Source organism: Amaranthus tricolor, chromosome 16 (genome assembly GCF_026212465.1).
Source record: "Amaranthus tricolor cultivar Red isolate AtriRed21 chromosome 16, ASM2621246v1, whole genome shotgun sequence".
NCBI classification, from domain to species: domain Eukaryota; kingdom Viridiplantae; phylum Streptophyta; class Magnoliopsida; order Caryophyllales; family Amaranthaceae; genus Amaranthus; species Amaranthus tricolor.
Genome location: NC_080062.1, coordinates 20,743,859 through 20,815,947, shown reverse-complemented (window position 1 = coordinate 20,815,947; position 72,089 = coordinate 20,743,859). Strand labels below are relative to the sequence as shown.

General features: G+C 33.2%; 4 protein-coding genes and 1 long non-coding RNA gene across 5 annotated transcripts; 2 read left to right on the top strand and 3 right to left on the bottom strand.

The window, feature by feature from the left end:
* Positions 1-540: 540 nt before the first annotated feature.
* On the top strand, positions 541-2,556 carry LOC130802621 (uncharacterized). The gene is made up of 7 exons (XM_057666628.1): positions 541-1,375; positions 1,452-1,510; positions 1,607-1,681; positions 1,756-1,802; positions 1,969-2,067; positions 2,169-2,384; positions 2,475-2,556. The coding sequence occupies exons 1-7, from the start codon at positions 541-543 to the stop codon at positions 2,554-2,556; spliced, it is 1,413 nt and encodes a 470-aa protein (XP_057522611.1).
* An 8,380-nt stretch (positions 2,557-10,936) lies between these two features.
* On the bottom strand, positions 10,937-12,651 carry LOC130802413 (uncharacterized). Its single transcript, XR_009039774.1, has 3 exons — positions 12,589-12,651; positions 11,569-11,641; positions 10,937-11,146 (listed from the first exon to the last, which is right to left on the bottom strand). It is a non-coding gene; the product is annotated as an uncharacterized LOC130802413 (long non-coding RNA).
* A 19,067-nt stretch (positions 12,652-31,718) lies between these two features.
* On the top strand, positions 31,719-41,749 carry LOC130802393 (ankyrin repeat-containing protein ITN1-like). The gene is made up of 4 exons (XM_057666399.1): positions 31,719-31,955; positions 32,892-33,389; positions 34,110-34,519; positions 40,575-41,749. The coding sequence occupies exons 2-4, from the start codon at positions 32,948-32,950 to the stop codon at positions 41,403-41,405; spliced, it is 1,683 nt and encodes a 560-aa protein (XP_057522382.1). The 5' UTR covers positions 31,719-31,955; positions 32,892-32,947; the 3' UTR covers positions 41,406-41,749.
* A 2,195-nt stretch (positions 41,750-43,944) lies between these two features.
* LOC130802403 (probable membrane-associated kinase regulator 4) lies at positions 43,945-45,454 on the bottom strand. The gene has a single exon (XM_057666411.1). It carries the CDS (start codon positions 45,231-45,233, stop codon positions 44,133-44,135), a length of 1,101 nt encoding a protein of 366 aa, XP_057522394.1. The 5' UTR covers positions 45,234-45,454; the 3' UTR covers positions 43,945-44,132.
* Positions 45,455-66,439: 20,985 nt separating this feature from the next.
* Positions 66,440-67,367, bottom strand: LOC130802407 (uncharacterized). The gene has a single exon (XM_057666417.1). The coding sequence runs from the start codon at positions 67,145-67,147 to the stop codon at positions 66,527-66,529; it is 621 nt and encodes a 206-aa protein (XP_057522400.1). The 5' UTR covers positions 67,148-67,367; the 3' UTR covers positions 66,440-66,526.
* Between the last annotated feature and the right edge of the window lie 4,722 nt (positions 67,368-72,089).

Genomic DNA, 72,089 nt, shown 5'->3' with positions numbered 1-72,089 from the left:
AAAACACCTGTTCAAAGATAGAAACTTCATGTGAAGAGGAAGTCATTCAAAACAGCCACAAATGCTCCCGCACAACCACCTAGGAAAAGACCCACGCTTCCTCCTCCAACTCCACCTCCACCTCCCCCTCTACCTCTAAAGAAGGTCACCCTAGGAAAAAAACATTCAGCTAGGAGAGGACTTTCTTCAAGGAAGAAGGTACTACCTTCTCAACCCCAACCACAACCTGCACCTTCTCATACATCACAGATTGAAGCTGTTCCACCACCTTCATCTCAAACACGACCTCCATCCTCACCACCTCCACCTCCACCGCAAGCTAAAGCGGAACCTGCACAACTAGATCCACCTGTTCAAGAAACACAACTAGATCCACCTGTTCAAGAAACATGATTAGATCCACCTGTTCAAGAAACATAACTAGATCTACCTGTTAGTAAGAGGACAACCTAAAAAACAAGGGAAAAAGTAAGGTTAAACCTAAGAGGGCTAAGCGTAGTGCTAAGAGAGCATTGTTCATTAATGAGGGTGAATTAGCCTATGAAGAGCAACCCCAATCAGATGGAGCTTGATGATGATGATTTTGAGGGTGATGTTGGTGATGACTTGTTTACTGAGGATGTAGGAAAGACTGTACTTGAGGAGTTAAACAGGACAATTGGTGGAAGAGATGCTACAACTGAAGAGGGAAATATAATAAAGGCTGCTGAAGCTAATGATGAATATGATGAGGAAGATCTACAGTCAGAGAAGTTAGAAGAAGGATCAGATGAGTATCCTGTGTTCAATCCTAATATTGATTTTGCAAGAAAAATTACTTTGAAAGCTGGTTTAATTTTTTCTAATGTGAGAATTTTAAGACTTGCTATACAACAACGTGCCATTGAAAACAAATATGATTTCTACTCCTTGCACAACTACACAAAGAGGTTTGATGCTTTTTGTGTAGATCGGTGTGACAAGTGTGCATGGAATAGGGTGAGAGGGAAAAGAGTTAAGTCTACTTGTGACAAGTTGAATTGCACTTTTCATTTATATTCTAGTAAGTTAAGGGGAGAGGAAAGTATGCATATCAAGACTTCTAGGCTAGAGCATCAGTGTTGGAATAAGCATCAAACAAAGAAGCTTACTTCCAAGTTTTCAGCTGAGAGATATTTTGAGGTTTGGAGGGGGTATCCTGAGGTGGACTTGGTTAAGGGCTTACAACACAAAATCAAGGAAGACTTTGGAATAGTTGTGGGGTATCAAAAATGTTGTTATACTAGGGCAAGAGCAAAAGTTATGTTGTACGGAGATGGTGTTGATCAATACAAAAGAGTTTATGACTATGCAAATGCAGTGAGGAAGCATAATCCTGGGAGTTCAGCACTTGAAGGTTTTACCAGGGATAGAAAGGCCAATATTTCAGAGCATGTTTATATGTCTTAAACCTGTGTTGGATGGGTTTGTAGCTGGATGTAGGCCAATAATAGGGATGGATGGGTGTCATTTGACAGGAGCATATCATGGTGTATGTTTGACAACAATAGGTAAAGATGGCAACAACAACATTTACCAATTGGCATGGACAGTTGTGGAGATGGAGGATTTTCAAACCTGGTCATAGTTCTTGACCAATCTTAAGGAATGCCTGGGCACAGATGATGGAAAGGGCTACACATTCATGTCTGATAGGCAGAAGGTATTTCAAGTTAACATTTTGGTTTGTATTTTGTACATTAATTTGAAGGTAACATTATGGTTTGTATTTTTTAGGGACTTATAAGAGCCCTTGATAAGATTGTACCTGAGGCACATACAAGGTACTATTGGAGACATCTTTGGGAAAATTTCAAACAGAAATGGTCAGGTGAAGCATAAAAGTTTGTGTTATGGGCTACTGCCAAAGCAACCACTGAGGTAGAATGTCTATTACATTTATTTTGTATTTAGCTACTTACCTTTGGTATTTATTTGTTAATGTCTTAGCTTGCAGACAAAGTTTAAAGAGAAGATGAATGAACTAAAAGAACTTAATGTAGAGGCTTATGAGTACATGGCTTCAATACCATCAAATGCATGGAGTAGGCATGCATTTGACACTGTTTGTAAGTCAAACATGTTATTGAACAATATGTGTTGAAACCATGTAGAGACAAAGTTGTGTTGACACATATGGAATGGATTAGGAGATGTATCATGCAAAGACACCATAAGAAAAGGGAAGGGTTAAATTCAATAGAGGGTGGTATTTTGCCTTATGTTAAGAAACAATTTGAATGGTTTGCTGAGACATACAAAAGTTGTATTGTTAGAGTAGCTAGTAGCACATTGTTTGAGGTTGATTTTAAGGAACAAACTTGTTTAGTTGATTTGGATGAGAGGCCTTGTAGCTGTTTTAGATGGCATCTAACAAGTAATCCATGCCATCATGCATATGCAACAATAATGAACAGTAGGTGAAATTATGAGGAGTTCACACATGAGTACTATAGCAGAGCCAGTTATGCTAAGGCGTATGCTCCAATAATCAAACCTATGCCTGGTGCTTCTGATTGGGGAAAGACCCTTCACTAGGGATGGCAATGGGTCGGACTCGGCTCGGACTATCCATCCTCCGACTTTGCTCCGGATAAATCTCGGACTATTTTTTTCAGTTCACCTCCACTCGGAGTTGGATTATGCATACTCCAACATTGCTCCGACTCGGACTCTCGGACCTCCGGCGGAGTTCGGATTATTATCAAGATTTATTCTTATCGATACTACATTAATGATTTTACAGCACGAAAAAATTGATATAGATTAGTCTTTAATTACAACCTAACAAAGAAAATATGTCTTTCAAAAACAACTTAATAAGAAAAATTAGTCTTACAATTACAATAAACAAAATAGTCCTTAGTTCCCTAAAATTACATTAACAAACATAAAAATTACATAAATGATGAAGTCTTCAATTCTTCATGCTCAACATTACAACATCACTAAATCCATCCTTAGTTCTCTAACATAAGTTTATAAAAGTAATATCAGCATAAATGATGTAGTAAGCAAAAACTTAATTTTAAATAAATCAAAACTAAACATACCCATTATCATTGTTCTTCTATAGCTTCTACATCCTCGTCTTCAAAAATTGGTACATATTGAAGTGGTTTTGCTTTAGCGTCTACAAATTAGAAATAACAAGATTAATAAATGATATAATTATATGATTTCTCAATTGTACGTACTAATGAAAAAAAATTAAATACCTTTGAATTCCATACGCCTCCAACTTTGAAGGCACATCAAAGCTTCGACAGTCTCAGGAAAGAAGCCTACTACGATGAGGTCCAATAACTCTACCACTAGTGCTGAAAGCACTCTCAGAAGCAACAGTTGAAATATGCACTGCAAGTATGTCTCTAGCAATCTTAGAAAGTGTAGGAAACTTACTTGATTTCGGATTCCACCGTGCCAGCAAGTTGAATTTGTTTTCATCCACCACGAGTCTTTCCTCCTCTAAATATATATCTAATTCACATTTGCGTGGCTTTTTATTTGGTTGGCTATAAACATGCTTTTCCCATAAGCCCTCAACATCACTTGAATCATCAATTATCCTCTTATTATTATTGTTTGAATTTGATGAGGGTGAAAAACGAGAAAATTTTCATTAGCCACCGTTTCATATTCATTAACCAAATCCTTCAAAATCCTTCCAATCCTTTCACATTCTAATAAAGCAGTATCTTCACAAAGAAGTTCAAAATAAAACGACACACATTCAAATTTTCTTCTTGGATCCAATATTGAAGCCACAGACAACATGCCGTTAACCACTTCCCAATACTTATCAAACTTTAAAATCATTGCTTTAGCCATGGACTCAATTACTGTATTTCCACAACACAACCATCTTCTTAAATTGAGCCTTATTTCACATAGATTTTGAAAGTAAAGATGCAGTAGGATACTTTTTACCAGAAAAAGCCTCAGTTGTCCTACTAAACAACGTCAATTTATCACAAATGTCACTTGCCATTTTCCACTCTTCTTTACTCGGTAACCTAAACTTTTCTTTTCCACTTTTTCCAACCATGGATTCCAACCTAGTAAATGCATCTTTATATAAAAGAGCAACTTGCAACATATCAGAACATGAATTCCATCTAGTCTTACAATCTAGTTGTAGTTTTTTAGTAATAGTAATTCTACAATAGTTACAAACATCTTCAAACTTCTCATTTCTATTTGGCGATGAAGTGCAAAAGGCAACTACACTTCGGACTTTTTCAATTGCACCAATAATTATTTCTAAACCATCTTGAACAACCAAATTCAAAATATGTGCACAACATATCATATGCAAAAAAGAGCCATATAACATAAGCTTAGAAGGTTGAAGTTTCTCAAGCAAAAGATCTACTACAGCATCATTTGTTGTGCAATTACCAAGAGTAATGGTGGAAATCTTTTCATCCAAATTAAAATTTTTCAAGCATTCAACCAAGGTCTTGCTTATTGTGTACTTGTTGTGTGGGCATGGTAAATAAAGAAAACTAAATAACATCATATAAAATCAAATAAGTTTGCAGACCTAATAATATAACATATTATTTGATTAAAGTAAAGGAAAGATACCTGATAAGTTGATTCTGCAAAATTCAATCATCGTCAATATAGTGTGTAGTCACAGCCATGTACCCTTTTCTTTGATTAGTGCAAGTCCACAAGTCACTTGTGAAAGCAATCTTAGATTTGTTCCTCGCTAAAACTTTTTCTAACCGATGCTTTTCTTCATTGTATTCCGTAAATATATCAGCTTTTACTGTGTTTCTTGAGATCACTTTAAATTCAGGATTCAAACTATTAGAGTATGTCTTAAATCCAATATGACCAACCATAGCAAGAGGATACTCATGATTCACAATCATGCTAACTAACGCATTTCTAGAATATTGTTGATTAAACTTGTATTTGCTACCAATTCCTAATGTATTAGGAAAATCCTTCATAGTTGGTTTCTAAAGTTGTTGTTTCACATCTACATAGTTTTTCACTTTCAAACATCTTTTCAAATGATCCTTTAGATGTGTGGTTCCATTTTTACCACCACCAGTAAACAACTTCTTACAACCACTACATTTTGCTTTTATTTCTTTACCAACTTGTACCTGAGTAAAATGTTTCCATATAGCAGAAGTAAGTTTCCTACCATTAGCATCAATATTACAACCCTCTCCACATTCAACATCTTCATTATTTCCGAAATTAGTTATTGGAGTAACAGGAGTTTTCGGACTAGGTATTTCATTCTCAAAGTCCATCCCTGTTTAAATAAAAAAAATTATATACTAATTCAAAAAACAATTATTGGAGTAATTGAGTCCATGGCTAAAGCAATAGTTAATGGAACCATACTTACTCTCAATTCTAACGAGCATATGGTAATGAACTACCATCTATGAATTTTTGTTTTACAGAATTTCAGGACAAATAATAGGCAAGACATACTTACTCTCAATTATATTATCCAACATCAAAATGTGCTCATTTCAAAGAAAACAAATACAAATTACCCAGAAAAAATATGAACAAAAGTGAAATTACCTGATAAGATTGGAGTTCAGAAGCGTTCGTCAATGGTAGGCACGACGAAGGGACGAAGGCACGAAGCGTTCGTCAATGGCAGATACGATAAAGCTTTCGTCAAAGGTAGATACGATTGGAATTTGGAAGGGAAGAAGCTACATGGCTACTGGGCTGTGCCTTGCTCCTGCGGGCTGCGGGAAAATTAGATCAGAAATGTGAAGTATTAGGTCTATTTTTTAGTTATTTACTCTTATGAGAAAAATAATGAAGGGCTAAGATTGAAACCATTTTGAAATCAATGGTTAAAATCCAAAATTCATGTGGCATTGATAGTTGTATGTAATTGGTTATTGAAAGTTTTTAAAGATTGATGAGGTGGACATTATCAAAACCATTCATTCATCCACATTACACATCATCAATGGCTTAAATTTAATTAATGATAAATACTATTTTAATGAATATTTTCTTAAAAAAACTAATTAGCAATAAAATTGAATAAGAATTATTTAGAATTATGAGGTTATTAAATAACTTATATATAAACATAATTAAATAAAATTTTAATTCGTTATTAGTGGTTTGATTTCGTTTAATTCATAATAATTGACAACTTACAAGTTACAATTAAATCTTTAATATACTATCGATTAAGTATCTATGTAAGACTATATGTCTATGATAGTCTAATAGATTGTTTTGGTTAGTTTTGTTCATTCTTTTTGATCAAACTTACAATATTCAATCTCACTTACAATTTAACGACATAGCTTCAAGTCTATATTAGACAAGTTCCAATTAAATCTTTATTAAACGATTGATTAAGTATCTAATTGATTAATATTAATTAATATATAGACTAATACTATATTTCTAATAGTTTATTTTAGTAAGTTTTAGGTTTCATTATACTTAAAAAACTTCAAAATTATGTAAGACTATAAGTCTATAATAATCTAATCGATTGTTTTGATAGTTTCATTCACTCAACTTGATTAAACTTACAATATTCAATCTCACTTAGAATATAATTAGTCAATCAGATAGTCAGATGTCAAGTTTGCAATTTTTGTTAGAATAAACTTATTTTCATATAAAGTTCAAATTTTTCAAAATATAAAAATGCCTTAAATTAAAAGTTGAGTCGGATGTCGAGTCGAATCTGGTCGAGTCTGAGTCGGTCGAATTATCGGATTTTTTTGAGGTCCAGCTCTGGTCCAACTCTAAATCAGACTCGGATTATATAATTGGATTCGGAGTCTGATATTTTCCACCTCGGAGTCGAATCGGATTAAAATCTTCGGATCGAGTCGAATCAGGGGCGGATTCGGACTGAAATGCCATCCCTACCCCTCACAACCAACTAGACCCTCCACCATACAAAAGGTTGCCTGGAAGACCTTCAAAGAAAAAGAGAAGATTGGAGCCTGGTGAGAAAAGTAAGGGTAAGAAGCAGAAAGAGCATTCAAGTGCTGATCAGGTAGGCAAGGAGATTGGTAAGCAAATCAAGTGCTCATTTTGCAAGTAACCAGGACACAACAAAAGAAAGTGCAAGAGCACTGAACCTGCAACTCCTGAGCCAAAGAAGAAGGGAGGAAGGCTACCATTGACTGATGACTGGTCTATGAGGTTAAGGGCAAGAAGAGAGAAACAACAAGAAGCAGCAGCAACCCAAGTATCCCAAGCATCAACAATAACACAAGCATCCCAAGTATCAAACATTTTAGATAGTAATGAGTACCCTGATAGCCCAACACCAGTTTGTGTTTAGCTTGAAGGTTATAATGTATTTTGTGCAAACACTGTTAACATTTAATTTTGTTTAAGTATTATGTATTTTAAGCTTTGACTAACTGTCATTTTGTGAGGAAACATTTGGAATGGGCAGTTAACATTGAGGCACAATTGTAACACCCCGTAAGTTATCGGGTTTAAAAAGAAAATATAATAAAATAAAATAAATAAGTATTATTAAATTATATTATTTTACATAGATAATTGTAAGAAATAAAGTAAGTTAAATTTTAACGGTAACGAGTTTTATCGCGTACGATGTTATCGTGTGGCGTTTCTTTTCTGTTTTAACAATATTATAATAATTACTTAATTAATTAATTGATTAAAAAAATTAAAAATTAAGGGAAATTGAAGTTAGATGAAATTTAAATGGTATGGATCAAGTTATTTAATCATCCAAGAGTTTGTAAATCCTTTAGCAAAATTGATTTGCTTGAAGGATTGTGTAATATATATATATATATATGTTTTGATTTAAAAGGGTGATTTGGTGTTATGATTCTCTACAAAATTTTTATTTGTTAAGAAAATTAAGAATTAAATTTAATTATCATAAATTATGAAATTTTAAGTTCTTGAAGGATTTTGTGGATGGGTAAGTTTCTTTTTATTTGATGACTTATATGCTTTGTTGATGGGGTTTTGTGTATTAATATATGTGCGAAAATATTAAGTGGTTGTGTGATAGACAAAAATTGGCCTTGTTAGAGTTATTTTGGTCATGAGATTTAAAGGCTTAATAATTAGAATAATGTATATATATAAAATAATAATAATAATAATAATAATAATAATAATAATAATAAAATAAAAAAACGGGTTGCAGCAGTACTAACTCGGTAATGGTGCTGATCCGGAAACATAGTCGTGTTCCGTTGTTGTTTTATGTACCGATGCGTTAAAAACTCGTTAAACGCTTAAAATAATTAAAAATAGTAATTGGATGTTAGAAATTATGAAATTTTGTACCCAAGGTAACTGACGCGTTTCAGACATAGTGGCGAAGTCGAATTTTCCATTTGAATTTTCTAAACTGTCCAAATTGTCCATTTAAGTTTCTGGTTAGAATTTAAAGTTTGGAACTATTGGGTATTGGATGAAAACAGTTAAAATTATCAAGTCTTAGTAATATCTTAGTAGTATGGAGTGGATTAAATGTGTAAACACGTTCTGATACGTGATCGTTTTGTGTGTGTTATTAGGACGTCGATTCATAAGGGGGCAAAATTTCTATCGTGAATAAACATCGTTTGGTTGCAGCGCTTAAAGGTACACGCTTAGACCATATTGTTTATGTGGTTGTGAAAGTAGTGTTGTTCCATTTCTAATCGAGCCATTGTAAATCACATAAGGATTAGACACTTCAAATAATTTGAAAGAAATTAATTGGAAATTGAGAATTTATGTGTTTGTCGCCCAAAGGGGTTGACGTTTGGTTGTATTATGTTACCCAAAGGGGTTAACGTATTGGATTGGATTATTACAATTATTGTTCGCATGTCAGTTTTGGATCATTACGGTCATCATGGGGTATGCATACTTTAGCCTTTGACGATCCGAACAGGACGGGCAACGTCTTAGGTCGGTGGTTGCCTTGGGATTATCTCTCCTAAGTGTATTCCTCCAAAAGATTTGGATTTATACTTGAACGACCCGAACAGGACGGGCAACGTTACAAGTTGGGGTTAACTAATAATGAATGTATTAGAGCCTATGCATGCTAGGATAAACACATTGCTTTTTTTCAACTTGTTTGACATTTGTATGAAGTCTCTGATGTGTATTGGATTGTTCCTTTGGAACCTACTGCGTGTTGTCATACGACGACTGGTAGGTTGATTGCAGGTGGGGACTGGAGTGAGGTCTCGACTTAGAACCCGTAATCATCAAGACTATGCGTTGTCTTTTGTATTTAGATTATGAGTAGAAAGAAACTCCGAACTTATGTAACAAGAGATAGAGTTGTTTTCTTTTCGCTTTCGTCAAATTCCTTTAGTTGATCTAGAGGCCACTATGCTCTCGAGTTGTACCTAAGAACTTCCGCTGACGTATTTTCTTTCACGCTGGTACTGTTTTCTATTTTAGTTATATTTCTTTATCGACGGAACGTTGACGATCCTAGAAAAGACTTTTCTCTAGAGTCCAAAGAGTGAACCGAAATTTGTATTTTCATATGGATTTCCGGGTCACTTAAACCGGGCCGTTACAACAATTGATGATTATAAAGCTTATGTTCCATTTATATATATTATGATTCAAAAGAACAAGTTTACAGTTGATGGTCACATCAACCCAGAATACATAATTGCCTACATTAATCCTAAAACTTACTACAGCACGATGTTCTACATTCAAGCAAAAAAAATACATCATGAAAAACCTACATTCTTTAGCAAATCTTACACACAACAACTAGCTATCCATGACACAATGAATACACTGAGGAATGTGTTAACAAACAATCCGCATCTCCAAACACGCTGAGGATAAAGCAGCTTCTTCATCACCCGATCTGAAGTTGTCTTCCTAATCTTCTTGTTGGCCAACTCAAGTTTCCGTTTCAATGCATCAACTTTCCTTTGCAGCTTTGCTCTCTCATCCATAAGATGCAATATGACCTCTTTTTGCCAATCAGTCATTTGCTTGTTCACCCAGCGGAAAAAGTTATAGTTTCTTGTGTTGTTATGGCCATCATAGTTAGGACAGGCCACAAATATCCTACCTGGGTTTTGAACCGTCCATCCCCTTTGCAAAGATATATCATAACCATAGTAGCATTCCATTCGAGTTTCATAGTACATTAATGATGTCGACAATTGTTAAGAAAACAAACCCTAATTTCAGAAAAAGAGAATAACAGAAGAGGAATGGGTAGGTGAATAAACCCTAATGTGAGATTAAATCTAAAATGAACAGTCACAGAGGAGTTTGGGAGCACTTACCTGTAATCATGGAGCGTTTAATGCACCTGAATGAAGAAGATGAAGTGAAGAAAATAGGGGAGTGAAATGGTGGTTTAAAAAGAGGGAGTGAAATTAATGGGTAGTTAGGAGTTAGGTTATGAGTCTTAACTAGGGTTCACTCAAAGGTAAAAAGGTAGGTCAAAGGTAAGTCAAAGGGTTCAGTCGGTCATTTGGTCAGATTGAGGTAAATTGGCTGTATTGCTGTCATGTTTTCCAAGTTGAAGGTTGTTGGTAAAAAAAAAAGTTTGCAGCTATTTATTTGAAATTGAGTAAACTTTAAGGCAGTAGTTGGTAATTGATCCTATTAAAAGATAAAAAGGGGTAATAGTTTCAATTGACATACTCAAATGAGCTATGTAATTCATTACCCAAGTCAATCAATTTATATTTTAGCTATGGTTAAGGGGTAGGATTTATATGTCATGTGCATATACATTTTTGTGTATGTCAATCATATTAAACCGAATTTAATATGTGGAAACATTTTGTAACAACCCGACTTACCGTTGATTGAGTAAACAGGGTCAACACGGGATTTATTTCCCAAGAAACTTAAATAACACATCCAAAACTTGAGCAAAGGAGTCACCATTTCTTTAACGTAACTAACTCAGATAATTCTCAAACCAAACATCTAACTAAAATACAAAGTAATCATAAAAGTCACTCTATAAGTCCAATATAACCAGCACAACCAAGTCTATACATTTATCAAAAACCTAATACAATACTACACTCCTCAGGTACTCAGCTCAATATGACATCTCTATAACTCTAATCATCACCGCTAACCCATCGTTCCTGATCGGTTCCGATCTGCAAACAAACTAAAAGATGGAAACAATAGGAGGTCAGGTTTAACTGAATGAGAAGTAACAATCTAAAACAACAAAACACAATAATTCAAATCATAGGTTTAAAAGTAACATCAATTTTCTAGATCTATGTGCGCACATAGAGTCTAGTTTGAGAGATGCCCCATAGCTTTAAGACTATGTCGCTTTTGGGTGAAGCTAGTTAATATTTGAATGACAACTCGCCTCAAAAACAGGGAGCAGGGGACAATGTACCTCAACTCCGTCAATGACCAGCTTGCAAGCCCGATCCATTGACCGTATCATAATATCAACATACGAAGTCACAATAATATTTGTCTCAACAAATTCCAGTTTCAAAAGAGCTTTGGTAAAAAGTTTATTTTCAAGAATGTATTCTTGCCAGACCCCTTTTAGGGACAGATGCTACTCACCGACAACGTCGCTTCAAGGAATCGAGTCCGGTCCACAGCCATCAACTAGAAAGTTCTTCGATGTAGTCGTATCCTAAAGTATGACACTAACAACGTCACCAGGGTGCGTACGATGCAACTATACCAACATATAACTTAATGCATTTCCTCTAAGACCAACACTTTAACCAAGATTTTACTCTACCATTCAAAAATCTCATATCATAATGTCATTTCTAAACATATTAAATTATCTTTTATTGTACATATTCTCCTAAAGATTTCTAAACAATTATCAAATTTGTTATACCTCTAATTAAATGCAATTGTGTTCATTCATACCCAAAGTCAATAATCCATAAAGAGTGTAATAATTCTTTCAAGAATATAAAATTATCCAATATTACTAGTCTCGAATTTTAATCAAGACACAAATTACACATCTTAGTCAAAATTTACAATACCCCAATAAAATATAATCTGTACAAAATATTCCTCTAATTAGGATAGCATAATAACTTGTTCTTGAAACAATTATTTATTTTTCATGTATAATGATTCTTTGATTATAAGGAGCTTGTATTATTGCCTTAGCAACATCTTTATTATAAAATGACAAAACTTTTCTAAATTCAAGAAAGTTTCCTTGATTTTTTGAATGTGCTGACTCAATGTGGCTTCTCAATGGAAAAGCTTGTAGAGTTAAGGAGCGAATTAAATCAATTGAAACTCTTAATCGAAGCCGATTTTGTTTGATATGTACAAGAACCTTCTCTAATATTTCCACTGGATGCACTATGATCTTTTTCCGACTCTTTTCTTTTATTAGAAAAATGAAAAAAAATTATTATACGAAAAATATCAAAATAGAATTAATAAAATTAGAAAAGTAAATAATTCTTGAATCCACAATTATAAATAGAATATTAAATCTCTAATTTTGTTTTGAATAATTAGAAAATATGATAAATAGACGAAAAAAGCAATTAGTGGCAACGACTCTCTACAAAATAAAAGTTTTAAATGTTTTGGTGGACATACCTGTTGATGATAATACTTAGTATAGGAGTACTGATAGTCAAGAATCAAGATCAAACTTCAAAGGCTATCAATTGAAGGCTATAAGCACCAGTGTGGCACAATTAAATAGAATATCAATGAAAAATTACCCCATTCTTATTTGTCGCCATCTTTTTCATTTTATCGCCACCCCTCGAATGAAATTACGAATTTGCTCTTGGAATTTAAAAAATTACGAAAATGCCACTAACTTTAAAACCTCTATAAAAACACTTCAAATTCACTCAATAACACTCTCATCACTTCCATAAATTCAAATTCTTCACATAAAAGTAATCGGAGCTAAAACTTTGGAATCGAAGTCGTCAACAAAAATTCGAGGTAATTTTTATTTTAATTCATTTGAAGAAAAAAAATATATGTTCATCACAGTCGCACTTTTCGTGCGACCATAATGAACTGATTTTTTTTTAAAAAAATTTCGAATGAGTTTGTTGTGTTTAATTAATTTATTTTCTTAGTTAATGTTATTTAGTAAATGTTGTAATAGAATGTATTATGATAATGTTATTGTAAGAAGTAGTTTTTAATTTGGATTTGAGAAAAAGAAAAAAAAAAATTAAATCCTCGCAATCGCACAAAAAGTGCGACTGTACCTAGGTGGAGTCGCACTTTTTGTGCGACTGGGATGAACATATGAATATATATATATTTTTTTTAATAAATTTCGAATGACTTTATTGTGTTTAATTAATTTATTTTCTTAGTTATTGTTAATTAATAAATGTTGTAATAGATTGTATTATGATAGTGTTATTGTAAAAAGTATTTTTAATTTAAATATGAGAAAAAAAAAATTCAAATCCTAGTCGCACAACCCAGTCGCACAAAAAGTGCGACTGTACCTAGGTGTAGTCGCACTTTTTGTGCGACTAGATTTTATTTTTTATTTTTTTTAATTTGGAATCAGAATTTTGAATTAATTTTTTTTATTTGGAATGAATTTATTTTGTGTAATTAATTTATTAAATTTTAGTTGTTTAAATATTTATGAATATAATAATTGTTTATTTATTTGTAATTGTGAATTATTTTTGTTGTTACTTGTTTGTAATTTATATGATTCTAAGTGTTTATTAAATTAACTTAGGAATGTCGTCATAATTTAAAATATGAAAATTGTAGTAAATGGCTGGAAATCAAGGTATGGGAAAAGGGTTTTTTAGAGGGTTATTAAGTGGCAATAGATCTAGGCCAACTTTACTGAGAGGGGATCCCCATTAGAGGGGGGTTACGGGATCTACAAGGCGAGCAAGGCAAGACCAGGCGGCCATACATAGTCAGGCCCAACGTTTAAGTACCCTAGAGCAAGTGTGTAGTCGCTTTGAGCGCAAGAGTAGCCTACATAGTCATACGGTCGGCTCAGGTGACGATGATACTGATTATGACGAGTCTCTTAGTCGGGAAGAGTCTCTCGGTCAGGATGAGTCTGCATGTCAACCTGTTGATTGGACGATCGTAAGAGGGCATGCTGGTAAGTTCAGGATTAGAGGGCATGGCTCGGGTGGCACTTCTGATTAGGCAGGAGTAAGCCAGGTTGAGGATGCGGCTCCACGGGGGAGGAGGTGCTCGTAGTCGGCGGACACTGGTTGATCACATCACCCCAGCCCGGGGGCCCTATTGATACCACTTTAATACCCAGCTACGGTGGGCACGTAGCAAAGGTTATATTTGAGGGATCGGAGCGCACCCCTCCGATTTTGGAATGTCGTGCTCGGAAGAAGACGTTGGATTCAATCATCAGACTTCAGGACATGTCTGATGAATTGTACAAGGTGTTACTTGGCAGTCCCCTTGGTCGTCTGCCGTATATAATGAACCAGCACATCGACAGTGCTCTCATTACGGCATTTGTGGAAAGGTGGCAGCCTGACACCAACACCTTCCACATGCCGTGGGGGGAGATGACCATAATGTTGCACGACGTGCAACGCATCTTAGGAATTGGCATTAACGGTTCACTTCCGTGGAACCGTCTGATGGTGACTGGCAGCTTGGCCTGGCCGGCCTTTTTGGGGAGCCATTGTCGGTGCTGCGTGGGAAGGGGCACTTCACCAGCGGCAGCATTAACGTTGGTGCACTGTTGCAGCTATGCCACCGTTCTCAGTCTATGGATACTCAAGCTACTGCCTACTACATGGCTATAGTGGGTTCTACGTTGCTCGTGGATAAGACTAGAGTCGGGATGCGTCCTCACCCTGTTGTTGCTGTCACCGCTGATCAGGCTGACATTGCTTGGGGTGCATTGACGCTTACTCACTTGTATCGCCAACTGGGTATGGCGACAAGGACTGGGTGCAAGACTATTGCTAGTTGTCTGACACTGTTGCAGACATGGATTTACGAGTACTTCCCAGCCTTTCGCCCCCATCCGCGTCAAGCTGACATGCCGAACAAGACAAGGGCAGAGATGTGGTTCCCGCAGAAGCCAATCCGTGAGCTGAGCAGACTGAGAGACTGTAGGAGCATACTGGACGCCATGACAGAGACACAGGTTTTGTACATGACCTCACACATCATTATGCTTATTATTTTAATTTTATGTTATGTTGATTATGTTTATTTTTGTTGTGAGCAGGTGGAGTGGACTCCGTACATGACGTCTGCTAGGGCTTTATTGAACGAGCACCCACGTACCGCCTATATCGGTGGTATCACCTGTTTTGATATCGTGGAGGTCTATTTGCCTGAGAGGACAGTGAGGCAGCTCGGTTTTGCACAGGACATTCCCCCCGCTCCGCTGAGACCTACCCAAGCTGTGCGACCAGCACAGGGCTCCTACTCAGTGACATTCGCTTCTTCTTGTATGTTTACGGAGATGTGGAGTAAGTTCCCTTACTGTGCCGGCGTATTTGAGCAGAGACTGCATCGGGCATCAGTTCCTTCAGAGGCTGCCCCTGATTACGTTGACTGGTTTAGAGTGTCTTCCCACTGTTTTCTCATCCCAGGTGAAGGACCTACTGCTGCGTTTGGTGTAGCGGATAATAGATTCGAATACGTTAGTGTTTCTAATTATCTATTTCATTTTTATGTTTCATAACCGGAATTGACTTTGTAATTTTTTGACAATGCAATTGTCTGGTTTTTACAGTTTGCTGCTGAATTTCCAACTCGACTTGCGCCATTGTTCAAGATGCCAGCTATTGCTCAAATGACGCCTCGGGAAAGAGATGCTGCTAATATGTATTTAGATGATCTTAAAGAGTTGTTTGCCGAATGGCAAGAGTGTAAAGGGCGCAGCCCTTAATTGACATTTGCGGATTTTGTAATGAATGAACAATATTTTTTTAATCGGGCATAAATGAACAACTTTTTGTTTTACGTGTTGCGTTTGAATCACTTACACATTTATTGAATAAATTAATCATGCAATGAATACTATAAATATAATTATTACAATGCATAGAATTATAAAAATGATAACACTATATATAAACTATACAATAAACACTATGGAGTATCTAAGTTGACCGCGTCTTCGGCGGTGTTATTATGCTGTTGTCGTTGTACGCCGCACATTCTATTCCAAAGTGATATCCTGTTACGATACTATCTTTCCAAAAATCTGCACATGAATTGTTTGCTGCTGCTCTCCAATTTTGTTGGACTGGCGGCAGTGGAGATGAATCATCGTTCATTAAAAGCTGAACATAATGATTCCCGTTTACCCAAAGAATATGTATAAGTTTATTTACGCCATGCGTTCCCCCTGGTCTTCTTAAAGGAAGCACTAAACAGTTGTACATTGGACGACCATCCGCAGAGCCATAATACGCAATTGCTATGTTTAGAAACATTGCTGCAGAATATAGTGTTGTCATTTCCAACCAGTGAGCGTACGGAACAAGTCCTTTATTGTGGGCACCAACTCTGAATATAGCTTCCTCCACCAAATCTACTAATAGATACACGCGTGCATATTTTTCTCTATGCGTTTCCATTTCCAAACTCATTGCACGTCGTAACAGAGGCCATGCTTCCTCACCCCCTAACTCTGTAGCGGCAATAGCTCTAAATCCACAATTACCGTCTCCTATAACATCAATCCAATCAAACAGATATGGCGGAAGAGTAAATGGAATATGATCTGGCCACGGAAAAAGTGAAAAATCACGACCTGCTGCACCATCTGAAAAAATAAGAATATATTAATATCATTCAATTGATATAAAACATATAAGATTATATGAAAAGAAATAAGGGTACCAGATAAGTTGAAACTGAAGTTAATTCCAACTGACGATTGATGCGACCGGCTGCTAGATCTACCACTGGATCTCCCGCGTGATAAAGATCTTGATCCGCGACCCCTTGAGGACGATCTATTGTACTCAAACGCACTTTTGTTTCTCCTCAAGGTTCTGCTTGTCATTGGTCTTCCTTTCCTCGGTGGACTTGCTTGTGGCTCATGTATATCGTCACCATCGGGGTGGAGTTCATGTTCAAGTACCCGAGACACGCGTCGTACAACTGAGGGGTCGGATTTTAAAACTTCATCCACCAACGATTGAAAGTACTCTTTATCATCGGCGTTTGCGTGCCGTACTTCTTCGTTGGCGTCTTCTTCTGCATCTAAGTACTTTAACGTTTTCCAAAATGGATGTATATCGTCCAAGTACAAAGCACCATGAGACCTGATAGACAAGTAACAGTAACACGCGCATGGTAATCCGTGGGTTTTTTGAATGACACAACCGCATTTTTCTAAAAGACAACTGCCCAGGTTTAACATCCGGCTGTGCTCCATCATCAATAGTTCCAAGGCAAATATAGAAACACGACAATACAACGGTCTTAGAAAATTAAGTCGCGATGTCCTTGAAATGGAATTCTTAGATTCCTCAAAAGCTTGTCTTATTCTCGATTGTTGATTCGTTATTTGTGCGTGTGCCCTTTTAAAGAGCGTATCCAATGAGCTATTACCGCTACCCAAATAGTACTTAAAGGAAGAGTGTTGGCTTTCAACTCTACTGGTAGTCTGGTTACCCAAGTGCAAACAATCATTCGTCCACGCACGCACAAATTTCTCTTTGTGAGGAATCCATGTTCCAGCCAAATATCGCACGACCCTCCGGTTCCTAATCGACCAAGTGGACGCAATCCCTTCCCATCTGTTTTCAAAATCGGCGATCGTCATACTGTTAACCAAGGGGTTCCATTTTGTTTGCCTGAATATCTGCCTCTGTTGATTTTTCTTGCCGCCACACAATTTATCGACCATGTTCTCCACGTCATTGCCAATATGCCATACGCATAATAGATTTCGTACTTCTGCATTAAACATAAATTTAAAATTAATTGAGATATATGTATATATATATATATATATATATATATATATATATATATATATATATATATATATATATATATATATATATATATATATATATATATATATATAGATTGACGATAATTAATAATTAAAACTTGTTTACTTGGAAAGAGAGCATGAATAGCTGCAGACAAACCCTCATCCTAATCCGTTACGATTACATCGGGCGTCTGGACGCTGCCGTAAATATCCCTCAACCTCTCCAACACCTAAGAATAAGACACAGTCGCCTCATCTCGCATCAAACAGAACGCAACCAAGAAATTATGATTCGTTGGCGTCATTTCAATGATTTCGCAAAGGGGCCACTTTTACTTATTTGTTTTGTATGTTGTGTCTATCAACACAACATAGGGCCACGAACGTAGCATCTGGATAAATGTTGGATTCGCAATCAATAATCTAGTCAACTGATCCTCACTATCCAAGTCTGTCCAAACTACATAATTATGCTCCGTGGCCATATACAGACAGTGTTGAAGAGGAGTCCTACCATCCATCTCTTCTCTCCTGATTGACTGTCTCACATTGTAAATTTGATTCATACTAGCATAAAAACGAAGAAATTTTCTTCTAATTGAAGACATTATAAATGCTGGTTGCATGTCAGTTGCTCTTAGATCTTGTATGTGCTGCCTGATATCGACAGTCATCCTATTTACTCTTATTTGACCATCTCTGTACATGAAGAACGGGTGGTTATGTCTTCCTTTTTCACCAGGAAACACTCTAACCGTCCAAGGTCTTTCCTCTGGGTTACGACTAGTTCCTAAAATCATAAATTTACACCCACAACCCCTAATTTTGGAACCAGGTCGGGCAGCATTGTCTAAGTTATGCAAATCACCCCTTCTATTATCGTAGCAGTGACATCTTAAGTACAGACTCACTCTAGAACATTTTTCTTTTTTTTTTATAAGAAGCACGTGTAAATTGAAAACCAATTGTTATTGCTATCTCATTAGCCCAAGCATGTAAATCATCTACAGAATCAAATTCTCTATCGGTAACAAATCTATCAGAATAATATACATTATCCCCTAAATTTTCAAAGTCCTGCAAATAATAATTATAATAACATTATCATAATATATCAAAATAATAATAACTTCAAAAATAATTATAAAAAATCAGAAGAATTAATTTTTCAATAAAATAATTAAAATAAAATAACATTATTATAGCACAATAATGCATTAAAATAAAATAATATATTACAACATTTATGAAATAAAAATAACTTAAAAAATAATTTAACTAAACAAAATAAATTTTATAATTCGAAGTTCAAACAAATAAAAAATAAAAAAAAATAAATAATAAATAAATTCCAGTCGCATAAAAAGTGCAACTCCACCTAGGTTCAGTCGCACTTCTTGTGCGACTCACCTTAGGAAAGTGCGACTGGTTATATTATTTTTATTTTTTTTAAATTTTCGAATTTTTAATATTCAACACTACTACACTAATTATTATAATAACATTATCATAATATAATAAATTAAAATATATTAATTAACAACAACTTAAACAATAAATTAATTACATGCAAGATATTTTAAATTTCGAAATTCAAAAACACAAAAAAAATTTAAAAAAAATTTTTTTTTTTTTCGTAGTTGCACAAACCAGTCGCACAAAACGTGCGACTCAGCCTAGGTCCAGTCGCACGTTTTGTGCGACTGGTTTGTGCGACTGCTTCCCAATTTTTTTTTTCAAGATAAAAATCGATCCGGTTAATTACTTACCGAATCGTTATCATGCTCGTTTTGGTATGCCATTGATGTTCGATGTAGAGTTCTAGCTTGTTTAAGTTAACGCAGTGTTTTTAGAGAGTTTTTAGAGAGAAAGTACCGTGTTTGAATTCGAATATACTACAATAACGCCTCTGAAAATTCAATATATATATAGTTCCGATAATAATGTTATTAAGCGATAACAGTGCCATTTACATTTGTTAAACATTTTTTAAGTGAAGTGGCATTTTTGTAATTTTTAACTTTAGGGGTAATATCGTAATTTCATTACAGGAGTGGCGATAAAATGAAAAAGATGACGACAAATAATAATTCCCAAAAATTAAGGTTGACGGCGGCGGTGATATCGATAATTGCTTGGGGTTTCACAATGAATTGGCACAATATTACTTTACTAATTAAAAGTTCTGAAAGCCTACAACTAGAAGTAGGAGTATATTTTAAAATATATGGGGGGCCCAAATAAAAGCATATGACTAAGTATTTTTGTTTGGGTGGGGGTCTGGCCCCTTTAGACCTTACTTATAATCCGTCTCTAATCGCAATCATTATAATATAAACATCTAAGGAATTGAGTTTATTTTTCTTGCTTTTTTTCATTCATAATTTATTTTGTGTTTTCTTTTAAAGTATTTGAATAATATTATTAATTGGGTTCACTTTTAGTAAAATGGTGCTTATTTTTGATTGAGCATTGTTCATAAATTGAATCTAAAAAGTAATTGTTCTCCACGCTATCCAGTGTATGTTTTTATACTAAATTTGAAAGTTGAGAAATTACATTTTGTATAATTCAATTTGTTTTATTTTCATTTGTCAGATGTTTTTTAATCAGTTGTGTAGGGAAATTATTTAAATTAAAATCATAATTAAAAATCTATTATTATAATTTGATACAAAATGAATCTTCGCGATGAAATATGGAGTAGGTAGGGGTTGAGGTACATGCTCTAACAGAAATAAAATGTGATCTTTGGCAGAATATGGTGCTTAAAGATGGTGAAAATGGTGGAGTGAATTTACTTGTTGGTATTATGTGATCTTAGAACAAGTATCTTTATAGCTTTCACTGGAGTGTTAGTTGAAGATTCGGGCATCACTAATGTTAGGGAAGAATATGGCGGTTGAAGATAGTGAAAATGGTAGAGTAAAGTTTGGGGAAAAAAGTTGTATTTCTGCATAAAAATAATTTAGGGCAAATTATAAAGAGAACAACCAACATTTTAGTAAGTGTAGAAATGTCGAAATGCGTTAATTTAACGGAAATAGGCAAGAATTCTACTGATAATGTTACGTGAGTTAGATAGTGCATAAGCATAATGCTACTATGCGGAAAAATCTTATAAAAATGCTACCACTCGCATTTCATGAAAGTTCGGTTCTACCATATAGAATTTCTTAGCTAATAATAAGGTTTGCTGCCATCAAACTAAAAATAATATTAAATTATTCATAAGTAAACTAAAATTGGATATTATATTATTATAAAATAATCTAAATATAAAATTATTTAGAGAAAATTGCAAATAACTAGCGCAAAGTTTGAGTGTTTTGTGAATTACAGCCGCAAAGTTTAATTTTTGCGAATTACTGCCATCAAATATTAATTGTTGATAGTATTCAGATCAAATTATCGGATCCGTACATTTTAACCTATTTTTGCCGGTTTTAACTTTGACTTTCCACTCTCACCCTTGAATTAACTAAAGTAGCTAACACCTAACTCCCTCATTCACTCCTCTTTCATCATCATCATCATCACCATCACATTCACCTTATTTTCTCTTACAATTTCTCAACTTATCCATTTTCTCAAATCTCCATCATTATCCCTTTCTTCCAAAGAAGCCATTAAAATAACTCCACCATTTTCACCATAAAATTCCTTGCCTGACTTTGCCCCCAAATGGATCCCACTCCCACCATAAACAAGATAAAAACCACCATAGCTCCCCTCCAAATTATAAATATCCATGTCTTCCATTAAGGAAAAACCCCAACCCCATGACTAAAAACAAAAGGGGGGGTTTTAATTAAATGTAAATAAAGTGTTAATTAATCACTCAAAACATATTCAGAATTTACCTGTATGCAAAATTCTAAGCTACCAATATCAGTTACAGTATAAAATCATAGAAAATTAAACACCCATTAGTTTAAAAGTACTACTTGAAATACCTAAAGTACAAGAATCAAATCAACGTAAAGTATTAATTAAAAATTTTAGAATTTAGCTAAACAAGTTGGTTGCCTAATAAACAAGTTAGGTGTTGGGTTAATGGACCTTTAAAGGTTAGGAACTCATCGTATTTACTGTCAGGACTTTATTGGTTTGCTATTAATCAATAATTCCGCACTAATGCTTCCAACAATTATATTCTCATTCATGGGGTGACTTAATATTATTAAATCATATTTATGCTCTTTGGCTAAGGTTAATGATGCTGAAATATGATCGTTGGGAAGTGCTTATATATAGTGGATGTTTCATCCTTTTGGAGATATACAATTCTCAATTTCTTATCTCTTTTTCTATTCACTTGTGCAACAGTGGTATTTTCTCCACACCTCAAGTAGTGAGTGTACATTGCTTTTGGTGGGTGTGTTAACCTTGGGAAAGTCCCCTCTATTTACGCTTTGTATAGTCGGGAAATAACTTTCTTAATGCAACGACAAGTTCGTGTTACCCTATACCTTTTTATATCAAACACATGCTAGACACAACTCTAAACACATCTCATGTACAAATTATATATATATTTGATCAAATTAGTGAGGTTTAGCTCTAGTAATGTCATGTCAAATTGTTCATATTGTGGTGTGGATGACAGCATGATCATAGCACAAATTATTAAAAAAAAACATGACGTCACATTGTAAACAAATGGGATCACATATTATATGCTCCGGTAACTCCACAATAGAGATTAAGGCTTGTATTTGTTCTTTGGTTATTGTTTATGCCATCATGGATGGTAGCAAATAAGACTTGTCTTGATAATGCAATGGAGAACTGGATTTCAAACGCTTTTTATAAACAGTGCATTATTGGCTCTTATTCTATTTTTATTTGATTATGAGCATTAACAAAATAGTTAAGTCCTAAAATAATGCAAATTATTCAAATAATGTTATTTGATATTGGCTTATGTTTCTCGATGATGATTTTGGAGGATGACATAACATGTATTTCGACTTTTGTTGAGTAAATCTTTACATGTTATTTATTAAAAGACATATTTTATTTTACAATTTAAATTATGGATTATTGCTATTGATTTATGCTCATGTGTACCACCGAGTAATCTAAGTTTTATTATCATATAGATCATGTGTGTCACCAAACAGATGATTTGGATATTGTGATCATATTAAATAGTCATTTTAAAAAGTGCATATTTAAAAGTTAATTATTTCATGTCTAATTTTTGGTAGTATGATTACATTATTTTGACATGATGTTAGTATATGACTATTTGTTATAACTCCTTGTTTTGATTAAGTTTAAATAGGAATTATGTGTCACGGAGTTATGTGAGTTTAAATATAGTCATTATTTTGAGTTTAAAGTAACTTTTTTACTAGTAAGATGGACTAGGTAAATTGTGCTACATGTATATTATTATTCCTCTTAATTTTGTAATTAATATGCTGGCATTTGATGTCATTTAAAATTAGTCAAAAGATGGTCATGGTTGTAAAATTTTGAGTTCAATGTAATTTACTACTTGATCATGGATTTGGAAATAAAAGAGCAATGGCATTTTACGATATGATCGTTATTATGACTAATTTTATGACAGGTGTTAAAATTACTTTAAGAGGGTCATTATTTGGTCATTTATTATGAGGGTTATGATAGTTTTATTACTTTGAACTCTTTCATGATTAATAAAATGATAGATAATTATGAGTGTTAATTAGCTCATAAAGGCTAGTTTATAACGGCTAGTTTTTTATGGCTAATTAAAATCGAGTTTTAATCATGCTTTTATCGTGTAAGAGTTAAAAATTATTTTTAATTCTTAAGGATGACTATTATTAAGTCATCATCTTTTTTGGGTACTAAGTGTGCGTTGTAAGTTGCAAACCTTAAAGTGGTGATTTGTTAATTCATAATTAGCTCCTTTTATTTTTTTGATGATGTATATGTTTATGAATATTAATAGTAGAGACTCATTAAAAATTGCATGATTATTTATGACATAAATATTGATTAGTTTCTTCCAAACAACTAGTGTTAAAATCTTCTTATTTTAAGTGAATGATTAAGAAAATTGTTGTTATTGGAAGATTGTCATAAATTCACTAAGTGGTGTTGTCTTTATGAGTTATGAGTAATCAACTTTGACTTTTAAAATGTATTATATGCTGTGTATGTGGGGGTAGTAATTTGTATTATTTATTTCTTGAGTAAATTTACATCATACTAATTATATTGGATTAAAGTACCGTTTTCATGAGTTCATAAATTGTTGTGTGTGAGATACAATGTTTTTGACTAAATTAGTATAGAAGTGGTTTGACTTGTGAAAATCAAATTCTACTTAATTTGGTAATTAAGTGGAAAATGTGGATATTTATTAGTCCTACACTTTGTCTCTTTTATAAATTAATTTATTGAGTAAAAAAAATTTATAATTTAATATTGTTGGAGTTTACTCATTGTTATTGTTAAGGGGTTTTTAAAAGAGAGATTTTATTCAAAACAATTTATTTCTTGATGTTCAAAGACTTGATAGTGGAAGTTTGTAAACTTTATTTTGTCATGTGAAATAAAAGCATTAAGTTTTGTAAGGTTTTGAATATGTGGTTTAATGCTTTTGTAGCTCGGTTGTGATCTTGATTAGTTAAAAATGTGTAGTAATTATTTAACTTTTCAAAGTAATTTCTAAAAGGAAAAAATTACCTTGAATAATACAACCTTTTGTTAATTTTCCTACAAAAATACCAACTATTGATTAACCATGAATAATACCAACTTAAAAAGGTGTTTACTTAGAAAATCCCTAACATGTTAAAAATCAAAATATAGGTGATTATAAGACAAAAATAATCGGTAAATCAGTTAATAAAATGAAGTTGGTATTGGTTTAGGAAAATATCCCCCTAAGTTGTTATTATTCGTGGTTAATCAATAGTTGATATTATTATAGGAAAATTAACAAAAGTTTATATTATTCACGGTAATTTTTCCTTTCTAAAATTTGGAGTTGTATGCATTGTGGTTTGTATGTTGTAAACAATGTAGAAACTTTTTGAAGATAAAAGAGATAGTTAAACAAAGTATTAAAGTTGTGTATTTTATACCTTAGTGATTATAATGAGATCTTCTAAAAGTAATGTTAAACTTCTTGAATGTGGGGGTATTATAAATATTTCCCTTGTCAAGAATAATATTTATTTGAGTATTAATTTAATAATATTTTTTAAGGTGCATTTACTTAAGGTTATTAATTATTGTGTTCTTAAACCTCATTAAGTATATGATGTTCCATGTATTTTCCTAAATATTATTAATAGAAGTATTTCTAATGATTGGGAAGAAGTTTTAGGAACTACTTTGGGTTTGAAGAACTTGTGAAACCTTTGGTAATTGATGAGTCCCTTTGTGATTTTGTTCATAACTTTCATTGAGTTATTTGTTTGTTATATGAATAATTGTTACTATATTTCTAGAGTTGCAAGGTATTCATAATAGATTGTGTGACTTATGTTGTTGTGTTGAACAAATATTTAAAGGAATAAATATGGTTATTTAAATTATGCATATGACTTGAAGGTAGTGCCTAATTTAAGTTTAGGCTTTAAGTGTTCAAGTTGTTTTGTAGATGCATGAGTTGTTCTTTTATAACCATGACGAGTTTGAAATTATCTATTTCTTATTGTTTTGAATATCATACTTAAGTTGTGAGCATCAAACTATATGCTACTTGAGGTACTTATATGAATTTGTTTGATGATGTTTCTTGTGAGATAAGTATGATATGGTGATATAAATTCTCGAACGGAGGAAAGCTCCTCTAGGAAAAGTGAAAATACCATTCATTGCATTAAATATCAAGATAACTGGTTCTTGATACGATTCTCTTCATGGGGGATACCATGATTCCCGTATAGGGGAAAGAATACCATGATTCCCTTATGGGGAGAAAAAGTCCTTAAATAGGAAATATGCGTACCATACATACCTTTTTCAAAAGGATTATCAAGATAAGTGGTTCTTGATGTGTCTAGGGTGATAGTGCTAAAGCCCAAATATGGATGAGCATGCATTTTAACTATCCCTATGGCATTTGAAAATACCAGTCATTAGGTTCTTAATGGATCTTGTAGTACTTTGTGGTATGCTACTTGAGACGATCTACCTACGTGGGCGTGGGAGTTGGTGTAATACCCCAGATTTAGCTTGAAAAAGGATTGATAGACTACTCATATCAACAAGGTATATCTTTTTTTCTAGGGAGCCCATTTGCTAAGAACTCCACAGTTAAGCGTACTTGGTGGGGAGCAATTTTAGGATGGGTGACCTCCTAGGAAGTGTTCCCGGGTGCGCGCGAGTGAGGCCAAAGTGCGCTGGAAAGACTTGTGTTGGTTTGTGGGACCAGTCTACAGTCTCCATGAGTAGTCACCAGTGGTCCGAGGGGTCGAGTTGTTACAGTTGGCCATCTTCTATGTGGAATTTCGGGCTAATATTCCACTAGAGCGCTCATGAAAATCAAGGTAGGTGCATAGGCCATAAAAATGCACCATATAACTTAAGCAGAGTTTGTACCTCTCTAGGCAAGGCATGTGATTTGAGGGTCTCAATTCAAATCTTATAAGTTCAAGACTAGTTCACTTGTTTGATCATGAGTTCTTGGAGTTCAAGACTTAGTTCACTCACAAGACTTGTGAATTGTTGCCTCCTTTCACTAAACAACAAGTTCAGGGCTTAGTCCACTTAGTTGCTATGTGCCAAAGCCTTTCTCTTGTACAAGTATTTTTCCTTTAAATGTCATTTATGGGGGATTGTTGGATAAATGAACCTTTAAAGGTTAAAACTCATTGTAGTTACCGTCGAGACTTTATTCGTTTGCTATTAATCAATAATTCCATACTAATGCTTCCAACAACTATATTCTCATTCATGGGGGGTGATTTGATATTATTAAATCATATTTATGCTCTTTGACTAAGTTTAATAAGGTTGAAATATGACCGTTGGGAAGTGCTTATATATAATGGGTGTTTCATCCTTTTGGAGGTATACAATTCTTAATTTCTCATCTCTTTTTCTATTCACTTGTGCAACAGTAGTATTTTCTCCATACCTCAAGTAGTGAGTGTACATTGCTTTTGGTGGGTGTGTAACCTTGGGAAAGTGCCCTCTATTTAAACTTGGGATAGTCGGGAAATAACTTTCTTAATGCGACGACAAGTTCGTGTCACATCATACCTTTCCATATCAAGCACATGCTAGACACAAATCTAAATACATTTCTCATGTACTGTATATATTATTATGATTAATGTGTGTTGATGATTGTAGCCATAAGAAGACTTTGTGAAAACCTTGGAAAGGTCTATATTTCCAATAGTTGGTTGCCTAATAAACAACCCAGATAAACAAACTCCGGCAATTAGAAGTTAGGGTTCTTAATGAAAGTAAATTGGAGTTTCATCAAGAAGATTAATTGAAGATTAAAAGTTTTAAGTTAGGGTTTATATTAATTTGGGGCTTTTTGGATTGAAGTCTAGATTAATGGAAAATAAAGCAATGGAAGATCAATGGAGCAATTGAAGTTATTCTTATGAAGTTCGTCATCATCCATGGCTTCGAAATTCCTTAAGTAAAGTTTTCCATGATGAATTGAGGTAACCTCATAATTACAAAGAATCACTTCATTTACATTTAGTAATTTTTATGTTGTTGGAAATGGTGGATTATTTCATTGGCTTCTTTAGAAGAAAGGGATAATGGTGGAGGTTTGAGGAAAGTTGAGAAATTGTAAGAGAAAATAAGGTGAATGTGATGATGACAATGATGATGATGATGATGATAGTAAAAGAAGAGTGAATGAGGGAGTTCGGAGTTAAGTACTGTAGTTAATTCATGGGTGAGAGTTGAAAGTCAAAGTTAAAACAGACAAAAATAGGTCATAATGTACGGATCCGGTTACGTGACCTGAACATTGTCAACAATTAATGATTGATGGTAGTAATTTGTAAAAATTAAACTTTGCGGCTGTAATTCACAAAACACTGAAATTTTACGACAGTTATTTGCAATTTTCTCAATTATTTACAAAAACGAGCAAAAGATAAAGTCAATTTTTCCTAATATATTTTTTAAGGGAAATTCCACATGGTATCATCGAACTTTTATGAAATACCAGTAGTAGCTTAGCTGTAAGATTTTTCCACATGGTAGCATTCAGTTTATGCCTTATCTAACTGTCGTAGCATTTTCCGTTAAATTTTTGTCAATTTCCGTTTAAGTCACCATTTTGACATTTCTACCTTTATTAAGTATTGATTGTTGTCTTTATAATTTGCCCTAAACTATTTTTATGCTCTCAAATGTTTAATTTACCATTTTGACCTTTAAGTCACTGTTTAATTCATCAACGCTCTCAAATATTGTACCAAATTTGTTTTCATTGAAATTGTTGGCATTTTTGATAAAATGAGCCTTAAGCACTATTACATAAGCCATAATGTTCACTTAATGTACTTAACTAGGATTATAAAGTTCAAAAGGTGTATTTCAAGCACTAATACATATATACTTAACTAGGGTAAATTATAAAAACAACCATTCGAATGAAAACAAAATTGTTACAATATGTGAGACCTTTAATGTAAACGGTGAATTTAACGTCAAAATGGTAAATTAAACATTTGAGAGTATAAAAATGATTTCAGGCTAATTATAAAGACAATAACCAACACTTAATAAGGGTGGAAACGTCAAAATAGTGAATTAAACTAAATTAACAAGAATTTAACGGAAAATGCTACGTCAGTTAGATTAGGCATAAACTGGATGCTATCATGTGAAAGTTTTTTACAGAAAAGCTACCACTAGCGTTTCATAAATGTTCGATGCTACCACTTGGAGTTTGCAATTTTTAAATTAAGGGAAATTATCAATGGTACCCCTGTGTTATTGCACTTTATCTTTGGTACCCCTGTGTTTTTCGTAATTCCAATGGTACCCCTAACATATCTTGCTAATTACAAACGTGACACTTTTTAAGTTTTTTCAGTTAAGTGGCCGTTAAATTTTGAATTTGACCTAACCATGGTTGATTAGTTTCTTGTTGCTTTCTTCTTCTTCTTCTTCCCTTTTCCCTCTCCTCTTCCTTCTCTCCTTCATGGCTGCTTCTTAAAGGTACTCATCATTTTGCGGTAAGGTGTATTCCGGTTAGGACTGCATACGGTCCGGTCTGGTCTGGTTTGACAGAAAAATTAGACCAGACCAGAAATTCCCGTCTGGAAATTTTTCACACCAGACCAGACCAGTCAAGACACCAGACCGGACCAGACCAGACCGTTCTGGTCTGGTCTGATCTACGGTTTTTTTTCTTTTTATGTATTTTTTTAATTGCGAATCTAAGATAAATGATAATCTCTCAACAAAATACATCACCAAATCCGAAACATTACAAATTTTCAATAGTAAAGTACATCACCAATTTTATAATATAGAACATAAAGTAAATTCATAGTAGTCATTAGTCAGCACTTAGCAATAACGACTTCATCCATGAATAAGCATCATTGCATTAAGAAACATCGATAACTGAAGGAGCCAAATGGATCTTCGATAACTTTATACAATAAAAACAAACATCAAAAAATATAATTTTATAAAATAAACATAATACTAATCATGATATGAAAGATCACATACCGTTCTCTAGTTGTGTTATATCCTCCAAGCACTCCTCAACTTTTGGAGAAGAAGCACGAAGCCAATCTTGACAAGAAATAAGAGCTTCCGCCATCTTTGGACTAAATGAACTTCGAAATGAATCTAGAACTCGACCTCCATTGCAAAAGACATTTTCCGATGCAACCGTGGATACAAGAATGGCTAGCACATCACTAGTTACAAGAGAAAGAATGAGAAACCTTGAACTATTGTTTTTCCACCAGGTCAAAATATCAAAGCCATCTCCATCATCTTCTATAACCTCATCTAAATACTTATAATCCACCTCTAGTTTAGTCAATTCCCCATCCTCACGAGACTCTTTGAGTTTTTTGAACTTAGATCTCATAAGTCCTTTTTTCGGAAGACCAGGTTCTACATCTTTGCTAAAACATGAAACACCATCACTTTGGTTCGTTGTTGCGAGTGTGGAATGAAGGCCTTTGTATTCATCATATAAATCATAAAAGGCATTCTTTACCCGCATACAAACAACATAAGCATCATTATCTTTTGTGTACATTTCTCTTATCCCAAATTTCACAGTTTCCCATTTATATTTAGGATCAAGTACAGCAGCAACATATAGCATAACATTTAGTTTTTTAGGATCCCCCCAATACGTATCACACTTCTCTTTCATTTTCTTTGCCATTTACTTAAACTCACAATCAGGGCTTTCACACCATTCTTTTAGCAAACAATCAACATCAGTTATATCATCAAAACTACCATTACAAGTAAGATATTGTGAACCAGACACACGCAAAGTTAAATTATAAAACACTTCTAATAATTGAACTAATTCTTCACTTGGTCCCAATCATCAGTAGTAGGCTTTCCTAAACCATTCCCATGACCATGGGGATCTAGAAGATGCTCATGAAAATTTGGATCTTCCCCATCATACCTCTCAAATGCCAATATAAACTTTAAAGCAATGCTTAACATCATATAAGTTGAGTTCCACCGTGTGACCACATCAAGAGACAACATGTTTTTTTGATGGAATCTTCTCATTCGAAACACACTTATAAACTTTTCAATTCTAGAAGGAGAAGATAAAATAAATTTAACAGCACCTCGAACTCGACAAACAGCATCAGTAACTAATTTAAGACCATCATTAACCACTAAGTTCATGATATGAGCAATACATCTTACATGCAAATATTCTCTATTCAACACACTAGTTCCCCACGTTTTGACTCTTGTTTTTAAATAAGCAATTGCAGTGTCATTAGAACTAGCATTGTCAACAGTAATGATCATCACATTTTCAAGACCCCAAGCAAGAAAACATTTCTCAATTGTCTTTCTAATGGCCTGACCTCTATGAGTTGATATTGGACAAACGTTTAAGATTCTTTTATTTAACTTGCAATCATTATCAATAAAATGAGCAGTTAAACACATATAATCAATCTTTTGGATTGAAGTCCATGTGTCAATAGTAAGACATACCCTCCTATAATTAGTTTTTGAAAAAGATTTTAGTTTCAATCTTTTATCCAAAAACATCTCGTAACAATCTCTAGCAACAGTCATTCTAGAAGGAACCACAAACTTATTTTGCATCTGTGAGCAAAAGTAACTAAACCCCTGGGCTTCAACAAATCTAAAGGGAAGTTCATCAACAATTATCATAAACGCTAAGCCTTTCCTACAACCCTCATAGTTAAACATCCAACTCTTTATGTGAGCTTCTTATTCCCCTTGTTTAATTTGTGGGAAGGTGGGAAGCTTGAGGATGATCTCAACCCGAGAAAATTACCTCTTTATGTAATCTCCAATTGGGTTCTCCAAAGAAAAACCTATGCTCCAAGTAGTCTTTTGATAGTACTGAAATACACCTTACTGCAAAATGATGAGTACTTAAAGAAGGAGAGAAGGAAGAGGAGAGGGAAAAGAAAAAAGAAGAAAGCAATAAGAAACTAATCATAATTAAATCAACTTTAACGATTAACAGCCACTTAATGAAAAAAACTCAAAAACTACAAGGCTATCAAAAATAAAATACAATACAATAATACAAGAATACCATTAATAATTTAAAAAAAATTAAAACAAAACGCCGGTAAAATAAGTGGTGGGAGTAGAGACGAAGTGAGTAAGTCGTTGGAGCTTGTTTCTCTGCAACTTCGTCTGCTGTCGTTACTGCTTAGAATTCTATACTCATTCGGTGTCGTCCCTTCTTCCTTTTACTTTACTCTCTTTCCTTACTCCATTGAAATGACTTCTAAAAATCTATCTTCATCTTCTACCTAACTAGTATCTTCTGCGTTATCATCAACTATAACTTCATCAATCTACCGAGGTCAGTTTTGGAACTCTCTTGTACTGTCAATTCCTTTTACTTTTTGGTCTTTGTTGGAATCTTCTATTTCATTTCATTTATTTGATCTTTGCTACTATTGTTCAACTCAAAATTTCATATGTATAATTTGATTTGTTTCTTTTGCGTGTTGAAATTGTCTACTCTGCCCAGAATTTTAACACCTCTAAGTAGATAATCAGCTTTGAACGAAATTTTCATAGTAAAAGATCACTTGAATTTTAGGCTTTAACGATAGAGATTGATGTTTTAGTTTTTGGGTTGTTCGATTGCAGTGCTTACTTTGAGTTTGAGATACACTTGTGCTAGAGAATGAAACTTACCAATACTTTTTCTCGAATTAGAAACAACTACGCAATTATATATCGACATTATTTGTGGTTATTGATGTAGATGAATTATATTTCGAAATAACACTTGCAAATGATTTTGACATGGGTCATTTTCTTTTGGGGTTTTTAAGAAACACCTTTTCAGCTAATTTCATCTTCTTAAGTGTAGATATGGGCGCGGGTGTAAGACCCATGGTTCTGGACCCCAATTCGACCCTAATTTATAACCTTGGTATAGTGGTATCAGCTCCACGTTTCTCTGGGAAGACCTGGGATTAAACTTGGGTAGGAGTACACAAAACTTATAGGTTTTGTGTGTAGGTTGTATTTGGTTCATGGAAGGGGTTATTGATGAATTTTATTTTACCAAATTTGTTTGAAATTAGATTTCAGGCAATGTAATCAACTAGTAATATTTAGTTAAATTTAAGTTCTTCTGTTGTCACTGATCATTTGCTTGTTGTAGTAATAGTAAATTGGTATGTACAAATTTTGTGTTTCATTTCATTTCAGTTTTTTGTGCACTCTTCCATGTGAATTTAGTATCAAATATATGGTATATAACTGATATTATTTAGTAATACAGTCGATGAACAAGACTTGAAACTCAGTAGTGTTACACCCACACTAAACCGCAGACCAATGGATACATCCCCTTCTCCATCTCCAACCTCTACATCTGCACCTGCTTTAGTTCTGTCCAATTCTGGTAAACGTATTGACCAAGCAGGCAAGAAAAAGTATGTGAAGCAGGTAACTGGTCGCCACAATGATACTGAGTTGCACCTAGCTGCTCAACGTGGTGATTTGGAAGCGGTAAAGCAGATTTTGGGTGGGCACATTAATTCGCAGATTGGTGACAATCTAAGTGGAGCTGAGCTTGAAGTGGAGGCTTCTGAAGTAAGGGCGTTGGTGGTGAACGAGGTTAATGAGTTGGGAGAGACTGCACTCTTCACGGCTGCTGAGAAAGGACATCTTGATGTGGTAAAAGAACTGCTGAAGTATGCCAATAAGGATACACTTACTCAGAAGAATCGATCTGGGTTTGATCCTTTGCATGTTGCTGCTAATCAGGGACACCTTGGTTATTAACTGAACATCCCTTATAATTTTCAGTCTTGCGATAATCTTTTTTATTATTTGCTGTAGGCTTTTGAATGGTTAAAAGTAAAATCTGTAAGAATTTTTTTTTTTGGATTCCTAAAATGATGGTTTAGAGCTTGGGTTATAACTATAACTAGAATAAAAGGAAATGTCTTTTGAAACTGCTTTTGGTTTTCCCATTTTTATGATTTGGCAGGCTAGTCTACACCCTTTTCTGTAAGCTATATTTTTACGAATTGAGGGTGGCAAGAGAATACCCTACATTATACGATAGATGTTAGGCCTTTTGTGGGGCATTGTAATGACCGGCTTCCTTTCAAAAAAAATAATTAAGCAAAAGGTGGTGCTGATCTCTGGATTAAATGTTTTTTGCAATTTGTAGTTGAATTAAAAGAGGCTGCAATCATATTTTGCACTATTCCTTTTGTCTTCTGAAGCGAAATCTTTTTATATATAACCCAGTCATGTTCTCTTTAAATGCTTTAAATAGTGCCATAGTACCTTACCTAAGATACTTGTTAGTTAGTACTTAGTAGCCTCATCGAATGTGAAAATGAAAACTCAGTATCAAGTTTGCTGACTTAGTTGTATACTTATAGTTAATTGATCCTGTGATGGGTGATGACAGCTAGCTTAATAGTTTATGTTTGTATGGCTGCTGTTGTTTTGATTTTGATTTTTTTTTTTGATATAATTGCAGCAATTGTGCAAGTGCTTTTAAACCATGATCCTGGGCTAATAAAGACAATCGGACAATCAAATGCAACTCCTCTAGTATCAGCTGCTATAAGGGGACATACAGCTATAGTTAATGAGCTTCTTTCAAGAGATGGTAGCTTGGTGGATATATGCAAATCCAATGGAAAAAACCCACTGCATTTTGCTGTTCGTCAGGGCCATGTGGACATTGTTAGAGCATTGCTTGAGAAGGATCCCATGTTGGCTAGGAAGACTGACAAAAAAGGTCAAACTGCTTTGCATATGGCAGTGAAAGGGAATAACTGTGAGGTTGTGAGAGCGCTTCTTGATAAAGATGCTGCTATTGTCATGCGCACTGACAAGTTTGGTAATACAGCTTTACATGTGGCTACCAGGAAGAAGCGTGCAGAGGTATTTGCTCACTTGCCTTTTAATATTATACCATTTATTTCAAATGAATGATCGATAAAATGTTTATCTATCTCTTTTTGGTGACTTCCTGGCAATCTATGATATTATAACTCTCACTCTAGTCGGCAGAACCTCCAGATTTTTCTGTTAATGTATCATGGCTGATTAACTTTCTTTGACACACTAATTTTTCTAGTTATTTTTAGGAACTTTCTAAAAACGTATTTGAGGGTGAACTGAATTCGAGACCGTCACAGTGCGAGTTATCTTTGGCTTTGTGTTGTTTTCTTTTTTGATTGTTAACAGAAATTTATTGTCAAGTTGAATTTCTAATCACATCATTCATGTTTATAATCATCAAAAAATAACGGATATGATAAGTTGGTGTTGTAGTTTGAAGTGAAATACTATTTTTATGGGATTGTAACTTCCTACAACACAATCACTGGATGTTATGATTACTTTTTAAAGATTTTGGCATTGTGAAGGATAATTTAAAAAGATATTATTTTGGTAATTTACGTCCCTTTCTTCCTTTTGTTCTTTTGGTATAATTCAAGCAAGTTGAACTATAACTATCCTTTAAAATTTCAAGGGAATAATTACGAAGACTATGCTTCTAATATGAGTTAAAGCTCATTTATGGAGCTTTATAGTCATATTCTGGCTTCAGCTGCGTTTTTGATATTTAAGGAGCCAAATCGCTACATACAAATAGGATGGGAAGTATTATCATGAAATTGGCATACCTCAAATAATATCAACTTAATGTAATTTGTCTTCTCCTCTTCAATTTTTGACGATACCAAAGATTTAGTCTTTTGACTTCAGGCTATAATGTGCAATAGTAAAACGAAAAATTAAATCATGTGCGCTTCTTATTTATGTGAAGTTGCTTATGATCTTTGCTATTAAGGGTCAATCAAAAAGAAAACTTTTTTGTCAATACTTATAAGGATATAACAAGAGTAAGGTTGCGTATATCCTACCTCTCAAACCCAGCCACTTAATGGCATTGGGATGATGAAATGTTGTTGCAATACCCTAGATGAATCTTATCTTCCTTGCTATGCTAATTACAATTTGATGATCTAAAAATTAAGGAGATTACATATTGATCGTATATTGGTGCTACATTTGGTTACTATTTTTTTTTATATAGTGATGTCACCTTACAGTTGCCTCCATGTGCTTTAAGCTCTTTTCTTTGCATTAAAATGTTTTGTAAGTGAGAAATTTGTGTAGAAAAGATTGCATTCTTGAAAGATGATCCCAATTTTATCCATGTACTATATTGAAAGACTAATTAATCCAAAAACACATAAAGATAGGTGTAGATAAGGTGAAAACTTTGCCCTCTCAATGGTTGCTTAAAATGGATTGACCATTTTTTTGCCTCAGTTTTCACTTAGCACACCTCTTTCTACCTTACAACAAGGGTGGTCTTGGGTCGTGTCTAGATTAGGTCCAATCAGAGTATCATACCAGTGTAACATAATTCGCTAGCTGATTCGTCTTTAAATTTGCAATTCGCTCAAATTTACCCAATAATAGCCTAAAATCGACCATAATTTTCTTTTTTCGCAAGTAGATTAGTGATTCATGTGACACTGTATTAGACCAAATCTAGACCTAATAATTTTTGGTGGACCGATACTCAGAGCAGAACTGGTCTGAAAATTTTGGACCTGAACCCAGATCAGTCGGATCTAATGGGTCTAAATGAGTCTTAAATGAGTCTTGATTTAATTATTTATACTTTAACTTTTAACATTTTTAAGGTTTCATTAGCACTAAAATGGATCTATGGGTTATATATAAGTCTAAATTAAGTCTAACTAAATATATAAATAGATTTTAAACGAATTGAAATTTAGTTTGGGTTGTATAATAAGTCAAGCCTAGAACGGGTTTGACATGTTTATTGGATCTGAACAAATGGGTCCATATTGAAGGTCTAGGTCCAGTCTGGTTTTGAAGACCCTAGACCCAAACCCATTTATTTTTTTGGACCCCAAAGCGTGTCTCAATAAATTGAACTCAGACCCCATCCCTACCTTACAAGATTATAATACAAATTAAGGACACAAGTTGCAAGTTCTTTCAATTTTCCGTATTCGATGATTATTGATACTATTGAGCCATTTTTGTAGCTACAAGTTTAGTTACTTTAGCATGTTGAATATAACTAAATATCACACTAATTATTCCAACAATATTAGGATTTAGACTTTCTAACTATTTCTAACTATCTTTGGCAATTGCTAGATATTTTGCAACTAACCTGCAACCTAATTGCCCTTCACTAGATAGCATCAGATTCTAGCAATTTCTATAATCAGTCTCTAACTTCCAACAAACCCTAAATATAATACATACAATAATTTTTCTATTATAGTTTTGTTTCGAATTCTATCCCTCAAGGTATGCCCACTCATGGATTGAAGCATTCACATTTCTGCTACTCCGACTTTCTACTATATTATTTTAAAAGTCCAAATTTATAATTCATACAGTAGCGTTGGTTTAATGGTCGATTGCTAGGTAAGATAATATTCTCTAAACAATTTATACCCTAGACTTTAGTGTCTATTTACCATATTGCATACATAATACATCCATAGACGTTCTTATATAATAGGAGCAATAGTGATGGTCAAGCTTCATGATCTTTTTATTTTAGGCATCTTCCCCTTGAAAGAGACTTTGGTTCAATTATAGAGCTTCAAACCTTGCTTAATAACATACATATCACTTTCGGTACTAATAGGTGTGTTTGGAACCCTTTTCAAGTGTCTCATTCAATTCCCTTCTTGTTATTTCTCCTTCAAAATATGTCTCTAATTTGCAACAAGCCCTAAATAACAAAATCAAATAATACATACAATAACCCCCTTAGATGATTTGTGACTGCTATAAAAGAAGTTTTCAACATACAAAAACGACTCAAATGGATACTATGTTAAATGTACAATATACGTAGCTGAAAACCATGGAACCCTTAAGTTCCAATATACTAAGTAGAACTTTTGTAGTTGGTGGAGATGAAGACTTTGAACTTGTATTTCTCTCGTAAAGTTATTTGGTACACATTGTCTCCATATTTCTCTAATATTAAGAATGGACCTCATATTTGTATTTCTCTCGAAAGCATTATTTATGAAGATGCATTTGTATCACCTACTTTATTAACTCCGTATTAGCCCTAGGAAAGCAATATCATTGGTATCCTCTAAATTTTTTTCCTTTTATGAGTTTTATGGTTGGGAAGAAAAAATTAAATTTTAGGACTGTTGGGTAAGACAACATTCTCTGAAAAATTTAATTTCGCCTATCTTTAACACATAACACAACCATACTTGTATTTATATAATTTCAGCAATAGTGATGGTCAGTCTTCGTGGTCTTTTTCGTTTAGGTTTCACCCCTTGAAAGAGATTGTGATTTAGTAATATAGCTTCTTTCCTTGCTTAATAACATACATATCATTTTCGATCTTGATAGAGAGTTTGGAACCCTGAATCTTGAAAATCCTTTTCAAGTGCCTCATTTTATTCCCTTCTTCAAATCCACCTGCTTTTCCCTTGGCCAAGCTTATTTGGAAGGCTAAAACTCCTAAACAAGATTAGAGATTTCTCTTGGCTTGTAGTTTTAGGAAAACTCAATACTATGGTAAATCTCCAAAAAGTAATTCCCCATCACTCTCTTTGCCCATAACGGTGTAACATGTGTTCAAAAGATAAGGAACAACCATCTTTTTCTGCATTTTTAGTTTGCAAGAGGGACATGGGTTAATTTTTTAAACAATCGTGAATCTTGGATTGAGCCAGAAAGTATTAAGGATCTCCTTTTGATAAAATTTTGTTGCTTTGGAAAGAAGAGGGATCTCAAGAAATTATGACACTGTTCTTGGTTTCAAAAAGCTCGTCTGAAGCGCACCAAAGAGACTGAAAAAATGCCTTAGAGACTCAAGGCGCAGCGCAATACGAGAGGCCTGAGGCGCACCAAGGCGACCAGAAAACGCCTCGTGCATCTTAGCCAACCTTTGGGCAAGATGGTCATAAAGGAATAGGCACATTTTCAAGGATCGTTTCCTTCAATTAGATGTTGTTTGGGACTTAGTTTAAAAAGTGTGTCTCGCTTTACACCTTGTGCGCCTCGAGCTCAGGTTCATCTAGATACGCCAGGGTTATGTAAGGCAAAGCCCGCATAAGACACGCGCCTTGATATTTTCGTGCCTTGTGCGCTCAGTGCGCCTCTTCGTTGGGCTGAGTCATTATCTTAAGCTTGTTTGTTTGAAAAAGAAATAAAACTCGAAACCAATTACTTTAATATGATGTTTGAGAAACCATTGTTTCCATAAAAAAAGAGCAGAAAAGCAGGTGAAGAAGAAGAATATAATTATGGATACTCTTGATATTCTTATTATAATAGAATCTGCTAAAGCAGTGTTTACCACTATGATAATGAATGTTTTCAAGCTAATTGCTATTATAATATAAAATGACATATTTAAGTATAATATATATTTTATAAAGTTGACTTTTGATCTTTTAAGAGAAAAGTGCGCCTCGCATACAAAAGCCCGCGCGCCTTCTCCCAATGTTTTGCACCTAGGCTCTAAGGACATTTGTGTTGTAATTATAACTAAGGTTTGGGATAAGGCTAAATACTTTGCAACTTTATAGGTTAAGGTCAATGGTTTGCTTCGGAGCTTTGCTTTTAATCATTTATGTAGATGCATGGAATAAAAACTTCCCTTTACATTACGTAACGCTCATTGTGCAACTAGTTTGAGAATTGTTTGGATGTTAACAGTTCATGAATTTTCATTGTCAAAACGCTTCTGATCATTACGTAACGTCTAACACCCATTATTTCACTATTACAACGATATTTCACCGTAACTGTTATTCTCTCCGTTAAATTTCGTTAATACCCATTAACTTTAATTATTAAGAATTTAAGATCACTTAAATTATAGTTACTCAAAATTTTAGTTAAATAAAATAGTTAACTAAAAGTTAATTAATAATACACTAAGAAAAACCTCATATAATGCAATTATAATTGATATACTTATATTATTGCATTATAATAGTACAAAAACAAGAATGCAATTATAAGTTCAAAACTTCTCTTTGTGATTTGTTTTCAAAAATTCTCACCCCATTGGCCGGGATTCGCGTTATTATGCGACACCGCGACTGTTTCCACAAACGCATTCGTGACCTATTCCTTATCCCCTCCTTTGTGTCGATGCCTTTTACTCTAATAAAGTTTTCTTTATCGAAAAAAGGAATCTCTTCTTTAAACTATTTAAAAACGTCTAATATCCAACTTTCAAGAAACAAAGGAGAGATTGTTATGCATTCTGCATGGTTCTAATATTCTAATTAATGTACATTCTGCATTGCTGTTGCACCAAAGTGATTTGACTGGTATACGATGCGATGTTCATTCCAATGATATCACTGTATTTAGTACTCAACTGCACATGCAGAAAGACAGTGCAAATTACCTGCAAAACAAGTTTTATAAAGAAAACCCTCACTTGAATATGTCTGCTTTCTTTTAGATACAAGGGGCAAAACATTCCCTTTTTTTTGCAAAAAAGGTTTTAATATCTTAAAATTCTGTAGGCAGGGAAAATAGTCTGCTATAATGCAAATTGATGTACTGGGTTTATGTGAAGATAAAACTTAATCGATCTGTACCACGTAATCCAATCTTTCAATTATTTTCAGTTGTACCATTTTGAAAAGGCTCAAAATTGAAGTGTCATTGTCGTCCACCATGCTCTGCTTACTGTTTTTATCTCTCATAACCTCATATCTTACATCTGACTGTATGTCTTGTGCTTATGAATTTATTAGTTGACTTTGTGAGTCTCTTGTGGAGCTTGGGAATCAAAGATGTAACGAGCTGTCCTTTATTCTGAGAACAATGATATCATTCTATCATAGAATAGAATGATTTGCTGTGGTTTGAAATAAAGATAGTAACTTTGAAGTTGCAGTTGTTGTAACAAATCTTTTTCTATTGCTCTTTACAGATAGTAAATGAGTTGTTACAGCTTCAAGATATCAATGTGAATGCACTAAATAGTCAGCACAAAACTGCTCTTGACATAGCTGAAGACCTTCCCCTCTCTGAAGAAGCTTCTGAAATTAAGGCTACCTTAGTTAGCTTTAATGCTCTCCGAGCTAATGAATTGAATCAACCAAGGGATGAATTGAGAAAAACTGTAAATCAGATTAAGAAAGATGTTCATTTGCAGCTTGAACAAACCAGAAGAACAAACAAAAATGTCAGTGGAATTACCAAAGAGCTGAGGAAGCTCCATAGAGAAGGCATCAACAATGCCACTAACTCCGTAACTGTAGTAGCCGTTCTTTTCGCAACCGTTGCTTTTGCGGCTATATTTACAGTCCCCGGTGGTGACGATGACAACGGGGTGGCTGTAGCCTCTAAGACAGCTTCATTCAAAATTTTCTTCATCTTCAACGCAACCGCTCTGTTTACGTCTTTGGCTGTTGTGGTAGTTCAGATCACACTTGTCCGAGGTGAAACGAAAGCGGAGAAGCGTGTTGTGGTTGTTATCAATAAATTGATGTGGTTGGCATCAGTGTGCACCTCAGTTGCTTTCATGGCATCTTCTTACATAGTTGTTGGACGACACCATAGGTGGGCTGCAACACTCATTACGGTTGTAGGGGGTGTGATAATGGCTGGAGTTTTGGGCACCATGACCTACTATGTAATAAAATCAAAGCGTTGCCGGTCCATGAGAAAAAGAGATAGAAGTGCAAGGAGAAGCGCGTCTAATTCATTTTATCATTCAGAATTCTCTAATTCAGAACCTGATCGGTTTTACGCCCTCTGACGTGTCTTCCTGCTGATAGTGAGGAGTCTGATTCGGATAAATAGTCTTTCTAAAAGCCTCCAACACAGCAGAACTCGATAACTGAGCCGTAAACTCTATCAATTCATGGATGGCTGTCTGTCGAGAGTTAAAAGAGTGGACGAGGTTACATCTTACACGAGCAGTTTGCTGAGAAAGCCCGTCTTGAATCTGGTAAATATTTTATGTTGATAATGCAAAGAATAGTTTGTAATTTCTGAAGGTTCTGGATCATTAAATTGAAGGTTGATTACTGTATCAACTTGAGCTGTAGACGAGATGTGACGATGATCATTGTAGTATCATCTTGAGCTTTTAGATGCCTAGATCTTGGTTGTTCTTGTGTCTTTTCAGGGCCAAGTCACTGGAATTTGCACGCCCTTTTAATTCCCATTACCCAGCTGTTGATTAGCACGGTAGATGGAGAGGACGGTTAGATTCTTGCCGATGAATGTAGGCGCTTATTTGGTTATTACTTATCAGGGCGGGCCTGGAGTCGGGTTCTATTCATACCTAGTGGCTGTAGATAGGGATGTGCCGATGGCAATCAATTCTTACTCCCTAAACACATCTGACTTGACCGTCGAAAGGGCGTCCCAAGTAAAATCCATGTCTGTTTAATTTCTAAGTCTGCACTTAAAAAAAAAAAAAACAGTCTGCACATCATCTAGGTAGTGTGAAAACTCTGGCATCTCATCATGTATCCGAAGACAACCCACTACTAAAAATTTAATCGTTTATTCAACACGAGCAAGTCTAACGGTGAGATTATCTCTATTGAGCTGGTCTAATGTTGACTTATTATCTTAAAGTGATAACTTATAACTTTAAAGTGATTACTTACGGTTTCAAAGTAATAACTTTTTATAGTTTTAGAGTAATCACTCACAATGTTATAGAAAGATCGAAACAAATAAGAAACTTTAACTAAGAAATATTTAAAAGAGTTTCGGGTAAACTTAATTCCAAAAGTAAGCGTTTTTATGTTCGAGTTTAAGGTTAGGTATGTTCGCAGTTACTAACAGCGAACAAAAAAATTAGTCAAAAAAGTCAAAATTGTTTGTTCGCAGTTAATAACTACGAACAAAAGGGAGACAATGTCATAACGTTAGAAGAGATGGAAAAAGTGGAATTCATGTTTGTTCGCAGTTAGTAACTACGAACAAACAATGTTTTTATTTTTTCCGTCCCTTCTTACGTTATGAAATTGTCTCTCTTTTGTTCGCAGTTATTAATTGCGAACAAACAATTGACTTTTTGGACCAATTTTTTTGTTCACTGTTAGTAACTGCGAACATACATAACCTTAGACTCGGACATGAAAATGCTTAATTATGAAATTAAGTTTATCCGAAGCTCATTTTTTATTTTTGTATGTTGCAATTGCTTAATTATTTCACATTATTCAATGTTATATTGATGAATTAAAAAAATGAACTAATTATATGAGCCCATCTTATGCAAGAGGATAAAAACGCTTTGATTATATTGATATAAGCAATTCATATTCAAGATTGAATTTTGACCATTACATGTGATACATATTGAATACTTTCATAGAAATTTTTTATTTGAAATTTTTTTATAAGAATCTGGTGTATTATTTTGAGATAAACTGGTAATATTTTTTTACAAAAATTATATTCCTAACAAAAACATTTTATTAGATATTAACAGGCAAGTAGTTTTTACATACTAAAAATCAAATGATACTGACATAGAACAAAAAGACATCCATGTCTTTTACCTAATTTTCACAGTATTAGCTTTGTACAACTAATGTACTCCGAAAAAAAAAAAGCTTTGTACAACTGATAATTGTAGACTCAATTGATATGTATTCTACCATATACTCTTAGAGATGTCAATTTGAGTGTTCGAGCAGATTTCGAATACAATATTTTAGGTTAGGTTAATGTCGGTTTTTGTGTGTACATAAACATTATGATAATCTGCTACCAGTCTCCTGAGAGACCATCTTTTTTAGAGATGCCTCTTAGCTCCAGTCTGTTAGAGATTAATGCCTGCTCTTACTCTATATTTTTTTATGGGCCGACCTAAACAGAGATGATTTTTCAAAGAGACCCTCTCTCACAAGAAATTACGTTTTATATGCGGGTTAAGTTGGATTGAGTCGAGTCAAATTTAATTTGTGTTAATCGTGTCAAATTTAGATGGCTCTTACTCCTGTACCCTTGTTTAACATATCAATCTCTTAAAAATTATTTTATTTATTTGTTTGTTTTTCAACTATCTAATTCCTGAATTCCAACCCAAGATAATGAAAATACCAAAACTTTAGAAGCAAAATAATAAAAAAAAAAAAACTAATTCCAATCAAAAATTGATGTTGATGTATTTTGAAAATCATTGAACTACTGAACTAGATCAAGTACACAGATATTCATGAATATTTGGTTGACTGTCAGATTAGCACTAAAGGAAAGGAGAGAGACATAAACAAAACTACAATCAAAGGAAATTTAAATTATTAGTTTAACTAATTATGCATTAATGACCCAAAACCTTATAAGATTAGCACAAAAACCTGATCAGAATCACATGATTCGCTAATCAACTTGCAAATTGCGAATTCAAAATGCTATTTTTGAACCATATTAAGTAAATCGCGAATTTAAAAGGCGAACTAACTAGTGAATTATGTTTCACCGAGCCTGATACATAAATCACTTGACTTATTCTTCTATATTAACCCCTACAAAGGGTTGTTAGATCTTCAAGCGTAGAAGTAAACCTGGTAGAAGGCAATGACATACTACCAATTTCACTTAATGTTTTTCTTGTGTGAAATGCTTGCTTAGATGATTTCTTGCAATGAGCAATAGCTCCTTGGATTAAAGAACTTTCCATCTCTGAATTTGCACTACTACTTCTCTTTAGCATCGGGAAATCATTCAAACCATTAGAATTGCTTGAATTATTCGATGAACATGAGGATGAAGAAGAACAAGAAGAGGGCGATATAGATGAATACGAAGTTGTTAATTTAGTCGTTGATGAACGACGTTTAAATACCCCGGAAAATGATCTCCTATGACAAATTTTAGCTTCCTTAGCATCATTTTCATTAATTTGTGGGATTTGGATACATGGATGTTTCTTAATTCCTTTGATATGCTTCTCAAAATCATCCTTTTTCGAATTCAAATTCGAATTCAACCCTCGATCTTCTTCGTTTTTAGCAACTAAAGAACATTGTTGATGTGATTTTCCAAACAAGGCTTTAATCTTAGTCTTAAGCTTTTTAGTCCAAGACTTCTTTCCATGAAAACCCCCCATAAACCCTTTATTATTTTCATTTGCATATACAAAAAAATACTCTTGGGGATTAATTTCTCTACTAACCTGACAAGATTCAACAGGAGAAACATTACATGACTCAAAAGGAGTAGTACTTGTTATTGGGGTGACAGCAGTATGTGTGCCCAAAGGAGTACTAAAGAAATCTGCATTGAACATCTTTGGAGTAGAATCTTCTAGAAGCTTCTCGACCATTTGCAGGCGAGGTGGAAGGTGGAGAGGGAGCAACTTTCCCATGTAGAAAAGCTCATCAGCAGGGGATGTTGTAGTATCTCGTTCAACATTGATCGTCGATCCCATTTGGAACTCGAATTCTCGAGGATTTTGTGAGGGTGCAGACAAGGTTGTTGTGTAAGAACTTACTTCCATGTCAATGTAATCATCATCTTCTTCTTCATCTTCTTTTTCTTCGTATTCTTTCGCCTTTTCATGTTTACCTTCATCCATTTTATGTTCATTTAGATTGTAAGAGCAGCAATCCACAGCCATTATATGTTAAATCACAGTACTTTAAGGCTAGAAATGGTGTATTTAGAAGCTGTAAGACTGAATGTGAAGGCAGGATAAAAAGGATATGAGCTTATATCTTGTACATAGATTATATAATACCTACTTTATTAGCAGAGGCGGAGAAAAAATTGACTCCTCGTATGTATCTTATCATAATTTTCTATCTCAGTATAATTGACTATATTATGTACTCATTTCGTTGTTCTTCCCGTTTAAAATATTCTATTTTGCAAGAGAAATTTGATTTAGATTTTTAAGACATATATAGATATAAAATATATCCATGTAAGGTCTCATTAAATTCGTCTTAATGTATTCTTTTTTATCATATATTTTTTATAATTTTTTATAATGCGTATTTAGAGATATTAAGGCACGAAAATTACTTTGAAAACTATGCAAAAAGTAAATGGAAACAATAAAATAACAAAAAAAATATTATTTAATATTTGAGACTTTTTATTTTTGCAATAGATTATATTATTTATTAAATTTTATAAAAGAAAAAATGGATGATGCCAAAGTAATGAAAAGAAAAAAGATATTTTTTTGAGATATATTTTTTGGGATGTAACTGTCAGAACTGAGAAGTAATAGTGAAAACTCTGAGAGCTTCCACTTATAAAATTCAGAGCATCATAGAGAGATGTAGAGAAAATTTATCTACTATATGAAAATTGAAATGGGCCAGTTTCTGACCCATCTGTCTTAATTATTTGTAGTATTTTCTAGGCTATAAAACATCACAAATTCTTATTCTTGTGTGAAATAGCTATATTGTTAGTTAAGTTAAATAGTCAAACTAATATAATTATTAGCATATATGCTCTTTATTTAATATCGTTTCACTGAAAGACGGCCTCTCACTAGAATAACTCATAAAACATAGTTTTACCTTCTTGTAGACTCTTGGGTCACTTAGTGACAATGGACAAAGCTTAATTAATTAATATTATCATTAAATTATAAAATTAATGATGTTACTTTACTTATAAACTGGGGTCTATATTGGACAATATAATATAATTTTAAATTATTTTGCATTAGAAAAACCATAAAAAAATTACTAAACAAAACTAGTGTCTGTATTTAATTAAGCTTATCAGGCTTCAACTGATTTGTAAAGTCATTGGTTTTATGCATTTCCTTTTGCTCATATGGTGGCTGACAAACTCTTTTCAGAAGTTACTTGAAAGATGAGAATGTTCTAACCACATTTATAAAAAACTTTTGAGTAAAAGGAGGGAAAATAAAGAAGAAATATATTCTTAAAGATAGATAAAAATACATGCTAAATGTATTAGTTTTAGAGGCAAAGTTAAGTCTTTAGGGAAGTGAGACCAAAATTTTCATATTAACGTCACAAAATTTAAGAGATGTAGATTACAAATATTTAGAAGTTTAGGATATTTGAGCAACATTGGTTATGTTGACATAGAGACTAGCAAGCTAATATTTCGACTATAGGTCTTTATTTGATTGTTCAGGCGGGTTTTAGGTATAATATCTTGGGTCGAATTAATATTAGTTTCTTGAGTGCATGTAATTATTTTGACAATTTAATGTGATTTTTATAATATAAGTTATTTCTGATTAGGTTAGATCATATCCGATTTTAGTTAATCGGGTCAATTTTGTACAACTATCATTGAATGTAGAGTTAATATAGTTTGTAGGCCAAATATCCAACATATACTACATTTTAACTTATCTTTGAGGATGGACTGTGGTCGATTTTCACCCACTAATAGCTCCACCCTTTGTTAGTTAGCTTTCAAAGCATCTGTACTTGGATTTTTCTTATTTAGAAAAACTAGAATGAATCCCGACCTTTTGTTTCTCCAAAGAAAAGCCACTAAAAAAAAAAATTTGAATCTTGTATCAGCTAAAATAAGTTTATCTTTTTCAAATAAAATCTTCAAATCAAATCTCATCTAATTCTTGCATATCCTAAAATAAAACAACACAAAACATAGTAAAGAAAGGAAAAAGGGTTTATTCTCTTGGGACTTAGAGCAATGCAATGAAGGTGAATTGATATATTTTTGGTAGACTAGCTTTTGACTCAAATTTTGAAATATTAAAATGGGCTAATACAATCAAAACATATTAAGATTAAAATAATGGGCAAAGGGACAAGTGCATTCAACCATAGCTCTTCTTTTTCTATGAGTTTTACTGGATTTCTGGAATGTTTCTTGTCTTCTTTTAACTCTTGCTTCTTTTTTATTAAAAATTAAATTATAATCTTCGATGGGTTTTTTTTTTTTTTTTTTATTTTAAAGTATCACTATGATCTTCATTGTCTTTTTCTAAAGCATCACCTTTCCCTGCTTTTGGTAATTGTATTTATTGTAGTAGTATTGTCAGCTCAGCTAATGTATAATAAATAAGTAGTAGTAATAAATAATAGTAATATTTGTATTACTCAACATATATTAAAATTTTAAAAAATAAAAAAAATAAAGTATCACAATATCAATCCCAATGCCTTTTCGGATTTTGCTATGTTCAAGAATCAAGATGGTATTTATTCTATACGATGTTACAAAGTACTGGTGTTTGTATTGGTTTTGGTATTAACTCAATGCCTCGCATAAAGTTAGAATTTAGGGAGAGAGGTATTGCGCAAATCATATTTATACCTCTTCAAGGGAGAGAGTAGGATAAATGCACGCGCTCAAATTAAAATATCAAATAGTGAAAGCCCTACAGACGGTTAGTACCAAGATAGTGTAGGAGAAAACACCTGTAAAACACAAAATAAGCTAAACTAATATTGAACAGTTAGGAAAAAAAAAATAAATACGCAAAACTAAGATAGACAGAGATAAGTGAAGGGGGACTATTAGAAATCTGAGACACGAATTCGACGTCACCAACTACTTTCTACTTTTAATTTAACTCGTTTAATTTATTTGAGTAATTATGTCAAATTTTTATATTTGAACATATTCTTCAACTTCAACTCTATTTTACTCTCTATAGTAACTCATCTAATCTAATTTTTTATCTGTCTCACATGGATTGAAAGGTTATGTTAAAGATATGTGATGTAACCATGCGAGTATATAATTTTGGTTGCAACATCATATATGAAGGTTTAAAATGATAGTTCAACTTAAACGAATTTTTTCTATACAAAATTTATTAGTTATTAAATGTAAGTTTGAAAATTTACGAAAAACAACAAATATTTAAAAGCTAAATTATATTATAAAATAGTATGCTATTTTTAATGAAAATTTAGATTTTGGAAAGAAAAAGTGTTATTGGCATTAGGGGTGATAGAATATATCTTCTCTATTTTTTTTACCTGTAATATTTTGCTAGCATTTTTATTACTTGCATCATGTCTTTAAATAGTAAAAAAAAAATGCTTAATTTATTAGTTACTTCACTTTATTTGTGTGAGCCACTTCTAATCCTTAAACAAGGGTAACAATGATATTTTTCTCTACTATCAAACAAAGCTAATTATACTTTTCACATAAAGTTTAATTTATCTAATTTAATATCTCACAATTAGCTCTTAGGGGTGTTTGGAATTGCCTTTTTTGTTAACTTTTTTTTACCAAACATCTTCATATTGCTTCTGATAATAGTTTCAGCTAACATTGATTTACCAAATACTCCCTCTGTCCCGTGTAATTTGCATTAAGGAAAAGTGTTGTTTTTTAAGAAAAAGGTGAATAATGGTAATAAATGAAGAGAGAGAATGAATTGTGTAATTAAAATTAAAAGAGAATTAAATTTTATGTACGAGATGAAAAGGAAGTGGGGTGCCATAATCCAATAATAGAAATAATGCAAATTAAGTGGGACGGACCAACATAGAAAATGCTGCAAACTAAATAGGACGGAAGGAGTAGACCCTTAATCTCATTGCAATGACAATTGATATTTTACTATAATGTATCAACTACCTTAATCTATTATCTATAAGCAAATATATTTTGGTCCAAGTTTAAAAAAAAGCGAATAAAATATAACATATTATGAGATTTCAACTATATGACTGTAACTATATGCTTATCTTAATAATGGTTAACTATATTCTTATCTTAATAATGGTTGAAGCCTTTTTATACTATATATTCTATGAGGATTTGAATTCAAAATATATTCAACTTTCTAAGGTTAGCCACATTCATACACCAGATAAATGGTTATTAGAACCTTGTGAAAATCTTATGTATGATCAACAAATGCATTAATCAAAGGTTTGTTAGGAAGTAAGATCAAAAAGATATACACAAATTTTTGTGAAAGTGTCTTTTAAGTTCATCAAACATCCCAGGGGTAAGAAGCCTTTTAAGTTCTTCAACCACTGGGCTGAGCTGGAGGGCTTTATTGATAGTGTCTCTAAAGTGTGGGGTGACTCTGTTCCGGGTTGTAGAAGTTTTCAAATTACGGATAAGCTCAAATGCCTGAAACCTATCTTGAAAGACAGACTTCAAGTCAATCAGTTGCAAGCTCTGGTGATGCAAGCAGAGGATGATCTTCTCAATGCTCAAAACGAACTCCATAAACACCCTTATGATCCAGAACTCTCCTCAAAAGAGTATGCTGCTGCTGATAGACTTAGGATGGCTAAGAATGACCAAGGTGTAACACCCTGGCCCCTCGGACCGCTGGTGACTACTCATGGAGACTGTAGACTGGCCCCACAAACCAACACAAGTCTTTCCAGCGCACTTTGGCCTCACTCGTGCGCACCCGGGAACACTTCCCAGAAGGTCACCCATCCTAAGATTGCTCCCCACCAAGCACGCTTAACTATGGAGTTCTTAGCAAATGGGCTCCCTAGAAAAGAAGATGCACCTTGTTGATATGAGTAGGCTATCAATCCTTTTTTTTTGTTTCAAGCTAAATCTGGGGTATTCCACAAGGTACTTATGTCAGCCAGTTAACCAAATTGAATTGGTTGAAATTTGGAGATGAGAATTCCTGCTACTTTCATCAGAGCATTAGACAAAGGCAAATTGCTAATCGAATTCTCCTCCTTAATGAGAATGGGGCTCTTGTTACTAACATCAGAAGAATTCAAGAGTCTTTTTTTTTTTTCTATCAGCAACTACTGTGTAATAATCTTCACTGCCGAAGGCTTATGGACATGAACGTTATTAGAAAAGGGCCTCTGTTAGAGAATTCTCACCATGAGCAACTTTCTCTTTGCTTCTCGGCAGAGGAAATCAGGAATGTGCTATGGAGTATCCCTGACACAAAAATTCCGGGCCTGGATGGATACAATAGCAAATTCTATAAAGCTGCTTGGTCCGTTATAGGTGACGATGGTATTGAGGTTGTTCAACAGTTCTTCAGAAATGGGAAACTTCTCCAGGCCTGGAACACTACTGTTGTTCACCTCATCCCCAAGGTCCCTAACCCTAACAATCCAGGTGACTATAGACCAATTACTTGTTGTCATACTCTATATAAATGCATTACTAAATTGATTTGTAGCAGACTCAAATTGGTTCTTGGTCATATTATTAGTCCTTCTCAGGGTGCCTTTGTGGAAAGGCGTAACATTATGCATAATATACTTCTGTGCTAGGACATTGTAAAGCAATATGGTCGGAAACACTGCCCTCCTAGTAGTTTACTGAAGATTGACTTGAAGAAGGCATACGTTACTCTAGAATGGGCTTTTATTAAAGATATGTTGATCTCTTTCAATTTCCCTTCCCACTTTATTAATATTGTTATGACCTGTATTAGCTCAGCCCAATTCTTCTTGATCCTAAATTGAAGACCTATGCCTCTGTTTAGATCAAAGAGGGGAATCAAACAAGGAGACCCAATGTCCCCTCTGATTTTCGTGATTTGTATGGAGTATCTTTCTAGATTACTAAAGGTTGCTGGGGATCATGTGACCTTCAGATTTCACCCAAGGTGCAATAGGCTCAAGCTTAACCATCTCTGCTTTGCAGATGACTTAATGATATTTTGCCGGGGTGACATGGCTTTTGTTAGAATTTTGCTTGATAAATTAGAGATTTTTGCGAACTCCTCTGGTTTGGTTGCCAACTCTTCAAAATCTGACATGTATCTGACATGTATGCCCGCTTTGTTGAAATAGTATATAGTGGATTCTTGTAATATTCCTTTGGGTTCTATGCCTTTTCGCTATCTAGGGATTCCGCTCTCTTCCAAACATATTTCTGCAGTTGAATGTGAACGTCTTGTTGTTAGAATGACCGTTAAGATAAGATCATGACAAGTCCGGAATCTCTCTTATGCAGTTAGGCTACAACTTGTTTCTTCTGTTTTGATGAATATCACAAAATTTTGGTGTCAAATCTTTGTGTTGTCTAAGAAGGTGCTAAAACATGTGAATGGAATCTGCAGAGCATATCTCTAGCATGGGAAAGATGATTCTGAAACCCCTGGAAATATGAATTGGGCTAAGGTTTATACTCCAAAAAAGCTGGGTGGCTTGGGTATTCGTAACTCGGAAGTATGGGATCTAGCCGCAGTGGGTAAACATGTATGGCATATATCCTCTATGACTAACTCCATGTGGGTCAAATGGGCGCATGGTGTCTATACCAAGGGTAGAAACTGGAGGGTCTTTAATCCTCCCATAACCTCAAGCTGGGCTTTTAAGAAGATATGCAAGGTTAGAGATAGGCTGGGTTAATGGACGCATAATAGCTCTTACTCTATTAATGAAGTCTATCATGAGCTCTTAGGGGTTGGACAACCAGTTGACTGGGCGGGGTTTGTGTGGAATAGAAGCTCCATTCCCAAAGCTCGATTCATATTATGGTTAGCGATGAACGAGAGATTGAAGTCTAGGGACAAGCTGGCTGCACTAGGGCTCATCCCTACTGACACATGTCCTTTATGTGGTTTGACATCAGAATCTCACTCTCATCTGTTTTTTGCTTGTAACTATAGTTCTCAATGCCTTCGAGACATATTGACATGGGTGGGTATCAAGGCTCCTAATGACTCCCTTGCTTATTTTGCATCTCGAAAGTGGAAGTGGTCTACAGCTAAGAGGAAGATTGCTATTATTTCCCTATGCAGTCTTATGTATGAAATTTGGTGTGTTAGGAATGACTCGGTTTGAAATTTCAAAGTCCCTATGGTAAGTAGGGTTACTAGGCAAGTGAAACTTGCAGTAAAGAGTAGAGTCTTGCATATTCCAATCAAAAGCGTTAATATATAAAACCCTTGGATTAGAAATCTTTTGAACTATAAGTAAATAGAGTATACTTTATATCTAACTACTTTGCCTTATTTTGTTTTCATGGAGCTCTAATCCCCCTATGCACATGAAGAGTAGAAGTTGGAAAACCCTTCCTAAAAGGAGTGCCCCTCTTTCATGCTGATGCAAAAAAGGGAGATTGTTCTCATATTTAGAGTACTATGTACTGTTTTGTTTAGGCTTAATGAATTTTTTTTTATTCTAAAAAGTGTAAAAATTAATACTAAAGTCTCTTAATGATAAATACTCCCTCATTTTAGTAATTTTTTTTTATTTATGTATTTTATCTCATTTTTTTAATTAATTATGTCAGTTGATTTATTTTGTTCTATTTCCTTTTATGGTTTGTCGTATTTAAAATTTTAGCAAGTAAAAGTAAAATAATTGTTAATTTTACAAATGAAATTCTGTCGAAATTTCGTCCATTAGTTGGTACCCCTGGGACTCTGAACCCTGGATCCACCACTGCCTTCTATTCAGTCTACTTGTCCGAGTTACCTTTATCACACTTTCTGAGGTAACATTTTAACCTTTAATATCTATAATTGTATATAATTAAAAATTATGAAAAGTTGATATTAATTATCTTTGCATTGAGACGAATAAAACAAGATCATATTTGATGATATTTTAACTTATAGATTAAAAATAAAATACAAATTAAAAATAATTAGTAAATAATAACTAAAAACTAAATAGGACAAGTAATAAGAATAAGAGGAAGTACGTTACATTTTAATAAAAGTCAACTAAAATTATGCAAATAAATTATAGTATCATTTTTTTTCTAAGGGCATATTCTCTGGGTCGTAAACTTTTGAATTAAAGTGAATTTAAATTCAGTAAATTAAACAAAACTAAATGTAATATTAAAATATGGGAGTAAAAAAAGTGTGTTGAATTGAACAGAAGAAGTAGAGCTTAGCAAGACTCCAAACTTTTGTGTTGAATTAATAAAAACTAAATGTAATATTAAATTTTTACTACTGAATTGATAACAATACTCTAAATTTTTACTATAAGATATTTTAAAATCTGATATATGAGTATATCGAATCCAATAAATGCATAGAATGACCCTAAAATATAGAGAGAATGAATTTCATTTGTAATTAAAATGAAAAAAAGCAAAAATAAAGAGATTGTAGACTTACCACCAATCAACCATAAAGTCGGTATTATTATTAAAAAACAACTACCAAAAAAATACGTGTTGTGTAACCCTATTTGGATTTGGTGTTGTAACCTATTGAAGTTGGTATTATAATATATTAGAGTTGGTATTATAACCTATTAAAATTGGTATTTGTAGCTGGCGTTATAACCCATTAAAGTTGGTTTTGGAGTTGGTATTATAACTAGAGGTGTTCAACAGGCCAGGTCGGAACAAAATTTAAATGGGACGAGGCGGGTTATGTCAAATGATAAATGGGTCGGGGCAGGTCAAAGCCCATTTCAATACGACCCACTTTGACCCATTTTTTAAAAGTTCATAAAATAGTTATTTTTTATTTTATGGTTCGTTGGGTCAATTCAACTATGTATATAATAATTTCATATAAAAATATAAAAAGAAAGTGGTAAAATATTTTTTACAACCAATTTCTTTAATTATCCCACCCGACCCAACCCTTTACGCCAAGGCCCATTAATGACCTGACCCATTATTGACCCAACCCGCTAATGACCCGTTAAAATGTGACTCGACCCTTGACTCGTTGGGTCGACCCGCTCCCTTGAACACCTCTAATTATAACCTATATGGAGTTGGTATCATAACCTATTGAAGTTAGTATTATAAACTATTAGAGTTGGTATTATAACTTATTAAAGTTAGTTATAATACCAACTCTAATGGGTTATAATAGGTTACAATGCCATCTCCAAAATACCAACTTTAATGGGATATAATACCAACTCTAATAGGTTATAATACCAACTTCAATAGGTTATAATACCAACTTCAAATAGGTTATAATATTGATTCCAAATACCAACTTTAATAGCTTATACACAAACTCTAAATAACAACTTTAATAGGTTATAATACCAACTTCAATAGGTTATAACACCAACTTCAATAGGTTATGACACCAACTTCAAATAGAGTCAAACGCGCGCGTCAGTTTTTAGGGTTTTCTCTTTTTTTTAATTGTTGGGCCTGGGCCTAGAGAGCCGTCTCTTATAAAGATGGTCTCTCAGGAGAGGCGCTGTTTATTTTGTTATTCATCTGTTCCATTAGATTTGCATCAAAGAGAAAAAGGGTAATAAATAAAGAGAGAAAATGCATTGTGTGGATGAATTAAAAGAGAGTTAAAATATATGGATGAGATTAAAACAAAGTGGTGGGTCATTGTCCAAAACTAGAAATGATCCAAATTAAGTGGAACAGACTAAAATGAAAAATGCTGCAAATTCGGTTGAACAGAGGGAGTATATCTTATAAATTATGTAATTTAATCTATTATTTTGAGCATTTATATATTAGGTAATGATAACTAAAAGGTATAAAAAAGTTATTATTATAAAAATATGCTATTGGAAGATTCAAACAAAATCCCATTTGACAATATTTTTATTACACATTAGCCGTAACATATCATAACATCATAACATATACTAAAAAAAATGTAAAATGTAAAATGTCTTCATTCTAAAACACTTGCCATTTAGATTTTTTTGATTGGATACTCAATGTTTGATATTGGCTTACGTGGCAAATAAAGTTGATAAACATGTCATTTTTAGTCTCTAAAAAATTAATTAAACGAGTAACTTACCATTTTTGAATTAACATATACTAAACATTAAAAAGAATGTCAAATGTCAAATGTCAAATGTCAAATGTCTTCATTCTAAGACACTTGCCATTTGGATGTTTTTGATTGGATTCTCAATGTTTGATATTGGCTTACGTGGCAAATAAAGTTGTTCAACGTGTCATTTTCAGTCTCTTTATAATTAATTAAACTGAGTAATTTACTGTTTCGAAAACAACATAAACATACTGATTATGACTTAAATTATTGATTCAAATTTATTACATATCGTAAATTTACCTTCTTTATAAACTAAATAATTATTTACTGTAAATTTATCATCTTTATAAACCACATGATTTGAATATATCTTTTTAAAAGTAATGAGCTAAAAATTTTTGCTCCAAAAAATAATATAAATAATATAATACTAAAAAATAACATGGGTTATACTTTTACTAAAATTTAGCTAACATAAAAAACAAGTGGTTTAGCAGGTAGCATCGAACTTTCATGAAATCCCAGTAGTAGCACTTTTTATAAGATTTTTCCACATGGTAGCATCTAGTTTATGCCTTATCTAACTGCCGTAGCATTTTCCGTCAAATTCTTGTCAATTTCTATTTAATTCACCATTTTAACATTTCTACCCTTATTAAGTGTTGGTTGTTGTCTTTATAATTTGCTCTAAACCTTTTTTATGCTTTCAAATGTTTAATTTAGCATTTTGACGTTTAATTCATTGTTTAATTTATTAATGATCTCAAATGTTTAGGGTAAATTGTAAAGACAAGAATCAATACTTAAAAAGGGTAGAAACGTCAAAATAGTTAATTAAATGGAAATTGACAAGAATTTAATGAAAAATGCTACGGCGGCTAGATAAGACATAAATTGGATGTTACCATGTGGAAAAATCTTACAAAATTGCTACTACTGGCGATTCATGAAATTCGATGCTACCACGTAGAATTTCCCATTTGAATATTAAAATTAGACTTTTAAAGGATTTTTTTGGGGAAAATTTTGTTAAATGATTGGTTAATTAAAGAGCATTTAAAAATTCCTTGATCAAGGAAATTTATGAGCAAGCAATTGTGAACTTTTCAAATGACCTAATTCATTAAATTTAAATAGGAGTTGTAGGTAGCTTTTATTGGAGCTTTGTAGATTAGTAGTAATAATTACAAATAAAGTATAAAAAGAAAAAAATGAGAAGGTAAAGAGAGATAACTCTTTTAGAATAATTACTTAGTTAAACGATATAATTGACAAAAATATATGTTTAAAAAAAGGCTTTATTTTTATTTATTTCTATATCTTATAATAAACTTAATTAAAAATTTAAAAATATTAGCTATAATTATTTTCATTAGTTTTATTATCGTTGTCACATGGTTGCATTTTTTTTTTCAGAATACTAACTATAAGTATCTTGATTACTAATATTATTTGTCAAGAGTAGCTAATTAATTTATATATTAACAAAATTATTAGTTTCATATCGTTTAAATTTTATATATAATGTCAAAGATTTTGAAAAGGTTTATTTACGTCATTGTAATCAATTTTGTGGTTTTTAACTTTCGTAATACTAGCTAGCCTAAGATAAATAACATGTATTAGAGTAAATTGGCAAGCTACTCTTACAATTTGCTATTTTACGTAGTAATATCAATAAGACAACAACAGCTTGGATCGAATAAATTATCGTAAACACATTGTTATAAATGATAGTATTATTTTTTGCTAGAATTTCTTAAATAAATAAACTACTAAATAAAGAAAGTGAACAAAATAAAAGAACTAATTTTGCTTTTATAGTTCTGAATCACACGAAAATTGAATAAGTACGTATATTAAATTTTTTGACTTTAAATACCTTTTGACTAAACTCGATCTACTAACATTCAACATGAGAGGTTCTAGGCACATTTAAAATGTCCGACCACTCATAACCCCTAAAATATACTCGAGTTAAACAAAATAAGATGAAATTGTCTAATAATAATTAACTAAAAGCAAGCGGAGATTATATTCAGTTTGACAATTAACAGTGAAAAGAGATAAATAACGAAGAGCAAAAGAAGGCAGTAATGGATGGAATAAGGCAAAAATGGCCGACCATCCCAGAAAAGAAGGAAAGTTGGAAACATAGTTAGATATTAGAAGAAGTGGAAGTGGTGTGTAATGTGTTGTAAGCAAGAAACATGGTGCGCCTTTTCCTTTTATTGTTGTTGAAAAGAAACAAAGAAAGTCGAATCATGAATGGGACTCACAACTCTCAACACCACTAGGCTGAGGAGCCCTCTTCTGCAATCATTCTCTCATTTTGCCTACTCTTTTACTAGAAGAGAAACACTTCTTGCCATTTTCACCCACCACTAGGGGTGTTCAACGAGCCAGGCCGGTGAGCTTTTTAGAAGGATTTTGTACAGCCAGTCTCTTGAGAGATCGTCTCTATGAAAGATGTCTCTCAAGCTCAACCTATTAAAACTTAATGCCTACTTATTGTTTCCCTAATGCTTACATCATCCTTAATGCCTACTTGTATCATTCTTAATTCTTATTTGCCGTATCCTTAATGCCTACTTACAATATCTTAAATGTCTATTTACAAAATCCTTAATGTCTACTAACATTATTCTTAATGTCTACTTACATTATATTTAATGCCTACTTACCGTATCCTTAATGCCTACTTATAATATCCTTAGTGCCCACAGAATAAACGTGCAATACTTACAATATCTTAAATGTCTACTTATAATATCCTTAATGCCCACGAATAACACACTCTATACTATCCTTTATGGGTCAGCCCAATTCGAAATGGTCTCTCAAAAAGACCGTCTCTCACAAGAATTTGTGGCTTTTGTAAGGGACGGGTTGAAAATGGATCGAGCCTAAAAGGACTCTAGTCCCTCTACTATAATTAAAATGAAGCAGACTATAAAAGGGCTTGATAAGGGTCAAAAACAAACCCTTTAAAATAGCATAATTGATGGATAATTTAACTATTATAAATGTCTACCAATAGTGATTATTGAGTTTTTAGGGCCTTTATCCAATTTGACACATATTTACTTAAATCCGGTCCACTGAACACCCCTACCCACCACCATCTAACCATTGCTAATTAGTAGGAAAGCTTTATCATAAATAAGTTAATTAAATAAGCAATGCAATCCATAATGTTGAAAAAATAACACACATGTGATTCCAAGTTGAAAGATTAGAAAGGGGTTGACTACATATAAGCTTGATGGACTACTCCTCCTAATACCAATTGGTTTTAAGATGGAACCTCATTAGATTTGTGTGAAATCAACTCTCATCTTATGTGGATTTGATAAATATGCTTCTAATAGATTTAACATTTTACACATATCAGTAATTTGAATACACATAGACAACAACTATGTTAGAGCCTTAAACCCAAATATATAAATGGTGATTTGATGATGAATATGGGTAAACTTACACTAGTACAAGCTGATACTATCAAACAAACCGTTTTAAACGAAATCGTTAAGTTTAGGATGATACTATCTACTTAATGCCTGATAATTTACAATAGTACAAGCTGATAGTTTCCATGTTATAGTAATTTTTCTCAGCTAATAACAATACTTGATGGGAGATAACGTGGTTAGTAAACTAGTGCAAACATTATCAGTTTATAGTTGGAGTCTGCTTCCCGACTCGGTCAATCCACTCAAATTCCATTTTCAACTTCTCGATATCAAAAGCTCTGATTTTTGAATTGTCTTTCCTGAATGAAAAAGATTCCAAATATTTCATTTGAGGCAGTTGAAACAAATACAGACTTGAACACCCCAACAACGGTATAACCACTGTCTAAAAAACAATTTCTACAAGTACTACATTTTATCAACCTAGCAAAATTTCCTTCTTTGATATACATGTGCTCTTTCAAGTTTTCCACCACACTAAAAGTGGTCACAATATGCAAATAACAAAACACAAACAAATCAACAGATAAAAATTACCTATTGATATTGATAGTCAATCCCTCGTAATCAAGAATGCCCAACAATTATTATTGTCATTACAACTGAAAATTATCGGAAATCGAGAGACCTGGGCTTCAAAATCGAGGTATTCCTCCTCCAAATTTCTTTAGGAATTCGATAGTCTGAAAACTTCATCTTCTCCATGTGATGCCACATTTGAGTTGCCAAGTAGTCAAAATTATATCACAAATTCTTATGAGAGACCATCTTTAATTGGACTGGTTCAAAAATGAAAATATAAATTAAGCTTTTTGGTAGGCATTAAGAATATAGTGAATAAGCATTCAGAATATTGTAAGTACTTAAGTACTTACTCAGTGGGCATTAAGTATATTGTAAGTAGACATTAAGGATATCGAAAGCAAGCTGGTAAGCTAAGTTTCTCGGTAGGCATTAAGAGTATTGTAAATAGACATTTTAAGAACTTTTTCGATGGGCATTAAGTGTTGTAAAATGTTACTTTATTTATCAAATAAACAATAAATTAAAGTTACAACTTTATAGAAGGAAACAAATTACATATAACAATCAAGAACCATACTTATGTATACCACCGAGAACTCCGAGAAACTGATCTTCAAACCCGAACAAAATAACAAGAAGATTTTGTTTGAACTTAATATTAATTCTAGGCAAGATGTTCTTTCCTAAAACATCATTTCCTCCCTACTACGGTGCTTTGGAATAAACCGGAAATATGTTCTGAGATATAAAGAATTACACTAAATTCCTGGCACACGGAATCTAGAACGATGTAAGGAAAACTTAAATGGAAGAAGATACGAAAAATTACAATCGAGGATTGCAAATTCTCTATGTAAAGTGCTCGAGAAGAAAAGAAATCAGAAATTCCTTCTCATGTGTCAAATAACCACACAAGCATTCTATATTTATAGAATAGCTTACACTTTTTCACGAAGCAATATGTTACTCCATGAAACACAAGATTGGTTCACGAACTAATGTCGTCTTTCAATCAAACTATCCCAATATATTTGTTTAATATAACCATATTTAAGCGTTGGTAGTTTCATTAAAACTAATAAAACGGATAAACTAACTTTGCAAAGAAGAATCCGCAAAACAGAAGGCAACTCGCGAGCCACGATTTGGGTCGCGAGCCGCGACCTGCTGTTCCACAAAACAGTAGCTTTCCTTCCTTTCTCGCGAGCTGCGAGTTGTTTCATGATCTGTGAACACTACTTTTTGCTAAAAACATAAACTTTGCAACCTTGGGATATTCTCAATTTAATTTATTTAAATTAATTTATATAAATTAATTTTCGATGACTATTATAAGCTCTAAATGACAACAATCCTCCCCCATTTAGAGTTTATAATCCTTTTCTTCTTTCGCGATCCATAATCTCCAACCCATTTCATGCATCAATGCCAATGTCCTTCCAGATTGAATCGACACCTAGTATCACGCATCTTTACAATTGATCATATCCCTTAATGTCCTTCCGGATTGCATTAAGCAGATATATCCAACCAATTGAAGGAGTAGTACACATGAAATAATTCATTAAACTCACATCTGTGACACGTTAAAGGCCATGTGTCCATATCTATTCATAAGTTCAATGAAATCATAAGTATGCCCCTTGATTTCGTTGAGGCGGCCAAACCCCGAACTTATATAGGTAGCTTCTCCTGATTACCATGCTTTCATGAATAAAGCACTCAATCTAGAGATCTTCTAAACTCTAGAAATTGGAGACCTCGAGGGACTACTCTACTACCTCGTTATTCAACATTACGAACAAAGCAACTAAAGGGTCTCAAAATTGCTTCCCAACATCTGATGAGCGATCAATGCACATTGAATTTAAGACTAGATGTTTCTCCTAGCGTTGAATTGGCTTTCGCTCATGGTGTTCAAGATGGCATAATAAACCAATTCCTTGAGCCGAAAACTCAAGGGAATTCCTACTCAGTGGCTTAGTAAACTGATCTGCCATATTGAGTGTAGTATTAACATAGTCAACAGAAATGAGCCTTCCCTTGATAAGATCATGCACAAGACTATGTTTTAGTGCAATATGCCTTGACTTACCATTGTATGTTTGACTATACGCTCTATTCAAAGCCGAATCACTTTCACTATGAATAGCCACCGGTGAAATTGACTTAACCAACAGAGGGATCTCATACATGAGATTTCTTAAACATGTAAGGGACAAACCGGTGAAATTGGCTTAACCATTGTGAGTTTCTATGTTTGTATGCCAAGAAGTTTGTGGTGGATGAGGACATGAGGTGTTAAGGGACAAAGTACAACATATACATCAAAGTAAAATATATCCACGGGGAGGCAAAACATGTAAGGGCACTCACAATGTAGGAAGCAGACTAAAATAGATAATAAACATTCTATTACACATTCTGTTACCCCAATGCCATTAATTAACTACCACCTAAAGTGGGGTTTGGAAAGCTCAGAGGTACGCAACCTTACCCTTGTTAATGATAAAACTAACAAAGGAGTTATTTGTGATTGACCCTTGGTAGCAAACGTCAAGTGCAATTTTATGAAGTCTACATGATTCAATAAGTCATTTTACTTTAGTCTATTATAATCAAAAACCAAAGAACTATAAATCATTAGCCCCATCTCACAATGGACATAAAAGAGATAACAAGTGACCAAAATATAGTTCTTACATACCATCAATTTAAAGATTCACTAAAACCCTTAGATTTCGGGCTAGCAACAAACCAGTGTATGAAAAAGAATTGATGGCTATTGTGTTCGTCATTCTAAAATGAAAAGATTACCTAATGGGAATGAGATTCACGGTGAAAACTGTTTAAAAAAGTTTGAATCATCTCTTTGAAGTTTGAACAAAGGGAAATCAATGGAAATTATCAGAAGTGGGAAATAAAATTGATGGATTTTGACTTTGCCATTAAATACAACCCAGACAGTAGCAATCTGGTGGCTGACGCCTTCTCTCGCATTCCCAAGCCAGTCATAGAGTTATGGGCTATATTAAGTTCGTGTGGCATTAAGTACTGGGGACTATTGAAGAAACAAGTCTTAAAGATTATTACATTGGTGCCAATTCGAGAGGCTGTGTTAATAGGGGAACAGGCTCCTGCAAGATGCACTTTGGAGAGTAACATTTTATATTTCAAAGGAAGGTATGTAATTGCGAAATCCTCACCCTTTATTTCAGTTTTATTAAGGGAGTACCTGTAACGGATCGTTCTTTTCTAATGTAGGTTTATTATAAAATATAGTAAGTAATGCTAAGCGGAATTCTATCGTACCGTGATTATTGCGAAAAACAAATAAGACAAAACAGAATTTTCAATAAAAACAAAGAAAACTTAAATCATTAAAATATAATTTTACGTATTACATCTTTCTTTAATACATAATTATCGTTTTTACATACCCGTAATATAAACTACATATATACTAACATCACACAGACAATACTATAGCTTCTTAATAACTTCATGTAAAGTTACCTGCAGCATCTGCTCCCGAAATATGGGAACAGCCGATGGAAATCGGTCAGCTTTAAAAAAAACCGAGTATAAAAACTTACCGCAACTATACAAGTATGGATAGTATATGCACGACAATTAAGTAATAAGCAAAAATAAGTGCATTGCAATAAATAATATGCAAGGTATCTTATGTATTATAGGGAATTCATTTTTATATTAGATTCATTTATATATATATATATATATATATATATATATATATATATATATATATATATATATATATATATATATATATATATATATATATATATATATATATATATATATATATATATATATATATATATATATATATATATATATATATATATATATATATATATATATATATATATATATATATATATATATATATATATATATATATATATATATATATATATATATATATATATATATAACTTCTGGTCCTTCTGCTTGAGTACCAGGGCGTGATTTACTAACACTTCTGCTTGAGTGTTAGGGCGTGGAATCCGATTACTTATTTAATGAATGCAACACATATGATCTTTGTTTGATATATGTAAGGGCCTGTTAGGGTGAGGTAAACCAAAACCCCTAACTTAGTGGGAGTCGTCACTCCTCCAGTACAATGTTGCTCGAGCCACAGATCAGGTTAAACAACCTTACTGTGTTCGCCGTATTTTACGTGCCGGAAAACACGTCCCACGTTTTTTACATGCCGGAAGCATGGTTCGGCATTTCCTTACTATCAAGCCTTTTTATTATCATGTTACTGTTTTCATATAAATGCAACATTACAATAACATACAATAGAAATAAATTCATTACGACTTACATACAAATAATCATTTATTATTATTAAAATCAAAACTAAATGGGTCTTTAGTATTTATTTATAAATAAATTTCAATTATGCTTCATTATTTTCTTAATAACTTATTTTTAGATTTAATACATGAATAATTAATTTCCTTAAGATTAAAATCTACATGAAATATTTTAAAATAAATAACTTATTATTAATTGAGTTGGTGTATATTCTTATTCACCAAAATAAATTAATTTTAATTATTATTTTCATTTTTCTTTCTTTTTGCCTACAATAACAATTTAGATTATTAATTTATTTCTTTAAAATTTAAATATCACAAAATTTTACAAAAAAAATAATTTAAATGAAATGAAAATACAGTAACACTAAAATAAATTATTTTTTTTCCAGAATTATTTATTTTTAACCAATTTATGAATTTTCTTATTTTATGCGTTTTTTAAGCAAAAATTAATAATAATATTTATACTCAACTATAATTCACGAAATTAATACACAACTTATATTTCGTATATATATATGTACAGAAAAATTTTCGTTTAAAAATATTAATGTTTACTATTTTAATTAAAAGTATTTCAGATTTTGCGGTTTGTTTTTTTAGAAAAAATTAATAATAATATTTATACTCAATAATATTTCACGAAATTAATACACAATCTATATCTCATATATATATATGTACAGAAAACATTTCGTTTAAAAATATTAATATTTACTATTTTAATTTAAATTATTTCAGATTTTGCGGTTTTTGGCAATTCAAAGAATAAATCATATAAATTAAATTACAACGAATTAATTCACCAAAATTTGCAGAAAATGAAATTTAAATATAATAAACACATATAAAAATTTATGGGCATAATTTCATGTAAATAAATATATGTAAGAATTTATACCTTCAATAATTTCACTATTAATTATTGTAGAATTTTTAGCCACAAAATTAGCTTTCTCCCCTTGAATTTCTATAATTAACACTAAATACAATTATTAGAAAATTTTTGAGAATTTTTAGGAATTTTCCTAGGGTTTTTAGAATTTTTTTCTTTTTCTTTAGCAATTTGCCTTTTATGAATAAATTTTCTGAAATTTTTTTTTTCTCTCTACCTATTTTTCCCACGGCATGCTTTAATTTTTTTTTTTTTTTAATTCTTCCTTCATGGCCAAGAAACTAAAGATAAGAACTAAAAATAATCTTGCCATCTAAGAAAGGACCAAATTATAATCATGCCATGTAGCCTCCTTGCCGCCATCATCCAGATTTTTATTCTCTCTTTTTTTTTTTTTTTTTTAAATTATTATTATTATTATTATATATATTTTTATTTTTAATCATAATTTAATATAGGAAATAAAAAGATTAAGTTATTGTAGGTAATTTAGCTAGACCTAATATTTAGGTAATTTATTTTAAGAGAAATAAATTATATATAAAAGAAAATCGAGAACTTAAAAACGATTGGAATAAAATTTCGAAATGGCATTAAAAAGAAAATAATAAAACGAAACGATTATTGAATTTGTCAAAATATTTAAGATTAAGAAAAACGGTCTGTTACAGTACCGCAACTCTCCTTTAGGGGGTCATGCAGGGAGCTTAAGACATACCTTAGATTGGCAGCTGAATGGTTTTGGGGAGGTATGAGAAGGTATGTGAAGGAACATCGGGTCTGTCTACAAGCCAAAGCAATCAACCAAATTCCAACAGGTCTGTTGCAGAATTTACCTATCCCTTCCAATGAGTGGGAGCTTATTACCATGGACTTCATAGAGGGCTTACCAAAATCAAATAGGGTGGATTCCATTTTGGTAGTAGTAGACCGTCTCACTAAGTTCAATTACATTATCGCCCTTAAGCACCCTTTTAAGGCCCTAACAGTTGCTGCAAAATTTGTAAAGGAGATAGTGAGATTACACAAGTTTCCAACATCTATTGTATACGATCAGAATAGAGCATTCACGAGAATGTTTTGACGTGAGTTGGTGGAAACATATCTGGGGTGCTTTGCAAGTAAACAACCAAGAACATAGGCTAGGTGCTTGCATTGGACTGAGTTTAGTTACAATACTTTCGGACATTTAAAAAACAAATATCTTCTTTTTAGGCCTTGTATGAGCGTGTTACCCCTCACATCGTACGTATGGGTCATCAACAAACGACATTTGAAACTCTGGACCAACTATATATATATATATATATATATATATATATATATATATATATATATATATATATATATATATATATATATATATATATATATATATATATATATATATATATATACATATATATATATATATATACATATATATATATATATATACATATATATATATATATATACATATATATATATATATATATATATATATATATATATATATACATATATATATATATATATACATATATATATATATATATACATATATATATATATATATATATATATATATATATATATATATATATATATATATATATATATATATATATATATATATATATATATATATATATATATATATATATATATATATATATATATATATATATATATATATATATATATATATATATATATATATATACATATATATATATATATATATATTTTTTTTTTAATAATTATTATTATTATTATACTTTATTTTTAATCATAATTTAATATAGGAAATAAAAAGATTAAGTTATTGTAGGTAATTTAGCTAGACCTAATATTTAGGTAATTTATTTTAAGAGAAATAAATTATATATAAAAGAAAATCGAGAACTTAAAAACGATTGGAATAAAATTTCGAAATGGCATTAAAATGAAAATAATAAAACGAAACGATTATTGAATTTGTCAAAATATTTAAGATTAAGAAAAACGGTCTGTTACAACTCTTCCCCCCTTAACATAGTTTCGTCCCGAAACTTGAACCTAAATGAACAACTGGGGATAGCGTTCTCTCATATCAGTTTCACTTTCCCAAGTTGCTTCTTCGACATGATGGTTCGACCATAGCACTTTAACTTGAGGTATTCTTTTATTCCTCAATTCTTTCACTTGACGATCCAAAATTCTAATTGGTCTTTCTTCATAAGCTAGGTTTTCATCAATTTGGAGGGGTTCGTGAACTAACACATGGGATGAATCGTGGATATACTTTCTCAACTGAGAAACATGGAATACATTATGAACTCTAGCTAAACCCGGGGGTAAAGCTAGTTCGTATGCCACCTCCCCTACTCTTTTCAAAATTTCAAAGGGTCCGATAAATTTAGGGCTTAATTTCCCTTTTATCCCAAAGCGTTGGACTCCTTTCGTTGGTGAAATCTTTAGAAATACTTTGTCACCTTCAGCAAATTGCAAAGCTCTGCGACGGTTGTCTGCATAACTCTTCTGTCTACTTTGTGCTGCCTTCATATTCTCTTGCACTACCCTCAAGCTATCAATAGAGTCTTGGATAAGATCTGGTCCTTCAGGCACATTTCGGTCCATCTGATCCCAACATAACGGCACTCGACATTTTCTCCCGTATAAGGCTTCGTTTGGTGCCATCTTGATGCTGGTTTGATAGCTGTTGTTGTATGAAAACTCTATCAAAGGCAATTTCTGTTCCCATGAACCACCAAATTCAAGAATACAACATCTCAAAAGATCCTCTAATGTCTGGATGGTTCTTTCGGTTTGGCCATCAGTAGCCGGATGAAATGCGGTACTTAAACATAGCTTCGATCCGAATGCTTCTTGCAACTTTTCCCAAAATCGAGACAAAAATTTTGGGTCTCTATCAGACACAATTGTTCTCGGTATTCCATGTAATCTTACAATTTCTCGAACATAAGCATCAGCCAATTGTTTTACTAACCATGTTCCCTTTATTGGCAGGAACCTTGCAACTTTGGTCAATCTGTCAACTATTACCCAAATTGTGTCATTTTCTCGTTGCGTTCTTGGTAATCCAACTACAAAATCCATGGATACGGAATCCCATTTCCACTCAGGAATTTCTAGTGGTTGAAGTAGTCCAGAACTCTTCTGCCTTTCAAATTTCACCTTCTGGCATATCAAGCATCGAGATACAAAATCAGCTACATCTTTCCTCATACCTTTCCACCAAAATAATTTCCTTAATTCTTCAATCATTTTATCTCTACCAGGGTGTAAGTGAAACATTCCTTGGTGTCCTTCCTTCAAAATCTCTTTTTTCAACTCTGTGTTGTCTGGTATACACATTCTCCCGTTCATTCTTAGTTCACCTTTCTCACCCACTTCGAACGCTTCTGTCTCTTTTCTTTGAACTCGAATGATTAACTCGATTATCTCGGGATCTTCTTGTTGTGCTTCTATAATTCTTTCGAACAAAGTCGGTTGTATAGTCATTGCTCCTAAATATTCAACAACTTGATAGTGATTAACAATTTCTAGATTTAACTTCTGGATTTCTCGGTATAATTCCCAAGGTACCGTCATTATAGCATTTACAGATATCCTCGGCCTTCTGCTTAATGCATCTGCCACTTTGTTTGCTTTTCCGGGATGATAATTTATGTCAACTTCAAAGTCTTTAATGATTTCCAGCCACCGCCTTTGTCGCATATTCAGCTCCTTCTGAGTGAAGACATATTTCAAATTTTTATGATCAGTGAAGATCTTGCATGGTACTCCATAGAGATAATGTCTCCATAACTTCAGAGCAAAAATTACAGCTGCTAGTTCAATGCCGTGTACTGGATAATTCAACTCGTGTGGCCTTAATTGCCTTGACGCATAAGTTACTACTTTGCCTTCTTGCATTAGCACACATCCCAAACCTTCCTTCGATGCATCACAATATACCTCAAATGCTTTCCCACAGTCGGGCATGATCAACACAGGTGCCGTCGTAAGTCTCCTTTTAAGCTCTTCTAATGATTTACTCTGCTTCTCGCCCCACTGAAACCGAACTCCCTTTTTAAGCAACTCAAACAACGGTCGGGCAATTTTAGAAAAATTTTCCACAAACTTCCTGTAATAGCCTGCCAAGCCTAAGAAACTTCTTACTTCAGTAACACTCTTTGGATTCGGCCGTTCCATCACTGCTCTAATCTTTTCAGGGTCAACAGAAATTCCATCTTTCGAAACAACGTGCCCTAAGAAAGATATGTTCTCTAACCAAAATTCACATTTACTAAACTTGCCATAAAGTTTCTCCTTTATCAACTTCTCTAAAACTATCCTTAAGTGCTGCTCATGTTGCTCTTCATTCTTCGAATACACCAATATATCATCAATAAACACAACCACAAATTTATCCAGGTAAGGGTTGAAATATCTTTGCATGAGGTCCATAAATGCTGCTGGAGCATTCGTTAGACCAAATGGCATTACTAGAAACTCATAGTGCCCATATCTGGTTCTGAATGCAGTCTTAGGAATATCTTCTTCAGCAATCCTCAATTGATGATAACCAGACCTCAAATCTATGTTCGAAAAGACCCTTGCTCCCCCTAACTGATCAAAAAGGTCGTCTATCCTTGGCAAAGGATAACGATTCTTGATGGTAATCTTATTGATCTCCCGATAATCAATGCATAGCCTCATACTCCCATCTTTCTTTCTGACAAAGAGGACCGGAGCTCCCCATGGTGAAACGCTAGGTCGAATGAAACCTTTTTCCAGCAATTCATCTAGCTGCTTTTTCAGCTCAGCCAATTCAGCTGGAGCAAAACGGTAAGGAGTTTTAGAAATAGGGGTGATATCAGGAATAAGGTCAATATGGAAGTCTACTTCTCTTCTTGGAGGTATACCGGGTAATTCTTCAGGAAACACATCAGAATATTCTTGCACGATCGGGGTTTCTTGCAAACTAGGTTTAGGTTTTACTTCTTCAGTAGTAACATAACATAAGAACCCTTCATCTCCTTGTCTTATCATTTGTGATGCTTGAATTACAGAAATTGTCTCTAGCTGAGATCTTGAGTTCTTCCGAATACACTTTGTTCCCTCGGGAGTTTTTATTCTAACAACCTTTTCCTTACACAAAATCTCCGCTGAATATCTCTCCAACCAATCCATACCCAAAATGATATCAAATGTTCCCAAATTGAATTGAATTAAGTCAGCTGGTAAAAGATTCCCACAAATCTCCAATGGAAAATCATAAAAGATACGATCACACAGGTAAGGTGTATCATCAGGTACGTTGATACACAAGTGGGATTTTTGAGGTTTTAAAGAAATAGAAGATATGCAGAGAAAAGCACTGGAAATAAAAGACCTATCCGCTCCACAATCAAACAAAACATTTGCTGTAAAATTACCAACAGGAAATTTTCCAGAAATTACTTTACCTTTAACTTCAAACTCCTGGTGTAAACCATCATAATGATCTCCAATTGCATGCAGGCCTACTGATGCTCTAGTCTCATTCCTCTGATTGCCAAATGCTCTGTTTCCTGCAGCTTCTGATGTTGTTTTGCTCAGATTGAATGTTTCCCCACAGTTACTAGCCAGATGTCCCTCCTTGTGACACTTGTAACATACAATCTTCCCATTACAGTTTCGGCCTCGATGATCTTTTCCACATAACCTACATTTCCACTGTGTCGGCCTTGCTACAGTCTGAAACGACTTCTTCCCCTCATTCCTGGCCTTCTTGTACCTACTGCCCCCACTAGATTCATTCTTTCTTTTATTAAACCCGTCTTCGTACTCCAAGGCTTGATTGTACAAATCATCAAAATCTTGATATCTAGGAGTGCCTTTTTGGATCCTGAGGTTCAGACCTTCGAAAAATCTAATCGCCTTGCCTCGATCAGAGATCACTATTTCGGTAGCGAATCTAGCCAGCTCTCTGAACTTACTTGCGTACTCGATCACTGACATAGTTCCTTGCCTCAGAAACAAGAATTCATTCTCTTTCTTTCTCTGAAGCGAGGGTGGGTAAAATTGATCACGAAGCTTCTTTATAAATTCTTCCCATGTAGAATCTATGGCGGTTTGTTTTACAGTCCTCCACCATAATTTAGCAGTGCCTGTTAAGTAGAATGCGGCTAATTTCACTTTCATCCTTGAAGGGCAGTTTATAGCCTCCAACAGTTTCTCCATTTCTGCAATCCAATCCTCAAAGTGAACTGGATCAAGTTCTCCATCATATTTTGGAGGTTGATGACTAGACAATCTCTTATAAAATTTCCCCTCATCATCTTCATGGAAACGACTCATCTGCTTCTCCATTAAGTTCAGCAGCCTCTCATTATTCCTTTCCATCATTCTTAACTGATTTTCCAGAGCCTGAACTCTTGCATCCTGGGTCGTGTCATCAGCAAAATCATTCCTCGTCTCTTGAGGTTCACTTCTTGCGATACATCCTCTACCACCACCTCTTGGCATCTTCAATAAAGTAGGGAAGTGTTGCGTTAGCTACATTTTAAATTGCAAATCACATATTTTTTTTTAAGCACAGAAAACACATAAAACAAATTTCATTTAAAATACTAATTTTAATTTTTTTTTTCAAAATGTAATTTATCACGGTGTTTCCTAGTATCGGATAAGAAGATCCGACCATTCGAATAACGTTGGCTCTGATACCAAGTTTAACGGATCGTTCTTTTCTAATGTAGGTATATTATAAAATATAGTAAGTAATGCTAAGCGGAAGTCTATCGTACCGTGATTATTGCGAAAAACAAATAAGACAAAACAGAATTTTCAATAAAAACAAAGAAAACTTAAATCATTAAAATATAATTTTACGTATTACATCTTTCTTTAATACATAATTATCGTTTTTACATACCCGTAATATAAACTACATATATACTAACATCACACAGACAATACTATAGCTTCTTAATAACTTCATGTAAAGTTACCTGCAGCATCTGCTCCCGAAATATGGGAACAGCCGATGGAAATCGGTCAGCTTTAAAAAAACCGAGTATAAAAACTTACCACAACTATACAAGTATGGATAGTATATGCACGACAATTAAGTAATAAGCAAAAATAAGTGCATTGCAATAAATAATATGCAAGGTATCTTATGTATTATAGGGAATTCATTTTTATATTAGATTCATTTATATATATATATATATATATATATATATATATATATATATATATATATATATATATATATATATATATATATATATATATATATATATATATATATATATATATATATATATATATATATATATATATATATATATATATATATATATATATATATATATATATATATATATATATATATATATAACTTCTGGTCCTTCTGCTTGAGTACCAGGGCGTGATTTACTAACACTTCTGCTTGAGTGTTAGGGCGTGGAATCCGATTACTTATTTAATGAATGCAACACATATGATCTTTGTTTGATATATGTAAGGGCCTGTTAGGGTGAGGTAAACCAAAACCCCTAACTTAGTGGGAGTCGTCACTCCTCCAGTACAATGTTGCTCGAGCCACAGATCAGGTTAAACAACCTTACTGTGTTCGCCGTATTTT

What these genes read in the sequence shown, in the direction of transcription:
- LOC130802621 (XM_057666628.1), top strand. Translation starts at nt 541, where the DNA reads ATGAAGAGCAACCCCAATCAGATGGAGCTTGATGATGATGATTTTGAG. An exon ending in GTACCTGAGGCACATACAAG is followed by an intron (nt 1,803 to 1,968) that starts GTACTATTGGAG and finishes TTAATGTCTTAG; the next exon opens with CTTGCAGACAAAGTTTAAAG. An exon ending in CCATCAAATGCATGGAGTAG is followed by an intron (nt 2,068 to 2,168) that starts GCATGCATTTGA and finishes GGAATGGATTAG; the next exon opens with GAGATGTATCATGCAAAGAC.
- LOC130802407 (XM_057666417.1), bottom strand. Translation starts at nt 67,147, where the DNA reads ATGGCACCAAACGAAGCCTTATACGGGAGAAAATGTCGAGTGCCGTTA.
- LOC130802403 (XM_057666411.1), bottom strand. Translation starts at nt 45,233, where the DNA reads ATGGCTGTGGATTGCTGCTCTTACAATCTAAATGAACATAAAATGGAT.
- LOC130802393 (XM_057666399.1), top strand. Translation starts at nt 32,948, where the DNA reads ATGGATACATCCCCTTCTCCATCTCCAACCTCTACATCTGCACCTGCT. An exon ending in TGCTAATCAGGGACACCTTG is followed by an intron (nt 33,390 to 34,109) that starts GTTATTAACTGA and finishes ATATAATTGCAG; the next exon opens with CAATTGTGCAAGTGCTTTTA. An exon ending in CCAGGAAGAAGCGTGCAGAG is followed by an intron (nt 34,520 to 40,574) that starts GTATTTGCTCAC and finishes TGCTCTTTACAG; the next exon opens with ATAGTAAATGAGTTGTTACA.